This window comes from Balaenoptera borealis (assembly GCF_965194805.1).
Source record: "Balaenoptera borealis genome assembly, chromosome: 21".
Lineage (NCBI taxonomy): Eukaryota > Metazoa > Chordata > Mammalia > Artiodactyla > Balaenopteridae > Balaenoptera > Balaenoptera borealis.
The window spans coordinates 3964545-4020437 of NC_138880.1; the positions used below are offsets into that span (position 1 = coordinate 3964545).

At 53.7% G+C, this 55893-nt stretch overlaps 1 protein-coding gene across 3 annotated transcripts; it reads right to left on the reverse strand.

The window, feature by feature from the left end:
* Positions 1-1310: 1310 nt before the first annotated feature.
* IKBKB (inhibitor of nuclear factor kappa B kinase subunit beta) lies at positions 1311-54595 on the reverse strand. 3 transcript variants are annotated; one of them, XM_082374707.1, is made up of 22 exons: positions 54461-54594; positions 53751-53873; positions 43218-43312; positions 40484-40601; positions 38064-38133; positions 26450-26538; positions 25328-25417; positions 23087-23211; positions 19764-19871; positions 15988-16117; positions 15511-15705; positions 14766-14880; positions 14014-14137; positions 13301-13458; positions 13087-13148; positions 11977-12086; positions 8393-8442; positions 8208-8307; positions 7862-8009; positions 5903-6030; positions 3653-3743; positions 1311-2614 (listed from the first exon to the last, which is right to left on the reverse strand). In XM_082374707.1, the coding sequence occupies exons 2-22, from the start codon at positions 53853-53855 to the stop codon at positions 2549-2551; spliced, it is 2277 nt and encodes a 758-aa protein (XP_082230833.1). In that variant the 5' UTR covers positions 53856-53873; positions 54461-54594; the 3' UTR covers positions 1311-2548. The 3 variants fall into 3 exon arrangements, with proteins under 3 accessions (XP_082230833.1, XP_082230834.1, XP_082230835.1); XM_082374708.1 differs by having other exon boundaries at positions 13307-13458; positions 54461-54593; XM_082374709.1 differs by lacking the exons at positions 1311-2614; positions 3653-3743; positions 5903-6030 and having other exon boundaries at positions 7871-8009; positions 13249-13458; positions 54461-54595.
* Positions 54596-55893: the final 1298 nt, after the last annotated feature.

Consider the following 55893-nt stretch of genomic DNA (forward strand, 5'->3'; position numbering starts at 1 on the left):
TCACATGCATATCTCGCCATTGTATTTTGGAAGCAGATAAACTGTTTTCTAGTTTCACAGGCCCACAGATGGAGGGATTTTGTCACAGGATGGATCATGCCCAGAGCCTGCCAAACCTGATGTAGATGATGAGATTCAAGACTTCTGAGCTGATGATATTTAGATTTTGGTCTTAGTGTTGATTCTGTAGTGGGTCGAGACTTTTCGGGATGGGGTGAATGTATTTTGCATGTGGGACGAATGTGAATTTTGGGGGGCTAGATGGTGGACTGTAGTGGGTTCAATGGTGGCCCCCCAGGAAGAAATGTCCACATCCTAATCCCCAGAATCTATAAATATCGCCTTATATTGTAAAACATGAGATCGAATTAAGGGTCTTGATCAAATTATGTGCCTCTTAGGCACTTATCTTGGATTATCCAGATCAGCCCTAAATTCAATCACGAGGGTTTTTTATGAAAGGTACACAGGGGGGATTTGACAGATAGAAAAAGAGGTGGCAATGTGACCACAGAGGCAGAGATGCAGCCACTAAGTCAAGGATCTCCTGGACCCACCAGAAGCTGGAAGAAGCAAGGGACAGAATCTCCCCTAGGGACTTTGGAGGACTTGATCTCAGACTTCGGCCTCCAGACCTGTGAGAATAAATGCCTGTTTTAAGCCACGTAGTTTGTGGTGATTTGTTATAGCAGACCTAGGAATCTAACAGAGTTGGAGAGCAGCTTCTTTGTTTGTGCCATTGGTCGGCGTCTCCAGCCTCCGTCAGGGACACAGGAGGCAAGAGGAAAACCCAGGGAACTCACCACCACCTCACCGCTCAGGGCCAAGGTCCCTAGCTGGTCTGCCTCCTTCTCACTGCCTTTTGGGGTCTTCTTATCTTTGTTTATAAATAACGTCCAAGGATCTCAGCTTTACTAGCAGGAGGAATAGGAAAAAAGTACATCTGCTCCACCTTTTGGAAGTGGAAGTCCTACCTCCAGAATTTTCACTTTTTCAACCAATTAGCATATTCCAGTTACATCACTCGTTTTAAACATTAGCTTTGGTGATGTCCTTCCTTGCTCAAAATTCTTCAGTGGCTCCCAAATGCCTATAAAATCAGCCCCTGACTCTTAACTCCACATTCATTCCCTCCCTAATCTGACCCCGTCCCAGCCTACCTTTCTGGTATAATGTCCCACTGCGCTCCTCACCGGTGTTTCCAAAATCACGCTTTATCAAACTCAGCTCTTTGGGACGTTGATCAATGTTACATGCACCCGGGAGAAAAAAAAAGGCTCTACTGTCAAATGAGTTGGGTAAACAGTGGATTTAGGCAGATTTAAGCCAGTTTATTATTATAGATCTTTCAGATTCTTTAATAAACCAGTGCACAAGGTGAATCTCCAAGAGGCAGTTAAAGCATGAAGCGTTTCCCAAACTTCCCTGACACAGAACCCACTGTACCGCCTCCATGTAAGGCACTCTGTGAAACTCTTCTCGTCCCACTTTCTTCTCCAACCAAACTTGCCTGTTTGTTTTCATCTGAACTCACTTTGCTTTCCTGCTGTTATAGGAAGGAGCGGCTTTTGTGAAACGTCAAAGAGGCAGTGCTGGTGCTCGGGCACTGTTTGATCAGGCACCCTTCAATTTCATAAAACTTTCCATTAAAGTTGGACTTTGAGTTCAGAAGTCCCAACCAGAGGTATTATAAAAATAGACTGTGGGATTTGAGTCATGCTACGAAAATAGAGAATCTGCTTTTTAAATATAAACCCATTTAATAATACCGTTGGATGATACGAGGGATGGGAACTGCCCCGCCCAGCCCGCCACACCCATGGACGGGGGTGTGGGCACAGGGGTCAGCAAGCTGGTGGCTGACAGACACCGTCCCCTCCTCCCTCTTCTCCATGGCAGCCTGCTCCCGGGGACTCTGGGACCCACAGGAAGGGAGATGCTCTCCCCTCCTGGCACCAGCGACTCACTCTGGCTGGAGAGACTCCGGACGGGGAAAGCAGCACTCACCCAACCTGGCCCAAGGTCGTAGGCAGAAGGAAAACGTTAGCAGCCGTGAAATCAGAAGAGGAGGGAGGACCGGGCCGGGCCGAAGCCACGGTTTCGAGAGAAGCCGGATCCCGATGAAACCTTAGCTGTGAAGACAGGTGGATGAGGCCTCTGGACATCAGGAGGGGTCAGGAGAGCACAGCTAGCACCAAGTGCCGTTCACACTTCGTCCTGAAAGTCAGTTAGACGTGCGGCCAGTGGTCTGTGCAGCCACCGTACTTGGAGCACTTGTCTCCGCGCAGAGGCAGCGGCCGCCGTGGCTCCATCTCCCCGGACGCCGCGCTCGGCGTCCACGTCTGCTGGGCCTCTGTGGCGGAGGACATCCGGCGTGCAGACAAGCTGCTGGCACTGCCACGGAGGGCTGCACCCTCGGTCCACGGCGGCGGTCACGGCTGCTGGGGAAGCGAGGTCTCCATCTGGGTGCCGAGGACACCGGGCGCGATGCAGCGGGGCCCCGGGGGCCTCGGGCCGGGCAGCCCAGCGGGGTCGGGGCCGCCCACCATCAGGAGGCCCGCTGCAGGCTGTGCTGCTCTTCCTCCCCCGACTGCAACCAGCTCCAGTCTAGAGACTGAAAGTCAACGGGCACGTTAAAGACACCGAGGCCACCCAGACATCTGCCTTCTTCGGGAGGCAACCAGCACCGTTTAGAAGGAAATTAAATGCCTCTCGTTAAGACAGTCTTGTTTCTGCAGGGTACCCCTGAGCTAGAGCTACGTCTGCAAAACCGTGCCGGAGCTTTTCTTCGGATGGGCTTGGAGCCCTGAGATTCCGGGAAGGCGATTTAAGTATTATTACTGCAGCTCCCAGCACCAACTCATGCTCACTGCGGGCAGCTGGTACCCTGGGCTAATCTCAGCTCTCGACCTCCAACCTCGCCAGGTGAAATGGCCTGGTCAGACTTCCTTTTCCTCTGGCAGAAGTGCAAACGGGCAGTGAAAGGATCGGAATATACACGGCTCGGAGGAGGAAGAACAGCAAGAAGAGACACAGAGAGCCCCAAACCAGAGAAGGACACTTGAATAAATAAGAAGTGATTACAACGAGCAGTATCCCCTCCGATTCTTCCCCAAAATAAGAAGTTCCGGAGACGCTAGCATGTGACCGCATCGGCAGGAAAAGGCCAAAGAGCCAAGCGAATGATTTAGCATCCTCTCAGCAACTTCAGCTTTGTCTCAACGTACCTGCATCTGGACTCGTTTTTCTTTAGGTCAGCCTCCCTACAACTAGGACTGCTAAGCCCCGAGTCCCTGAGAGGCGGGGTGGTGACGGGCTCTTGCTCTGTTCCCGGAGCCCAGCACTGCACCCCACACACAGACGCCCGGCAATTGTACAGAAGGTGCACCAGGGGAAAGGCCTTCTCACAGCGATGCTACCTTCCTCGTAAGGATCAAGTACAGTGAGGATGAAATGAGATAAAGCACATAAAGTACCTGCACACATTCACCAGTCATCAGCACTGTTATCATGGGGAATAAGAAGTATGCACTAGAAAATCCTAAGTGTACACTGAGATCGAGGAAGCACGGCATCGCCTTTCGATCTGCTTTTTCTCGTTTGCTGCAGAAAGAAAGGACGTGGAGCAGCGGGGGTTCCCACGGGCCATTACCCTTAAGCTCTGGTCCTGCTCCTTCATGGTGTCCTGTAGGGCGTTTTCCAGCTGGGCGCACAGGGTGTGTGCTTCAGCCACGAGGTCTTCACTAAGAAAAATGATTGAATTATTAGAACGTGGTCAATGTTAACTTTTCAAAAGTGTTTGCAAATATGCTAAAGAGCTTCTGGAAAGATTTTAAAAATTAAATAATTATTCTGAGGCTGAGTGTCTTAAAACACCATGTTATTGCCTAAGTGATTTCATCCGTCTAGTTGAGTGCTGTTACAGAAGCTCGAATCCAGCTACGAGCACCACTGTTCACAACGTGGAAAAGCAGGGATCCGGCTTAATACCAAAGCTCTTTCTGACTTAACTAGATTCTCTCCAAACTGCCACAATCTGAAGATCTCTCCCAAATCACCTGTTTTCCACTTTTTGAATTGGACAAAAATATACACACCATGCAATTTCCCCAGGTGTCCCCAGCTCGCTGAGATCTGGGGGAAGCAAGTTCTGGGAACTGATTTGTTTACTGCGCTCTCTCCTTCTCTCTGATGAGAAATGCACGTGTCCCCCTGAGAACCGGCCGCGGTGAGAAACAGGAGAGCAGAGCGAGCCGTCGTCTGTCCTTTCTAACCTCGGCTCGAGGGCGTGGAGACACAGACAGCGGCCTGGGCCCCCGGGACGACTTCTCCAGAGCTTTGAGGATCTCATGGAAAGAGAGTGACAGATCCAGGAGGAAGGGCCCTCGATCCCCTCCTCTCACTGCGAAGGGGGCACTGATGGAAGGAACAGGGCACAGCGGTGCCCAGGCTCACCCATGGGTCACTAACCAGGCTCCAGGCTCCGGGCCGGCCCCAGAGGCCCCGTGAGAGGCGCGGGACCTGGTTACCATCCTCAAGGAGCTAACAGTAAGCTGGGGAGAGAATTAAGAATCCCAAACAGGGACTTCCCTGGCGGTCCAGTGGTTAGGACTCTGCGCTTTCACTGTTGAGGACCCGGGTTCAATCCCTGGTCGGAGAACTAAGATCCCGCCAGCCAAGCGGCAAAATAAAGAAAAAATTTAAAAAAATTAAACATAAAAAATCCAAAACAGTACAGGCTACAAACCCCCCAAGTACAGGAACAGGATTTTTAAAAACAGCTGTATTGAGATAAATTTACAAACCATAAAGTTCACCCACTTAAGGTGCACAATTCCATAGTTCGAGTACATTTATGGAGTTGTGCAACCATCCTGGTAATCCAGTTTTGGAACGTTTTCATCACCCAAGAAGAAACCTTGTACCTGTCGTCAGTCACTCCCCATTCCTGCCCCGCGCCCTGCCCTCGGCAATCATTAATCTATTTTCTCTTCTATAGATCTGCCCACAGGAACCGATTTTAACCACGTCCAGGAGGAGAAGGATCCCTGTGCTCGTGTGTCAGGGCCGTGGAGGAGGTGGGCGCAGAGGGAGGATGGCTCTGGGGAAAGGTGTCAGCGGAGCCGAGGTTCTGGAACTTCAGGGTGCGGGAGGGTCAGCCAGGGCTGGTTCAACAGGACTGCTCGGCCCCACCCCGAGCTCCTGACCCCGAATCTGCATTTCTGGCAAGTACCCAGAACCCGCCGATGCTGCTGGTCTGGACCAGACTTTAAGACCCGTGACGGAGGAGCCAGGAGTCTGCCCGGGAGCAGTGGGTCAGAATGGGGAGGTGGCGTGAAGGCGTGAGAAGGCTCAGGCTTGGACCCCGAGGCAGCAGGAAGCCGTGGCTGGTCCCTAAATAACCTGAGGAATAACTCAATCAAAATGGTCTCCTGTGAAGACTGATTTGACCAGAGGAGCCTGGAGGCAGCACTAGGCGGGAAGCAGGGAGGGAAAAGTTCGCCAGAAGGGCTCTGGGGCTCTGCTCCCAGCTCTGCGGCAGGGGTGCAGGTGATGAGTGGGGCAGGGAGAGGCCACGGGAGGGACCAGTGACACGCGACTCAGGCGTGGAGGCCAGGGCACGCCCTCAGGGACCTGGTTCTACGAGCAGACCGCGACGGGCGGACTCGCGGGAAGCGGGGACTGGCCAGCACTTCCAAGGCTCCCGTCCAGCAACGAGCAACCCGACCTCAGACGAGGAAGCCTTAGTCAGCAAGTCAGGAGGAGCTCTGAGAGCAGAACGCCACATCTGTCCCCACAGCACCCGGCAAAGGGAACAAACACCGAGGAACACGCACAGACCCGCCGACGGGTGACCGACGCGCCCTGACTCCTGCACTGGGCGCGGCGAACGGGGACGCACCTCTTCTTGACGGCCTCGGGTAAGCTGTCAGGGGCTGGGCAAGGCTGCGACAGCAGCTGGCTGGGCTGACTCAGGCGGGACGTGTTCATGCTGTCTGGGCTTCCGCTGACGGGACCTCGGACTTTGCTCTAGATGACAAAACCAGGAAGAGAGTCAGCAGTTTTGGAGCAAACAGATGTTTCAAATTTTGCATTCACACCAGGGTACTTTCTTTTTTTCAAGTTTTTTTTTTTTTCGATGTGGACCCTTTCTAAAGTCTATATTGAATTTGTTACAATATTGCTTCTGTTTTTTATGTTTTGGTTTTTGGGCTGAGAGGCATGTGGGATTTTCGCTCCCCGACGAGGGATCAACCCACACCCCTGCATTGGAAGGTGAAGTCTTTAACCACTGGACCGCCAGGTTAAGTCCCAGTCACCACACCAGGGTATTTTCTCATGAGACAACTGGCCATGAGACACAGGCTCTTCCTGGAGAGATAGGTCAACTTCGCTATTTGATGGTTTGCATTTCAGTTTAGAAACTGTTTCTGTATCTATAGGTGTGCTTTTTGGTAAAAGTTTCTAGGGGCTTCCCTGGTGGCACAGTGGTTAAGAATTCGCCTGCCAATGCAGGGGACACGGGTTTGATCCCTGGTCCGGGAAGATCCCACATGCCGCGGGGCAACTAAGCCTGTGCACCACAAATACTGAGCCTGCGCTCTAGAGCCCGCGAGCCACAACTACTGAGCCCACGTGCCACAACTACTGAGCCCACGTGCCACAACTACTGAAGCCCGTGCACCGCAACAAAGAGTAGCCCCTGCTCGCCGCAACTAGAGAAAGCCCGCACGCAGCAACAAAGACCCAACGCAGCCAAAAATAAATAAGTAAATTTATATTAAAAAAAAAAAAGATTCTAAATACAGAGAGATCTGAGGGCTCTATTTCATTAGTTGGGTCGCTTAACAAACTCTTACAAGGAAATTAGAAGGAAGGTGTGTTTACTCTTTCCAAGTAGAAGACAGACACACAAAGGTCCTAAGTGACTTTCTGTGACTCGCACCATGCGCGGGACAGAAGGAGACCAAGGTGTTCTGACGCCCCAGGCTGCGGCGGCCACTCCACCTTACGCAGCCGTGTGCCCCCGATCCGTGACCAAGTCGCTCTGCTGTCACCTCCTCAACTTCCCTGCAGCCCTCACGGCGGCGGGGTCTGTCCCACCAGCTCGCTTCCAAGACACGGCTTTTACCCGGCTCGTCTCCCTTCTCTGTCCGGGGCTCTCTTTTGTGCTGAGGGTTCTCTCTGAGCAACACTCAGTGGGATCGCAGCTATGCTGAGACGGCGGGCACAGAAAGTGCGGGCTGAGTGCTGCACGGCACAGGCACGGCTCAGGCCACACGGGCACGCACCGCGGGGGCTGCATGCAGATCTTCAGGAACCTGGGTGTATGACCTCGCCTGGAAAAAGGATCTTTGCAGGTGTAGCTAAGGAGCCTGTGATGAGATCACCCTGGACTATCTGGGTGGGACCTGAATCCAGCGACAAGTGTTTTTACAAGAGATACTCAGAAAAGAGACGCAGAGAAGAGGGTCACGTGGAGACAGAGGCAGAGACGGGAGGGATGCTGCCACAAGCCAAGGAGTACTGGGAGCCGCCGAAATCGAAGATGAGGCGAGGAAGGAGGAGGGATTCTCCCCTCCAGCCTCCAGAGGGAGCCCGGCCCCGCCGACACCTTGAGGGCGGCCTTCTGGCCTCCAGGACCGTGAGAATAACTGTGATGATTTATCACAGCCGCCACACGCACAAGTAACACAAGGACACAGGCGCCCACCTCGCCCCTCCCCACTCACACCAAGTCACGGAGCAGAGAAGTAGAAAGTGAGCAGCAGCAGCGGAGCGCTGGCGGGGGCCCCGCGGTCCCCACGCCGGGCGCGTGGGCGGGGGCCGGCAGCACAGGGCCCGGCCGAGGGTCACTCACACAAGCGATCTTCAGGAGGTTCCAGAGCTCCTTCTGCCGCTTCTCCTGCAGCCGAACCACAGTCCTCTCGTCCTCGCTCATTAAGCTCACCACCTCCTCCACCTTGGGCAGCAGCTCCAGAGCCTTCTGCTTGCAGACCACAGTCTTGCTGTGAAGAACAAACGTGACAAGCTCCAGCGGCACGTGGAAGCACGTCGCAGGAAGCAGGACGCAGCCCCGGCAGTTAAGGCTCCGCTCGGCCGCTGCAGGTGGAGGTCCCGCGGGGCTCAGGTGAGTGGGCGAGGCCTCACACACAGCCCGCCGCCCCTCCTCGCTCCGCCCCGCCGGAGGGAAGGCGGCCTGATACCTGAGCTGCGTATAGATCACTCGCACTTTCTTCTCAAAGCCTTGGATTGCCTGCAGGAGCAGCCGTACCATTTCCTGACTGTCGCCATCGGTTCGCTGGTCTGCAAAGAGGGATGGGGTCGCACGGTCCGCGGGGGGCTGGCCTGGTGCCCGGGTAGCGAGGGACACGGGAGGTGGCCCACTCACCTCGGGGCTTCTCCCTCAGCCTCCGGTAAAGCTCCCGCGCCTGCTCTTCTCTGAAACACACGAGACAGCAGCTTCGTCAGCATCGAGCAGAGGTCAACAAGCTCACCTGAAGCGCCAGGGCCAACTCCTGCCGGCAGCACTACTGATTTCTAGAAGCCAGACGGGCAGCACATCCCGACTGGAGCAAACGATCGTTCCTGGTGATGTTACAGGTGAAATCCATGACAAGGGAAGGCTCGCCTCATTATCAAAACTCAAACACCTCCAAGGCCTAGTGAGAATCCTCAGGACAGGAGTCTCCTCTGAATTCCCTGCCCGCCCGGCTCCTGCCATCGGGACTCTGGGTGCGGTCTGTTGCTGGACCTGAGCCCGGAGAACGCGGCCCCCGAAAACTCAAGCCCAGGAGCAGACACAGACGCCCTCCCAGTGCCCCTAACACAGTGAGACGGGCTGACATTTTCAGGGGTGACTTTCGTTTGAAAACCAGAGGAGAATAAAGGGTTAAATGACTTGAGAAAATATGGACTACAAATAACTAAATTTCTGATGTTCGGCATCTGGTCCTAAGAATCCTAGTAGAAGCGTCAGAGGACACGGCTGAGCCCCAAGGAGGTAGCTCCTGAGGGGCCCCGAGGCTCACCTGCCCCTCCTGTCTGCTCCCAGGGCTGCAGGCGGGGCTGCTCTGCCTAGGCACCCCCCTGCCCTCCCCCCGCCCCCGGAGCCAAGGCCAAGTTCCTGATCAAGACTCAGATGAAGTTTCCACATCCCACCTTCTAAGACTTGCCAGGCTCCTCCCCTGTTCTACTTTCTGCTCCTTGGGCCATGCCGAGTGAGGGTGGGCTGGGCGGCCCTGGCGTCTAATCTGATACTTTGGTCAAGCAAAGGCTCCTGGGACAGCAGCCTCCGTAGTTCACGAGCCACCGCTGGGGGCGTTATCTGAACTGGTCCCCATAACTGTGAGGTCAGACAGCGCTTCTCTATCCTGTGAGGCTCAGAGTGACAGAGGTGTGTCCGTGCTCATCTCTGCACGTGCCGAGATGACCCCCCCCAGGGGCTGAGCTCCGGGGGGAGTGGGCCCATGGGGCTCCACTGGGACCGCACTCGAACCAGCCCGACACACACACACACAAAGAGAGACACACACACAGACACACACATTCCCATACAGGCCCACTCTCACACAACACGCACTCACACACACACACACACACACGCTCACATACAGACTCACTCTCACACAACACGCACTCACACACATATACACGCGCGCACACACACGCTCACATAGACTCACTCTCACACAACGTGCACTCACACACACATACACGCGCGCACACACACGCTCACATACAGACTCACTCTCACACAACGTGCACTCACACACACATACACGCGCGCACACACACGCTCACATACAGACTCACTCTCACACAACGTGCACTCACACATATACACGCGTGCACACACACGCTCACATACAGACTCACTCTCACACAACGTGCACTCACACACACACACACACACACACATGCTCACATACAGACTCACTCTCACACAACGTGCACTCACACACATATACACGTGCGCACACACGCTCACATACAGACACTCTCACACAACGTGCACTCACACACATATACATGCGCGCACACACACGCTCACATACAGGCCCACTCTCACACAACGTGCACTCACACACATATACACGCGCGCACACACACGCTCACATACAGGCCCACTCTCACACAACGTGCACTCACACATACACGCGCACACACACGCTCACAGACTCACTCTCACACAACGTGCACTCACACACACACACGCTCACATACAGACTCACTCTCACACAACGTGCACTCACACACATATACACGCGCGCACACACACGCTCACATACAGACTCACTCTCACACAACGTGCACTCACACACATATACACGCGCGCACACACACGCTCACATACAGGCCCACTCTCACACAACGTGCACTCACACACATATACACGCACGCACACACACGCTCACATACAGACTCACACAACACGCACTCACACGCGCGCACACACGCTCACATACAGACTCACTCTCACACAACACGCACTCACACACATATACACGCGCGCACACACACGCTCACATACAGACTCACTCTCACACAACGTGCACTCACACACACACGCTCACATACAGACTCACTCTCACACAACACGCACTCACACACACACACACAGACTCACTCTCACACAACGTGCACTCACACACATATACACGCGCGCACACACACGCTCACATACAGACTCACTCTCACACAACGTGCACTCACACACATATACACGCGCGCACACACACGCTCACATACAGACCCACTCTCACACAACGTGCACTCACACACACATACACGCGCACACACACGCTCACATACAGACTCACTCTCACACAACGTGCACTCACACACACATACACGCGCACACACACGCTCACATACAGACCCACTCTCACACAACGTGCACTCACACACACATACACGCGCACACACACGCTCACATACAGACCCACTCTCACACAACGTGCACTCACACACACATACACGCGCGCACACACACGCTCACATACAGACTCACTCTCACACAACGTGCACTCACACACATATACACGCGCGCACACACACGCTCACATACAGGCCCACTCTCACACAACGTGCACTCACACACATATACACGCACGCACACACACGCTCACATACAGACTCACACAACACGCACTCACACGCGCGCACACACGCTCACATACAGACTCACTCTCACACAACACGCACTCACACACATATACACGCGCGCACACACACGCTCACATACAGACTCACTCTCACACAACGTGCACTCACACACATATACACGCGCGCACACACACGCTCACATACAGACTCACTCTCACACAACGTGCACTCACACACACACGCGCGCACACACACGCTCACATACAGACTCACTCTCACACAACACGCACTCACACACACACACACACAGACTCTCACACAACGTGCACTCACACACACACACACACACACGCTCATACAGACCCACTCTCACACAACGTGCACTCACACACATATACACGCGCGCACACACACGCTCACATACAGACCCACTCTCACACAACGTGCACTCACACACACATACACGCGCACACACACGCTCACATACAGACCCACTCTCACACAACGTGCACTCACACACACATACACGCGCACACACACGCTCACATACAGACCCACTCTCACACAACGTGCACTCACACACACATACACGCGCACACACACGCTCACATACAGACCCACTCTCACACAACGTGCACTCACACACACATACACGCGCACACACACGCTCACATACAGACCCACTCTCACACAACGTGCACTCACACACACATACACGCGCACACACACGCTCACATACAGACCCACTCTCACACAACGTGCACTCACACACATATACACGCGCGCACACACACGCTCACATACAGACCCACTCTCACACAACGTGCACTCACACACACATACACGCGCACACACACACACACTCACAGGTCGTCCAGCGTCCCGCCCTGCTTCCGGCCCATGGGGCTGCGCTGCAGGTCCACGATGTCCGTCTGCAGCGCCATCATCCGCTCCACCAGGTGCTTCACCTCGTTCTCCTGAAGGAAGAGCGGTGCTGAGGCCAAGGACGCAGCGAGAAACTCCTGAGACACGGGGTTCTCGGGGGAGCCCTCCGGCCCCGCCGCAGACCCTCAGCCGACCAGCCGGAAGGGACACGGACTTGGAGCCCTGCAGTCGGATCTGGGGTCGGCCACCTGCCAGCTGCGTGGCCCTCGGGCAGGTCACCTGACCTTGCGCTGCAGTTTCCTCCACCGTGAACTAGGCTCTCAAAGGGCTGCGTTAGGGTGAGAGGAGACAGAGCAGGTGGGGGCCTGGCCTGGTCCTGGCGTGGAGAAGCGGCTGGGGCACATTCTCTTCTCCAAATTCGTCCATTATCTCAGGGATTACACCCACGAGTGCCAAGACTGGGGGTGCGCTCGTGTCCCTGTGGTTGAACAAGGTACTGCCGATGGACACCCACCTTTAAGGAGGCACATCGGTACTGATTGATAGAAACAGATGTTAAGACACGGAGGTGAAACTCCCTGCCCAAGTTCACAGGGAAAATGGTGACAAAGTCCAGGAAAAAGCCTTGGAGTCCACAGTCTTCCACTTGTGTGAGGTCTGCCATGTCACACCCTGGCCTCATAATCAACACTTTTCAGTGGCATCTGATTTACACTGTCCTAAGACTTGCCCTTTAGACCCATTCTTTCCTGGGGATTTCATGTCCCAAGGAGGTTAGAACAACCTCCGACAAGACGGCGTGTTGCTCCTTCACCCAAGGCCCCTTCTCATGGAAAGAGGACACTTCACGTCGTAATCCTGACTCCAATCTGTGCAGGTCCCGGACCTGCCACGGCAGGGCCCCCTGCACTGTCCCCCACCCCCTGCCTCTCCCCCTCTTTCCAGCAAGTCCTAGCTGAGGGCAGAGAGCTGGGAGAGGAAAATCTCATTTTCGACATACAAGCTCAACCGAGCGCGCAGCGAGAAAGGGGAGGACGGCAGTGAAGAGCCTCGCGCCCTCGGCCGGGCTGGGGACCCCAGGGCGCCTCCTACCCGTCCACAGAGCTCCACGGCCTGCTCCATCTCCCTCCAGGCCAGCAGCAGCTTGTCTGACGCTGGAAAAAAATGGAAGGAAAATAAATTAAAAGCAAAACGAAAACATCCCCAAACCAAAACAGAAAACAAGCGATTCAATGGCAAGGGGACAAAAGACACCTCGGAAAGAAGAGGAAAGGGACGCTCTCTCGAGACTCATCGCAAAGCGTACACTCACTGATCCCAAATTCCTTCTGTTCACTGTACTTCTCCAGGTCAATCTGAATGCTGGTTTTAAAGAAATCCAGCTTGGCCTTGAGCTGCTGAGACATAGAGGCCATGGAATTCTTCATCTTGGACAGGCAGCTGTTGTTCCGGAGCAGATTCATCCTGCAGGGGCCCCGAGAAACAGAACCGTGGGGCGTCTCTGGCGTCCAAGTACCATTTCCCGGACAATAACAAAACCACCTCGAACACCACGGCAGGCCCCTGCTATAATTAGCATAACCACAACAAGAGCAGCCACCTATAACCGTAACGACAATCTCCTGGCCCTCGGCAATGGCTGAGGTTCTGCTCCCAAACTGGAATTAGGCCAAGTACCACACGAAGCGACCCAAACCAGCCACAACCCGGGGAAAGAGTCAGCCCAGCCTGGCAGGACGGTCAGGGGAGGGCGGCTGACCCACGCCGCAGCGAGCCCTTCCGCGGTCCCGGTGCTGCCCTCCGTCCGGCAGCCCCGCCCCGTCCGCGCCCCTGCGCCGCCCGCGGACCACACCAGCCTGGTCGGGTCTGACGGAGCCTCCCTCCATCCCACCCTTCCAGACTAGCGTTCCCCTGCTCGCTCTCCCAGCGGCCACCCCCGGGCCCTCGCCTCTGCCACTGTCCTGCGGCCGGGCCACCGGGCAGCTCTGAGCAAGCGAAGGCGAACCACCGGGCACGTACATGGCGGCGCGCTGGCCCTGCTGCAGGCGGCCGCAGTCCTCCTTCAGGGCCTGGATGCTGTGCCAGACCTGACCCCACACCTTCCTCAGCTGGAAGAACGGGAGGCTCCTCTTGGGCTCTTGCACTGCCAGAGACACACACGACCGTCAGGGAGCGGCGCCTGCGACGGACCGCCTCCTGCCCGCGGGGCTCGCAGGCACGTCTACACTGCTCCGTTATGTACTGCGCTGTTGCTGCACAACCGTGTCGGGTGCTGGGCCTGGTCACGGCTGCAGACGTTTTTGTGCCCTGGTAGAGCACAGGCACGTCAAAAGTTACAGACGCACAGAACACCCCAGAAGGTAGACCCAGGAGTCAGGCAGCAGTGGTTCCCCTGGGGAGACGGGGAGACGGAGGCACTTACTGCCTACCGTACAATCTTTTTGATTTTTTGGTATCGCGTGCACGTATTGATTGTTAAAATATGAAGACGACTTCAAAAATCAACAAAATGGTCACGTGGGTCAAGTTCAGTGGCCTGTGGGCAGTACTGTCTGTCCTCTGTTTAAATGAGGTTGACATTAATTCAAGATGGATGTCCTTTCCTCTCTTCACCTGGGCTACTCCTCGCGGGTGCAAGTGAGGAAGGCTGCCTGAGGGCCGGAGGGACTCATCTTCTCAGGGGGGGCCCCTCCCTCGGTCCAGGGCTCTCCCTCCAGCCTCGTCCCAAGCACTGTAAGTAATTATCTTTTAAAAGATCACGCTGTTCTTACGGATACAGCTGACGCTTTCAGGCTGGGGCCGTGGGGAGATCTGGGTCTCATAGGCGACCCTGCTGTTGTCAAAGAGGAAAACGAGATCCATGTCCAGGGTGCGGCCCTCGTTCAGCTGCAAAGGGACAAGAGCAAAATGAGGCCTCGTGGACCCAGCCCCTCCTTTTCTCAAGCAACAACGGGGGGAGTCTTCAGAGGGTCCCGACAGCACCGTCCTCAGAGAGCAGGTGCCGGGCGCCCACCGAGCCTTTCCTAGGGGCCGCGGCCTCTGCTTCCCTTGGCTGTTCCTTTTACACTTATTCCCAAATGCAAACCTTATCTACAACTTACTCTGTTCTGTTTTATTCTCTGATTGTCTTTATTGTGCAACTTAGATGGTTTGCTTTACTGTCCAGTGACTCTCTCTCCTGCGTTAACTTTCCAGCTCTTTCTGTGCAGCTATCAGCACGGTTCTGCACACACGAGGTGTGTCAAAAATAGTTTTGGTTGACTCGGAAAAATGAAGCATCACTTTGGCAGCAAAGGCAAAAGAAAGGCACTCCCAGTGGTCTGGAAGGAACAGGTGAAGCATGGGGTGACTCAGATCTCCTATCAGGTTCACGGGATCTCGCATTCCAACCTCAAAACAGGCAGGTGCTTGCCCTGCGTGGTAACAGACTGCCTGGCACGACGGAGTGGGATGGGACGGGCGAGCAGCTTCCCGGGGTCGGGTGGGGCTGGGGCGCCTGCAGGAGGCCGGTCTCACCTTGCCGTCGGAGGTGCACTGAGCGGCGGGCTTGTCGGGGGTCAAGGCCAGACCCGCTTCCTGCAGCAGCTCCTGGTCCTCCTCGGGGATGCCTGTGTCCTGCTGGATCCGGGCCTTCAAGCTAGGCAGACTCTCGTCCTCTGCCACGGGGTAGGTGTGAATGGTGCCCGTGACCATGTTCAAGACGTGAACCAGCTGCGACACAACCCAGGACAAACCACTTGATGGACTCCCGCCTGCTCGCCTGGATCCCCTGCCACTCCCCACACCTCCCAGCCTCCCAGAGGCCTGGCCTGGGGAGGAAGGCCAGCGCTGGGCCACACACAGGAGGAGTCTTCCCACTCCTGTCCGGCCACAGCTACGACCTCGTGACCCACGTCGGTCAGCAAGGGGTCCCATCACCCTCTCACACGGAGACGCCCTCACGGGAGACTGCGTTTGCCCACTGGTCGGGCAGCCCACAGCCCGCAGGCTCACCTTCAAGTTTAAGATGTCGTCCAGGGCCCTGAAGCAGCCATTGGGCCCGTAGACGGGGTCGGTGCCCCTCTGTCGGGGGTGCCACATCAGCATCAGCTGCAGCCACTTCTCCAGCCGCTGGGCCAGGACGCTGAGAAGAGGGGGCCATGCACGTGTGTGTGTGTGTGTGTGCGCGCGCGTGCGTGTGGGCCCAGAGCCAGCCTCAGGGCCCCGCGTGGGAACTGAAAGGCACTCACACCTCACACGCACGTGACCATCACGCGGACGGAGCCAAAGTGATCCCTGAGGATGAACTAACCTGAGGAAAGACGAGCCTTTCCAACAAAACGACTCACTCAGGCGCTCACCCCCCCGCTCCCGGATCCGCGCCAACACCCTCACATCAGGGCTGTCTCGGCAGATGGCTGTGCAAGAACCTCAGGGAGCTTTCTATGTGCTTCCCAGGCCCGCCCCACCTCAGGAGAACCGCCCACACGATCCAGACCTCTCGCTGCCGATTCGCTTTGTCGGTCGCCCCGGGGATCCCTCGCGGGGTCCACACGACAAAGTTCTCACTTCTCCCGGCCCGGCGGGGCCCCGCCGGCACCCTCAGCGGCCCTCGCCGCGCCCCCAAGAAAGCCCTGCAGAGGCCAGCACCGCTACGAGCTGCCGCTCCTGGGCCCCCCCACCCCCCATCTTTCCCATGCCTGTCCTGCACGTCTTTCCAGATCCTTCCAGAAAGTTCCAGCCCGCCCAGTCATCCCGCGCAGCTAGTCCACTCGGTACCTCTCTCCCCGTCCTCCAAACACTCTTGGTCACCGTGCTCCGTGCTCCCCAGCTGTGTGTGGCCGCCTGGCAGCTTTCCTCTGTACTAGCCCCCAGTTCTGATAGGATTACCTGACTGCTCATATTCTGGCTCTAAGACCAGACGGCAGTGCCGTTCAAACGGCAAAGGTTTGTTTGTTGACAGTAACACACGATTAGGCTGCAGGCAAAGAGAAATAAAGCGTAATCCCCTGGCCGTCAAAGGCTTACAGCTGACCAGAAGGTAAACCCTCTGCAAAACCAAGTGTCGCGTGATGCAGAAGCTTCTTGGAGTGATGAGAGGTACAGACAGATTGCCGTGTGAATTCGGGAAGGAGAAGACTCCTAGACGGGGTCGGGGGGAAGGCGTTCTACGGTTAACACTGAGATGGATTAGGAGAAGACTGCTAGACGGGGTCGGGGGGAAGGCGTTCTGCGGTTAACACCGAGATGGGTTAGGAGAAGACTCCTAGACGGGGTCGGGGGGAAGGCGTTCTGCGGTTAACACCGAGATGGATTAGGAGAAGACTCCTAGATGGGGTCGGGGGGAAGGCGTTCTGCGGTTAACACCGAGATGGATTAGGAGAAGACTCCTAGATGGGGTCGGGGGGAAGGCGTTCTGCGGTTAACACCGAGATGGATTAGGAGAAGACTCCTAGATGGGGTCGGGGGGAAGGCGTTCTGCGGTTAACACCGAGATGGATTAGGAGAAGACTCCTAGATGGGGTCGGGGGGAAGGCGTTCTGCGGTTAACACCGAGATGGATTAGGAGAAGACTCCTAGATGGGGTCGGGGGGAAGGCGTTCTGCGGTTAACACCGAGATGGATTAGGAGAAGACTCCTAGACGGGGTCGGGGGGAAGGCGTTCTGCGGTTAACACCGAGATGGATTAGGAGAAGACTCCTAGACGGGGTCGGGGGGAAGGCGTTCTGCGGTTAACACCGAGATGGGTTAGGAGAAGACTCCTAGACGGGGTCGGGGGGAAGGCGTTCTGCGGTTAACACCGAGATGGATTAGGAGAAGACTCCTAGACGGGGTCGGGGGGAAGGCATTCTGCGGTTAACACCGAGATGGATTAGGAGAAGACTCCTAGACGGGGTCGGGGGGAAGGCGTTCTGCGGTTAACACCGAGATGGATTAGGAGAAGACTCCTAGACGGGGTCGGGGGGAAGGCGTTCTGCGGTTAACACCGAGATGGATTAGGAGAAGACTCCTAGACGGGGTCGGGGGGAAGGCGTTCTGCGGTTAACACCGAGATGGATTAGGAGAAGACTCCTAGACGGGGTCGGGGGGAAGGCGTTCTGCGGTTAACACCGAGATGGGTTAGGAGAAGACTCCTAGACGGGGTCGGGGGGAAGGCGTTCTGCGGTTAACACCGAGATGGATTAGGAGAAGACTCCTAGACGGGGTCGGGGGGAAGGCGTTCTGCGGTTAACACCGAGATGGATTAGGAGAAGACTCCTAGACGGGGTCGGGGGGAAGGCGTTCTGCGGTTAACACCGAGATGGATTAGGAGAAGACTCCTAGACGGGGTCGGGGGGAAGGCGTTCTGCGGTTAACACCGAGATGGATTAGGAGAAGACTCCTAGACGGGGTCGGGGGGAAGGCGTTCTGCGGTTAACACTGAGATGGGTTAGGAGAAGACTCCTAGACGGGGTCGGGGGGAAGGCGTTCTGCGGTTAACACCGAGATGGGTTAGGAGAAGACTCCTAGACGGGGTCGGGGGGAAGGCGTTCTGCGGTTAACACCGAGATGGGTTAGGAGAAGACTCCTAGACGGGGTCGGGGGGAAGGCGTTCTGCGGTTAACACCGAGATGGGTTAGGAGAAGACTCCTAGATGGGGTCGGGGGGAAGGCGTTCTGCGGTTAACACCGAGATGGATTAGGAGAAGACTCCTAGACGGGGTCGGGGGGAAGGCGTTCTGCGGTTAACACCGAGATGGGTTAGGAGAAGACTCCTAGACGGGGTCGGGGGGAAGGCGTTCTGCGGTTAACACCGAGATGGATTAGGAGAAGACTCCTAGATGGGGTCGGGGGGAAGGCGTTCTGCGGTTAACACCGAGATGGATTAGGAGAAGACTCCTAGACGGGGTCGGGGGGAAGGCGTTCTGCGGTTAACACCGAGATGGGTTAGGAGAAGACTCCTAGACGGGGTCGGGGGGAAGGCGTTCTGCGGTTAACACTGAGATGGATTAGGAGAAGACTCCTAGACGGGGTCGGGGGGAAGGCGTTCTGCGGTTAACACCGAGATGGGTTAGGAGAAGACTCCTAGACGGGGTCGGGGGGAAGGCGTTCTGCGGTTAACACCGAGATGGGTTAGGAGAAGACTCCTAGATGGGGTCGGGGGGAAGGCGTTCTGCGGTTAACACCGAGATGGATTAGGAGAAGACTCCTAGACGGGGTCGGGGGGAAGGCGTTCTGCGGTTAACACCGAGATGGGTTAGGAGAAGACTCCTAGACGGGGTCGGGGGGAAGGCGTTCTGCGGTTAACACTGAGATGGATTAGGAGAAGACTCCTAGACGGGGTCGGGGGGAAGGCGTTCTGCGGTTAACACCGAGATGGGTTAGGAGAAGACTCCTAGACGGGGTCGGGGGGAAGGCGTTCTGCGGTTAACACCGAGATGGGTTAGGAGAAGACTCCTAGACGGGGTCGGGGGGAAGGCGTTCTGCGGTTAACACCGAGATGGATTAGGAGAAGACTCCTAGACGGGGTCGGGGGGAAGGCGTTCTGCGGTTAACACCGAGATGGGTTAGGAGAAGACTCCTAGACGGGGTCGGGGGGAAGGCGTTCTGCGGTTAACACCGAGATGGGTTAGGAGAAGACTCCTAGACGGGGTCGGGGGGAAGGCGTTCTGCGGTTAACACCGAGATGGGTTATGCCAGGTGCCGGCCGCGGCAGGACGTCCCCGCGTCAGAGCTACCAGGACGTCTGCTCTGACCTCCACTTCTGAAAAAGGAAGGACACGACGCGGAGGGGAAGGCCTGGGGCCGTACCTGTTGAGGTTGCTCGGTTGGGGTAACGAGCTGGAGAACTTCACGGCTCCGTTCAGGTCCTCACTCACCACGATGTCCATCTCACTCTTCTGCCGGACTTTGGAGTGCCTGCGGACGCAGGGCCTGGTCCGTCACGCCGCTCGTGATGACCCCGCGTCACCCAGCAGCCAAGAGCCCCTCTACACCGGTAGCCTTCCACTTGACAACCGGACGGGATGCCCCCGGGTCGCTAGCTAACCCCTTGGGATGCCGGCCAGTGCGTCTGCGTCCTGCTAGGATGCTTCTCTGAGCGTTTAAGGCCGTCAGCACTGCCCGGTGAGTGTCACTGACCTTCAGCCTTGTCCTGCTGACTCCTGGCCTCACCCTGGCTCATCCTTATCTTTCTTCTACTTTTCATCGAACACAAACTCTCACGTTTTGGTAGAGGATGAAATTAGGACGTGCACACCAAGATTACTGCACAAGGATCCTGTTCACGTGAAACCTGCAGGCACCACACACTTCCCTCTTAATGCGTGTGGCTAAGCGTTACTTCTGATGGTGAATGAACGGTTACATTTCCCACCCTAGAGACCCTTTTGATGTATCTGAAATAGTATTTGAAGGAAGCAGATTTTTACACTGGTTTCAAATCTTCTCGGGGACAAGGGTGATGACGTAAGTCTGAATAATGCTTCATGGATAACCAAGCACTGACTGCGAACACGCCCTTCTCTGCCCGATGACCCCATGTGGCAGACGGTTTTCAGCCACCCATTCAGCGGTGAGGAAGTGAAGATCAGGGGACCTGCCCAAGGTCACACCACCGGGGACTCAGATCCAAAGTCTGGTGCCCCTTCTACTCTGTCTAAATGCCTGCATCCTTCCTTTTCAAAAACACATAAGAAATTCAAATGAAAAATGCTTTAGCCCTGAAGCCTCACTGGCAAGGGGTGAACCGGACCATGTGGAGCACACGTAGCCTGGAAGAGCTGGGGTCCAGCTGGAACCTGCCTGCTCTAAGTCAGGCTGTCATTACACACAATGGGATGGTCCTCTGATAGAAACTCGGTCTGTCAACGGGAAACTATATAGATAAAGAAAAGGACACAGTAAGTGAAATGCTTACTGCTTAGGCCGGTCCTAAAATGCACTTCACAGTAGCTCAGTGATAGGATAATAAAGCTCAAATTTCATTTGTCCTGAAGTTACTATCTACCTGCCACCTGAGATGAGAGTGAAATTGCTAAAGCTGCCTGAGGCATTACAAGGCAGACAAGACAGGCACGTCTCACAGCTACTGGGTTTCAGAGATGTCCGCCTGCAAGTGGTCACCCGGCCTCCCGGCTCCGTACAGGAGGCTGGCTCTGAAGACAAAAAACTTACTATGAAGATGCCAGGCCATTAGGGATAGCTTCAAATAGCATTTCTTCTTCTAGTTCTAATGGACTTTAACTCATCTTGTTATAAATAATGGAAACGCTCGACATTTGAACTGAAAAAAATGCAGTAATTCCTTGGTTAGTTAAAAACGCTATAGATGTACAGACATTTAAAGTTTTTGTCGTGATGGTTACATGATAAGGTGTGACTCTCATGTAATGAGCTAATTCAACACTCCAGAACCCAGCTCAGGAGCGCTGCCTCTTCTAAAGTCAGTCCCCACAGGAGGGCACTCTCTGCCAGGTCACCAGGCTCCTCAGGAGCTGGGACCGTGCCCGGCTCATCTCTTCCAGTGTCTGGCATGTGAACGGTGACTGAACTGGACCGCGTCACACAAAACTACTCTTCTGGAATTGATTTCAAAGGCTACATCTTACTCTTATAAATAAACAATCTCATGATGTAAGTACCTGTCCCTTGAAAAAGTCAATGTTTTCGCTACTTCCAGAAAGATACTGAGAAACGTGACAACAGCCATTGCGGACCCACAAAGGGGCAGCTTTTGTACGTTCCTGGTGGAAACGTTATTTATACAAACTTTCTGTGGAGCAATTTGTTAGTGCACATGGAAGATCTTTAAAATGCGGATAATCTTTGATCTGTTGATCCCATTTCTAGGAATTTATCCCAGGGAAATAACTGCGGACATACAAGGATTTCCCTACAATGATGTTATTCTTGGTGTTATTTTAAGAAGTAAAAATTATAAACCACTGATTCTTCCAGTAATGGGGAGCAGGTTAAACCAACTACAGTGGAACAGCAAACAGATGTGACAAAGACCATGGAAGAACAGAAAGCATTTTCAGTAGCAAGTCTGAAAGGCAGGTTCTATGAGAGTATGCATGGTAACCTACTTTGTTTTTTAAATAAACACAGGCACAATGAAGAATCTGGAGTCACAGAGATATGTTCACAGCAGTCGGAGGAAATTCTCAGTGTAAAAATCCTGGAAGAGCACGTACAGGGCAGTGTGCGTATCACACTGTCACTGAGGTAAAATGCGGTGGCATACATAAATGAGTTAACAAACAGGTACATGCCCATTTGCTTGTACACGTACAAGACATCCTCAGAGGTGGACCCAAAATCAACGGGACCAGATGCCTGTGGGGAGGAACCATGACTTCTCACTTTTATGCTCTGAAGTTTGAACCACATGAACTTACCACTGCTCCAAAAAATAAAAACTGGAGATAAAAAAATAATGTTGAACAACAGTCGCATCATTTCAATTAGTGTGTGGTCTCTCAACCTAACTGATTTAGGGGGGTGTTAGTTTTTAAATGATGCATTTCAGTAATGGTTAACTTTTATGTATGCAATGAACCACACGTTAGTATTATAATCAGAAAAGAAGTTTCAAAATATAAAGTAATTTTTAAAAACTTAATTGTATCCTTTGACTTGTTTTATTAGAAAATCTCTTTTTGGAAATGTATTCAGTTCACATTTTAAGCCACTTTTTGCTGCTTTTAAAAACAGTAAAATTTGTCAACAATAAATTTTCATGTAAATACAGCTCATAATTTGTCATGTGAACATGCTGTTTGTTTACTAATGCACAGCGTTTTCGGTGTAAGCGTACACTACACACACACTCTGTAAACACAATGACCTCCTGCCCTGCACAGAGCAGGCATTTACACAGTACTGGATTTAAAGCTGTTAAGGTTCAGAATCCAGGTTGACACTTAACAACCTTCCATCTTTCCAGGCTTCTGGAGCTCAGACTGCCCATGTGCCAGGTCTTAACGGGACTTCCTCTGGGCAACAGGTCACAGGTGTCTCAGGCCCAGCCTGGGGCGCCCAGTGAGACAGGACAGGCGAGGTGACATCTGACAAAGACAGGGGGACACCGCCCCCTTCAGGCGGCCGGCCCGCCCCGAGCCCTCACTCACCACTGCACGGGCTGCCAGTTGGGCAGGAAGGGCCGGAAGCCCGTGATACACTCGAAGGCCAAGGTGCCGAAGCTCCAGTAGTCCACGGTCACCGTGTACTTCTGCTGCTCCAGCAGCTCAGGGGCCTGCGGTGACAATGGCGGGACATACCTGAGCTGCTCCCCATCCGAGGGTCTACCACCGAGCGGGGCACCCAGCCTCTCATCGTGCCCCGTGCTCCCTGGGCCCCGCTCCAGGTGAGGAGGAGACCACGTGTTCAGCAGGTGGTGCCTAGGATCTCTCTGGACCTCGTTCAGTCCCGGTGCTGAAACAAGGGCCTGGGGGTATTTTAGGTGAACCGGAGTGCAGCGTGTACCCTTTTCCCAGCACTGTGCAGGGAGGGGAAGACAGGGCACGGACAACAAAGGGGAGTGACCCCGGCCACGCGCACCCGTTCACAGCGCACGCACTGCACGCCAGCCGGTCCCCTAAAGCGGCGGGGTCCACAGCACGCGGTCGGGCAGCGGGACGGATCGTTGCAGTCAGGTAGGAAAGGCCAGATGCGTGGCTGCTGCCCAAGCAGAGAGGCGGGGACGACCGAGGGAAGCCTCCCAGCGCAGGTGGGGCGGAACGGCCCAGAGTGCCTCAAGGCGGACCGCGCAGGAAGGACCATGACAAGCGAAGGCGTGGAGGTAGGACTGCGCCCGGGCTGGCTGGAGGCATGACACTCATGAAGGACCACGGAGTCCAAACCAAGAGGAAACACGTGGGGACGCACAGGTCAGCCTCTGTGTCCGGTTACGGACAGAAGTTTTAGGCCCGCAAGTGAACAATTTGGCCGAGCACCCTTGTCAGAGCCTGGGGTCCTCACTAACTGCTGCTGAGCTGACGAGGGGTCCAGAGGACACCGGGCAGGAGCCACAGGGTCACGTTATGTGGACACACGTGCTGAGTCACAGCCTCGAGCTCCCGCTCTGAATCCCCTACTCCCCAGGGCGGGTGATAAACCGGCAGGCCACTGCCCGGTTGTGGGGTTAGTGGAAAGTATGGATACACTCAAAAGGACCTCAATAATGGCTTTCTCTCTTTCTATATAAGATCCACGTAGGATAATTAAGCTCGTCGAGCCCAGGTGGCTTTCAACCTTTTTTTTGTTTTTCTTTTTTAAATTGTAGACTCCTTTAATCAACATGTACTGGCTAGCATCTGCAAACAATCTACTACCGAGTCCTGCTGGGTCTCTTCCAGGCATTTCTTGAACCATCCTCTACATCCTCAAGGCCCTCCACCAGCTCGGACCAGCTCAGCACAACAGCCTCCTTACCACTCCCCCACTACCTGCAATTCACCCTCCACGCGGTACCAAGCGTGGTCTCTTCAAAAGGTAAACCCGATCCCTCTCACACTTAAAAACCTTCCATGTCTCTCCAGAGGTCTCAGGATAAAGTTTAAAATCTCTAACCCAGCCAACAAGGCTGTGAATAATCTGTCCTCTATCTCTCTCTCCAGCCTCAACTCGAGATACCCTCTTCCTTCTTCTCTGGTTCCTGCCACACCTTCTGGTCTCCCATGTCCTATCCCTTTACCTGGAACTTCCTCTCTCTCCCCCTCCCCCAGTCCCCCTTTCCCCCCCCCCCCCTCATCCTTCAGGTCCCAGACCAGGCTAGGTCTTCCTAAAATATTTTCTCATAACACCCTGCACTTTCCCTTTACAGTACTTAACACAATTGTAATTTCTTCATTATTTGTGTTATCAGGGTGATGCCTGCTTTCCTCCTAAACTCTAAAACTACACTTGACCAATATTTCTTGGATGAATGAGTGACAAATAGAACCGCAGTATTAAGACCAAATAACAAAAAGAAAGGGTGGGAGCTCGAAGCTCAGCCCTCTCCTCCATGGCCCCTGACATGCTGTGTGGAAACTGAGGCCCCCTGCAGACCAGCAAGAACCTGGTTTAAACTCTTTGTCCTCAGATAAAATACTGCAGCATGAGAGGTTATGGGACTCGTGCGAGGGCCCAGGAGCAGAGTCCTTTTGATATGAGAAGACGACCACGTCCCTCCGTAAGGCCTCTGCTGGCCAAACGTGCTGACTTGAATGGATTATGAGTCTGACCTCACACAACAGTTCCTAGGCACCCAGGAAACATCCAAAGAGCCAGCAAACTTAGATGGCAGAAGGCAAGGATGGAGGAAGAGACCCACAGACACGGCCATCAGACAGAAACTGGCACACAAACATGGAAACCCCGTCTCTTACCAGGTACTGCAGGGTCCCCACAAACGAAGTGCACAGACTGCCCTGGTCCAGCTCCTTGGCATATCCTAGGTCAATAATTTTGTGTATTAACTGAAAAAAAAGGGAGGAGGAGAAACCTGATGGTTATGAGAGTGCACTGTCCTTCACGAATTCTGAATGTCTCTGTTAGAGCAGAGGATGTTTCTGAATTCCCAATCCTAAGACCCTAAGTTCCAAAGGACCACCAAATACACAGGAGAATGCCCTAGTCATGGTAGATTTGGGCAAAAGGAAACAATGTAAAAACGCCAGGCACATGTTCCCCCCTTGCTCTGCGACCAACTGCCAGAGGAAGGTCAAAATTAGCAGACCACGCGCCAGCCCTCAGGATTGCTAAACCTAGACGCAAAGGAGAACCAGGCCAGTTCCTTCTCAGTAAATACCTTTAATTCTCAAATCTTAGAACTGGCAGGAATGAGCGTGAACTGGGCCAAAGGTGAGAGCTAGGACAGGCATGGGTCACGCCTAGGATGCTGGAGGAAGCTGCGTGGAAGAGATCAGACGGTCCGGGAGCTGAGTTACTGCATTCCACTCCGCTGAGCCCCTGCCCGTCACCCAGCTGAACAAACAAGGCCAGGAAGAGCACAGGGCCGAGCCCTGCGGGAAGGTTACCCCACACCTGAGCAGGGGGCCCCGGAGAAGGTCCCTGAGAGCTCTGGGGAAACTGCAGGCTGGACCAGGCCCCATGGGCAGGTGCCAGCTCCAAATGCCTCCTCTTGGCCACGTCCAGAACCAACTTATAGATGGTCTCCCTGTTAGCTTCAAAAGCTGAGGCTCTCAAACAGATGGAAAACAAAAAGTCCATTTCCAAGAAGTGCAAGTCCCAAAGGCTGGGGGTGTCAGCTGGAAGACAAACATTATTTTTCTTATCAGATTCCTGCAACTTGGATGACTAACAATGTGGTCCATTCAAACTTGCCTCAATCTGCAAGTGAGAACTTTTCGCTGAATTTCGTTCCAAATCAAAAAGCATTCCCAGAGGATCAAAGCAAATATGTGAGCAAAGAAACGCAAACACACAAAGCGGGTTCCTCCTCCGCCCAGCTGCCACCCGCCCTCCCCAGGCCCTGGAAGGTCACTCACTCTCTGCTCCCCTTGCTGCAGGACGATGTTTTCTGGCTTTAGATCCCGGTGGATGATCCTGTTTTCGTGAAGGTATCGAAGTGCAGAGGCTGACAGGGTGGAAAGGGGAGTGAGTTTTCGTTAAGCCTGGACAATGCTTTTCACTTGGCATCGCCTACCCAGTGAAAGATGATTACCACGTGCCCCCGACACACACCCTGACGCGGTGCAGGGGATCGCAGTGGAGGGACGGGGCCCGGCACACACCCCTCCGGTGAAGGCAAGGGGACCCGGCTACGTGAGCAGAACTTGGACCAGCACCAGAATCTGCCTCGTTCATGCAAAGAACTCTGAGCCTTCCACCCACGAGGTCACCAACCCCAGTCTTGAGCGGCGGTTCTCAAGCTGCGCTGCCTGGGCCTGCAGCGTGCACACTTGTTAGAAATGCAAAACCCTTGGGTCCCGACCCAGACGAAGTGAATCAGAAACCTGGGGTTACCCCACAATCTGTGTTTCACCAGGCCCTCCAGGTGACGCTGATAAAGACTGAGAAGGGGAACTTCTCTGGTCTAGAGGCTCAAAAAAAATCTAAATTCTGCTGGGCAGGTAAGGGAGAAGGGCCCTCTGGACAGAGAGCACTTGGTCATCTGATGTAGAGTCCACAGGGCAGAGGTGGCTCCAAGGAAGAAGCGGGGGGCTCTGGAAGGAGAGAATGGGGGCGCCTCCAATACAGCTGACAGTCCAACGTGTGCCTGGTACGCGCCACGTTCTCTGCTGGGTTCTGAGGGACATAAAATCAGGGAGGACATGGTCCCCAACTTTAAAGGGCTTAGAATCTAGCTGGCAAGGAAGGAGCCTGAACAACCTGGCTGTGAAGTCACTTGATACCACGGCTTCTGCCGTGAAGAACAAACATGACGATGCGACTGACCCAGGACGGCCAAGGCTAAGACTCCAAGCAGGACGTGATTTTTACCCCTAAGAGAGGTTTAATAACTTCAGCAGAAGTCCTAACAACCTGTACTACAAAAGAAGAAAATGAAGAAGTATTGGAAAGAGATAAAATCACCTTTATTTGGAAATGATCTGACTATGTGCCAGGAAGACTCAACAGACTAAAAACTGGGAAAAATTTAGTAAGTTGTCTGGAAGCAAAACAAGTATATACAAATCAATAGTTTTTCTCCCTGTCATAGATCCAGTTGAAAGGAAAAAGAAAATAAAACCCCATTCACATTAGCAACAAAAATTCTAAACCACCACGCGATAAATTCAGCAAAAAAAGTAGTGTCATGTGAGGAAAACTATATGGCATAAAGAAAAGCAATACAAATAACAGAAAGAGGTTTTAAAAATTTATGGCAACTACGGAAAAGAGTACGGAGGCTCCTTAAAAACCTAAAAATAGAGTTACCATGTGATCCAGCAGTCCCACTCCTGGGCACTTACCCGGAAAAGACAAAAACTCTAATTCAAAAAGATTCATGCACCCCAGGGGACTTCTCTGGTGGCGCAGTGGGTAAGACTCCACGCTCCCAATGCAGGGGGCCCGGGTTCGATCCCTGGTCAGAGAACTAGATCCCACATGCATGCTGCAACTAAGAGTTCACATGCCGCAACTAAGGAGCCGGCGAGCCACAACTAGAGTCCACCTGCTGCAACTAAGACCCGGTGCAACCAAATAAATTTAAAAACAAACAAAAAGATACATGCACCCCAATGTTCACAGCAGCTTATATACAATAGCCAAGACATGGAAGTAACCTAAGTGTCCACTGACAAACGAATGGATAAAAAAGATATGGTACATATATACAATGAATACTATTCACACATAGAAAAGAATGAAATAACACCATTTGCAGCCACATGGATGGAACCAGAGATTATCACAGTAAGTGAAGTAAGTAGAAAGATAAAGAGAAAGATAAATATCATATGATATCACTTATATGTGGAATGTAAAAACTTATTTACGAAACAGAAATTGACTCACAGACATGGAAAAGAAATGGTTACCAAAGGGAAAGGCAGGGGAGGGATAAATTAGGAGGTTGGGATTAATAGATACACACTACTATATATAAAACAGATAAACAACAAGGACCTACTGTATAGCACTGGGAACTCTATTCAGTATCCTGTAATAAACTACAGTGGAAAAGAATCTGAAAAAGAATGTGTGTGTGTATATATATATATATATATATATATATATACATACACACACACACACACACACACACACGCATGTATGTATAACTGAATCACTTTGCTGTACATTTGAAATACTATAAATCAACTACATTTCAATTAAAAAAAAAGAAAGAAAGCTTTATGGCAAAAGACACTATACACAAAGCAAAAGACCAAAAAAAGGGAAAAAAATATCTGCAGCACATATGCCAAAAAGCGTATACCTAACTGACAAAAGCTACTACAAATCAATAAAAAAGCAACCCAGATGTTAGGGTAGCAAGAAAACTTTTGTTTTTCCTTTTTTGAACCTCTATTTTTCAAAATCATAATGTTATGTTACTTTTCTAATGAAAAAAAATACATAGCTTTTTACTTTAAAGGAACATAAAAAAAACAAAGAGGTGGGTTAGACAGGTGGCTCCAAGGTTTTTGGATTCAGACCAGTAGAACAAAGAATAAAAACTGAGGATGGGGTCCAAGAGAAGATTACTAGGGCTTCCCTGGTGGCGCAGTGGTTGAGAATCTGCCTGCTAATGCAGGGGACACGGGTTTGAGCCCTGGTCTGGGAAGATCCCACATGCCGCGGAGCAACTGGGCCTGTGAGCCACAACTACTGAGCCTGCGCGTCTGGAGCCTGTGCTCCGCAACAAGAGAGGCCGCGATAGTGAAAAGGCCCACGCACCACGATGAAGAGTGGCTCCCACTTGCCGCAACTAGAGGAAGCCCTCGCACAGAAACGAAGACCCAACACAGCCAAAAATAAATATAAAAATAAATAAATAAACAAAAGCGCCTTCCCTAAATTAAAAAAAAAAAAAGAGAAGATTACTATATTTCTATTTTGCCAGGTTAAGTTCATCTAAAAATAATAAATTATTATCTACTATCAACGTAATTTAGTAATTAATAATTTAAAAAAGGAAAGACCATTTTAACACATACACACAAAGAAAGCAACCCAGTAGAAAAAAGGGCAAAGAACACATGAAGCGGTAACTTACAGGAGTAGAAATGAAACGCAAACCGTGAACAATTATGCAATTATGCACAAAGTCGCTCAAGCTTACTGGCCGTCCACAAAGTGCACATTAAAACAACACTGAGGGACTTCTCTGGTGGCACAGTGATTAAGAATCCACCTGCCAATGCAGGGGACACAGGTTTGATCCCTGGTCCGGGAAGATCCCACATGCCACGGAGCAACTAAGCCCGTGCGCCACAACTACTGGGCCTGCGCTCTAGAGCCCGCGAGCCACAACTACTGAGCCCACGGGCAACAACTACTGAAGCCCACGCGCCTAGAGCCCATGCTCCGCAACAAGAGAAGCCCCTGCTCGCTGCAACTAGAGAAAGCCTGTGCACAGCAATGAAGACCCAACGCAGCCAAAAAAAAATACATTAAAAAAAGCCACAACGAAATGCCTTTCACCTCTTCAGCTGGCAGGAATTTTAGATGAGAGATAAAAGGCACTCCCTACGTTGCTGGAAGGAGTAATAACTGCTGTGCAATTGGGGGAAAGAAATATGGCAAAAGCTATTAAATTTTTAGACATACATATCATTTGACCCTTCATTTCCGCCTCTAGTAATCCAGCTTACAAAATCAAAAGCACTATCACGTACAAACACGGATGTGGACTGCATAGTGTGGAGTGAAATAATTAGAAACTAATGGAAAGTCATCAATCAGGGAACGGCTGAACAAATTATCGGAGATCCATAATATAACAGGCAATTATCAAAAATTATTTAGGTTTATACTACACAACTCAGAGGGATGTCAATGATGTAATGGTATGAACCTTTTTTTTATTAGGGAAAAAAAAAAGGTAGAAAGCAAAAGTGATCACAACACTAAGAGAGGTTTACTAATGGGTCCTCGGCCAGGGCACAGCAGGGAGGGGGCAAGAGAGAAGCCCTCCGCAGAAACCGAGGGATCAGATATGCTGTGTAAAGACTTTCATGCTGAATGTTTCCTGAAAACACTGGAGCAAGTCTAACTGAGAGTTAAACACCCAACTTCAGGGACTTCCCTGGTGGCGCAGTGGTTAAGAATCCACCTGCCGATGCAGGGGACACAGGTTCGATCCCTGGTCCGGGAAGATCCCACATGCCGCGAAGCAACTAAGCCCGTGCGCCACAACTACTGAGCCTGCGAGCCACAACTACTGAGCCCACGTGCCACAAGTACTGAAGCCCACGTGCCTGGAGCCCATGCTCTGCAACAAGAGAAGCCACTGCAATGAGAAGCCCGCACACCACAACGAAGAGTAGCCCCCGCTCGCCGCAACTAGAGAAAGCCTGCGTGCAGCAATGAAAACCCAATGCAGGCAAAAATAAATAAATTAAATAAATTTATTTAAAAATAAATAAACACCCAACTTCCATCTTCTCGGGAGTGTTCCATCTGCACATTAAGTCAAATCGCAAAACCTCTCCTTAAATCTGCCCTTTTAAACCCAGCCTTTGACCACAGAGTTTCAACATTTCACACCTGTTCCCTCTTTTCTCTTCTTTCATAACTGGGTACAGTGATGGGCTTAGGTCCAACAAACGTCCAAATGAAGGAACATACTTGCTGCTTTCCAAGTGTGCCCCCCAAATCCCCCCAAACCTTGTTCTCGGTCACGGTAATTTTTAAAAGACATGCTTCTTACCAGCACTTTCATTTTTATTTTACTAATCTTTATTAAAGAATCAAAGCAACGTGTAATAACAAGTACTAATAATGGCACAGACACGACATTGCACACAGGGGCGCTGCTACTGCTGCATGTGAACGAGTGGCCGGCGGGAGCACCGTGTGGGAAGACCGGGCCTGCCTGCTCAGTGACTGAGTCACAAAGGCCTGCTTGGGTATGTGACACAGTGTCGGGGTGTAATACATGAAGGCGTGGGTCAGTTTGTTCAAGAGCAGGATATATGAACGTTGACACTCACTGTATTTAGAGCAAGTAGAAACACAGACTAAGGCAAGGCCTCTGAAGCTAGATGTGAACCTCTCAGAGCCAGTGACACGGGGCACGAGCAGGGGAGGTGTCCCAAGAAGCCCCCAGGGAGGGCATTCAGATCACACGGAGAGGGCTGCTCTCGACACTACAAAGATTGAGAGCTGTCACCAGGTCTTTAGGGAGGACGGAGGGCAAGCTGGTGACTAAGCCAGTGATCACTATTAACAGCTGTCTCTTTTTATGCTTAAGCAACTGTACATGACAAACTTGAGTCCTCATTTTGGGGGAGTCATTTATTCTCAAATGCTTTTTTGTCAACTTAATAAAGCCCGGAATTAAAAAATCCTATAGGTGTTGTTATACACGGTTTCTTGGACTGAGTGAAATGGTCAAAACCTTGATGGGCAGGAGCTCTTAGACAGCTCCCCTTACGGGATCAGTCCTTAATAGGCTTAGTTCAGTCTGACGGTGCCTTGTTTTACACAACGGTACCTCAGGAGAGTGTCACGAATCGGAATTGTCTCAAGCCAAGAGAATCTAATTTGATTTCAGTTGGATGGAACATAAGAATTTGAGATGAAGACCAATACCTTTGTGTCTGAAAGTTTCTTAAAAATCGAAGCCCCTAACAATAGAGGTACTACAAGTGTACAGAAACGGAAAAGCACACCACAAAGCAGAAAAGCCTGCAGGTTAATTTCTCATGTTCCAGTGACAGAAAAGTGTTGCCAGGCAGTACTCCGTATGAACTTGTACACCACGCAGTGGCATTTCCTCAGACAGACGCTGCTCGGAGGGGTCCGCACCTGCCCCCTCCTGCTGTCCTCGTCAGGAACAGCACCCAGGTCTGGACCCCAGCTTTCTCTCAGCTCAAGAGGGAGACACAAACATTATAATTGAGGACTGCGGCACTCCTGGAGTTCTTACTGATGAGTCAGAATCCCAAACCACACTCCACAAATTAGGGAAGAGACAGGACCAGCTAGACTCCCGTGTCGAGAAGCAGCTGTGTAAGGATCGTGTCCATGAAGCCCACTGACCATACCCTGAACTGAAAGAGATTACTAAGCTCTCTTGAGAATACTGTTGCTCGGAATACAGTCCCGAGCAACGATGGAAGAACTGGAAAGATAAATGGACCAGAGAGCTGACGCAGAGATTAGAAGGGAAAGAAAAGACAGTTACCAGTTGGTGGTCTGAGTCAACAGTGCGGGAGAAGGGCAAGAGCACATTCGTTCACGCGATAAAAACTGGCCGCACGCCTACTATGTGCCAGTCGCTTTGGTGTCACTGGGCTTTCCAAGCAAAACAGGCTGGAAGGCCAAGTGCAGACACGTGGAGATTTAGTCCAGCTCGTGGTTTCCTGGTGAAAAGAGTCCCTGTGACTCACCAGCAAGGCAGCAAGGCAGTCACGCCAAGTGCTGAGAGGAAAGTGCAAAATCACTCTCTCATTCGTTCAACCATCCTCAGGAAGTGTCTTCATACATAAGTGTGCCAGGTGTTGTCGAAAATGTGCCACTGGATCGAACCGTTTTCCTCACTTACTGCACAAACAGTCTGGTAGATGGGCCCCAAACCCAGAAGTCAGTCCTTACTGTCAAGCACAGGCAGAGGTCACATAACAATAGCAGGGAAACCAAGTCCTGAGTGGAGGAGGCCACGAGGGCAGAAGAATCCCGAGAGGGAGACCACTGTGCGCGCCAGGCCAGGGCGGTCCCCACGGAGGGTCAGGTCGAAAGCGCAGGGTCGTGGGGAGCGGCCAGAGCAGCATTCTAGGAAGGAGCATGTGGACAAAGGCTCGCAGGGGGACCGACAAGTGGGTTCTGAGGTTGGCTAGAGTGGATCAGGAGAGATGCGAGGCTGTGAGGTTTGGCCTTGATCTAGTGGTGGATTATGACGAAAGCATCCTTTCAGAAGCATGAAAGATGGATTAGTAAAACGGGAATAAGGACTCCAGGTAAGCGATGTGCCGTGACACTGGATGAGCGGAGGTGGTGGGAACAGAAAGGGAAAGTGGGATGCTCAGCACGAAGGAAAGGATGGAGGCCCTTTAAGTGGGACGGTGCGGAGCAGGAAGAGGGCAGGTTCTAAGAAGAGACGAGATTCGAGGTCGGCACCCGTGTCGGGTAGCTGGCAGAAAGACAGGGCCAGTGACACAAGAAAGAGGACGTCAGGAAGGGATTGGCTTTAAGGAAAACGTCTAGGACTTCAATTGGGAAGTGACTTGGGGAGAAATATTGTGTAGACGTGGATATGGAGCTGAGGGTGGAGGTCAGCGTTCAACATCCAGACTTCGGAAAAGATTTGGTGGATAAAGATGTCGTGAGGATGGCCCGGCACACAGAATACTGGAAGCAGTGGGCGGTCACCCAGGTGCAGAGAGGGACACACAGGCTGGGGCAGGAACAGACAGACAGCATCAAGACAAGGTTCCAGGCAGAAGATGATGCGTGAGGACCGCGGGAAGCAGTCAGGCTGGGGCAGTGCAGCGGATGTCAAATACATGCTGGGCAACCTTTCTGAAAATCAGAACCTGAACCATGAAAAAGCAATATTCAGAGTCAGAAGGGCCCCTAGGGGTCACCCAGCCCAAATGCCTCATTTAAAGTTGAAGACGCGCAGGCCCAGAAAGTCACCTTGGTTTTCCAGAGAGGAAAGGCCCTCGTCAGAGGCAGCAGAGCTGGAGAGGCAGCGAGGCCAGGACTGAGAGCAGCTGTCTTCTCTTTTATCATGATCACATTCATTAATCTGGTTATTTACGCCTTTCCACATATTTTATATACTAATGACCTGGATTGCTGAGACCAGGTAGTCATCTTTTATTATAATCAGCAGTGCAGTCAGAATGTAAGTATTTAACAGAATAAGCAAGGAAATCCACAATTACATAAACACAAAGCAGAGAGCCCAGTGTTCTGATTCCCTAAAGCCCTGAGTTCCCTTTGGAACCCTCCCTGTCCTGTAAGGCGGAAGGGCTGGACGCCTGCCAGGAGCAGCTCTAACAGGGACGGAGATGGTGACTCAGAGAACGGAGCACAGACAAAATGGGGAGCGGGGGCCCTGAATGCTTAGAGGACAGGACGGTCGGCCACCACGGTACCCCGGCCACCTGGAGAGTCAAGATGGGTGCAGAGCTAAGATCCGGAAAGGCCATGGTGATCGCTCACCGTCCCGCCCAGCTGGCCTGGGTGTGGGCAGGTCCCCGCTCTTTGGGCAGCAGAGACCTGGGCCTCCAGAGTGCGCAGGGGTTTGCTGTCAGCTGGCAGAGGGAAACACATGGCAACGTTTTCCAAAGGATGACGAGCACACTGCTTAAATAGAGTCCACTGAGATACAACTTCCTGGAGCTATTTTAGGGTCGCTTTATGTGGAAGACAGATTGCTTCCAGCTGCCTCTGCCACCTGTCCCCAGACCTCTTACTAGCCTGAGAGCAATGTTCTAACAGGCCTGTCCGTCCTGGCACAGGAAACGGGCTCACCCACGTGCTTGCCGGGCGTCTGCCCCCTCACTCATGCGTACTCTGCAAGAGCTTCCTGGGCAACGTAAAGCTCGCTGGAAAAAATCCCGCCTACGTCTATCATCCTGACGCTGCTGTGAGTGGGCATCTCTGGGAGGCCAGTGGCACCGAAGAGGTTAAAGGCAAGTAGGTGTCACCCAGAGGAGAAGGTCGTGAATCTGACCTGGCAGGCAAGGGTGGGGCTCTGCCCTTATCTGAAGTCAACCTGGCAGGGACCAGCAGGGCAGCTCCACAAAGGGGACGTGCGGCCGGCCCTTGGGACAAACTGGAACAAAACAGGCTCAGGAAATGTTCCAGAATACAAAAGAGTTATGTTAGATGAACTCCCAGAAAAACTTTTGGACTCGGGCTCTGTGACGACATCCGTGCAAAATAAATAAACTTCATGGATCTCGTACACAAATCAGAAAAGGGACTGAAAGTACCACACAGGCTTATCAGCTACCTCCACCGAAGCCTCCGAATCAGGGGGCCTGATGGCATCCCGGAGGCAGCCACTTCCGGGAAGGGACGCCTCAGAAGACAGCCACCCGCCTGGCTCACTGTATCCCAGCCTTGGGTCACAACCCAAAGGAGGGCGACGGAGGTTTTCTAAAAGGGGTGCTACGAACCCAAACCCGGGGGGAAGGACAGGAGGAAGGGGCGAGCACGTGCTGACTGCACGTTAATGCGGCAAGCAGAGCGTGTGCTGCGATTACGTGTCCCACCTCCCTCACTCCACCCTCCTAACGGTTCTCACGTGGTGAGTTATGTTCCCACCTCACAGCAAATAAAGCTGCTGCCCTTAAGAATTAAATAACGTGCCCTAGGTCACACCGCCAACAGGGGGAAGCGCTGGTATTTGACCTGGGAGTGTTAATTTAATTATATGTGGACAGCGGTTCTTTTCAATAAAAAAATAGGTCCTTATTCTAATTTCCTTTGGGATTTATTTCATTCGTTTGACAAATATTTACAAAGAACCTATTACATAAGGTACTACTGCTGTTCCAGATGCCAGAGACACAGCAGTGACTAAGTCTCGGCCTTCACGGACTTAAGTCTAGTTGAGTAGTACTTCAAAGCCTCATTATTTCCAACCTGGGGCCACAGAGAGGAAAGATAGGGAATCAGCGACCTAAAGACCTTTGATACTCATCCACCGACAGGAGAACGGAGCCACATAAGCATGTGGAGTGAACCTGTCTCCTGTCTTCATGACTGTGATCTACATGTAACTTACACACAGACACCTTGAATGCATCACAAGAAAGCTACCGCAGGAGGCCAAGGTAACTGGATGTGACACGTGCCCACACCAAGGGACACGTGACCAGCAGAGGCTCCATGAATATCACCACAGTCACCTGAGGCAGTAGAAGGCTGCATGAGGAAGTAGACAGTTTCGTGTGCTTGAGCCAATAATTTAAAGACTTTCTTAATAACGATCTCCTGAATGCACAAATAATCTAATGAGGGGAAGCACGATATTTGAGGGAATAACATACAAAAAAATGACTTGAAGCAGCTCTAACCAGAGAGAGACAAAATCAAAGTTGCCCATGAAGAGCAAAAGAATATTCCCCAACCTTCTAACCTGCCTTCAACCCAACGGAGAATAAACTGATGATGTGGCCACTGGGGCAAAAAACAGGTAAATGTGTAAGCACAGCGTGGATGGGCCAGGGTGGGGCAAGGTGTCGAGGGAACAGGTGGGATCTTGGCCTAAGGACTGGACGTCCTAGGGAATCAGAGAGGGCACCTCCCACACACCCACATGAGGCAAGCAGTCTGGCCAGTGACGGATGGCCATGCTGGTCACGTAAAACCGGTGTGATGTTTTCATGCTGCACACCTGAAACTTACATGTGTCACCTGTCAGTTATACCTCAATAGAGCTGGAAAAAAAAACCCCAAACTGGCGCCAGGTCAACTTGCCCTCACCATGAACCCCATCCACAGGACAGGGACACCGGCTACAGGGAGAGAGGGAATTTTCCATGTCCGACCACTCGGATCCTAACCTTAAGCACGTCATCCCTCGGTTCCGCTCACTTCCTTCTTGCCCAGAGTGAGAGGGAGGCAGACCCGGAGCCGCGGGGACCAGAGGCCCCCTGCCCTCCCAGGCCAAGCGTCAGCTAACACAGCTTTACAGACGTGGCGAGACGGTAACAACTGGTGAACCTGGGTGACGGGTGTGTGGGTTTCACTACTCTTCCGACTTTCCTATATGTTTGATATTTTCCTAAAAAGAAAGTTTGAACGCGTAGAAGGAAAAAAGAAAAATACAGCTTCGAAGAGGTTGTGGTGGCAGAGGGGTGAAAATGATGTCATTCCCCAAATCTGGGGGCAAAGGCTCAGTGATGAACTCTGGGTACCTCTAAACTTTAGATCCTTGCACCACCAACCTTGGAGGTTTACCCCTAAATAATAGCAGGTGCCAGGGTGGAGGAGACTGGATCTGACCCCCGCAGGCTGAGGTCAGGCTCCCGCTCCCCAGGCCAGCCGGGCCACCAGCCAGGCCTTCTCCGAGGGCCATGGACACCCTCCTCGGAGGACACCAAGGGCACCAAAGGGATAAACAAGGCCCGTTTTTCCTAAGCCTGCGGCCAGCAAAAGAACCGCCAGTGTGGAAGTGGAAAAATTCATTGCCAAGGGATGAAATTCATTCAAAGGACAGACAACCTACTCCATCACTGGCTGTTCTGGGAAAGTAGGGAGTGGAGCTTTTAATGGGAAAGGAAATCTGTTACCCTATATACACCATCATTCACTTCATGACTTAGTCCGGAAGGAAGAGAAATCTATTTGAGTTCAGTGCCGGCCCGACTAGGCCCTACTGACATCCCCACCGTCCCCAGTCCTCCACCACCGTCTGTCCCCGACAGCCCCACCTCCGTAGAGACCGGAGGACCAGTCATCTCCCCTCCTCGCCCCCAGAGGCCTCTCCCCGGACGGCACGGCCTGACTTCCAGGGCTGGGACTTACCGATGTCGCTCAGCAAGGTGAGGACGGCTCCTTCCCGCAGGCCACAGCAGTTCTCAAACTGGTTCAGGTACTGTCAAGAAGGGGAAAGAGGCGTCAGGGGGAGCGGTCACCAGCCACCAATGCGCCCACAAGTGTCCTTCACCAGCCGAGGCCGTCTGAGCACTCCCCGGGCCCTGGGCCTTGGGGACCTGGGCGGACAGCCAGCCCAGGCAGGACGGGCAGGGTCGGCCCAGGCGGGGAAGGAGGAAGCACCTGAGAGCTCCTAGAAGCGCTCTCGTGTGTAACCCTACCCCTGACCCTGAATCATGCTCAGAGTCTCACCTGTGCCGCGGTCCCGGGGGAAGCAGGCCCATCTGAGCCCAGCCACAGCTGGTCCACTGCTCCTGAGAGCCCAAAGGAGCCACTGAACACCTCCCTCCGACCCCTTCCCCGACGCGGTCTTGCTGTGGGGTGGGGATGACAGCAGGGACCGGGCAGTGAGCACTTAGTACGTGCCGGGCACCCGGCAGAGCTGCGTGGACGGGCTCAGTGCAGCCTCACCTGCCCCGTCTCACTTCACCCTCCCTCCCGCCCACCCCCCCACCCAGGCCAGCACTGGCGGCATTTCCACTTCACAGGTGAGGGTGCTGGACGGGAGGGGTTCAGCCATCCGTCTGCCACCACGGCCGCCGCGCGGCAGAGCTGCCATAGGACACAGGTCCACCTGAGGCTCGTGTCCAAACGCTCAGCCCCTGTGCCCTCCTGGCCCTGGCAAGCCTGTCAAGGGGCTCCGTCTGCTGCTGGAAGCCGGCCTCAACTTCAGGAAGTAACTTCCCAACAGGGTGCCCCGTCGTTAACTCACACCCACACCCACGAACGTCCGCCAGCCGTTCCCTGCGACAGGCACACACACAGCACTCCTTCAATCGGCTCTGGCTTTTACCCTCGCTCCCGTGCTGGCCAAACTTGTCTCCCCAGACCAGGTGCGGATTCTGAACTTTCTAGAGGTGGGAAAGACGAGCCACCTCATTTGGAGAACAAAGAGGACAGACCGCGGGCACCGGGGCAGCAGCGCCCTCCTCCCAGGTCCCCTGGTGACCGCGTGGGCCAAGGCCCCGTGGGGTACAATCGTTTCCCACGTCCCCTGCACCATCCTGCACCCCGTGCCAGGTCAATCACACCAAAGTCTGTGTCAGCTTCTTCCCTGGCCAACTGGCTCCCTGCTGCCTACAAGATGATGTCCGAAATCCTCTGCCTCTGTAAGCTGGTCACCTCCCACCCCTCCCACGCTGCCCTCTAAGGACTGTCCACTCAACTACAATGACACAGCTTCATCTCACTAAATAGCTGCAGTTAGGAATCAGCTGTCAAAGGTTAGGAAGATAAAGAGGAAAATGGAAGCGCTGTCAAGTTCCCCATTTGTCATCGGTTATCAGTCCCCGGCCTGGGGGTTGCCGACGACTGTGCTCACATCCTGCCCTGAACCCCAGGACGAGCCCGTCTCCCCGGACGGGAGAGCCACGCGGGCACACCAGCCCTCATGGAGAGCCTCCTTTGGCGAGGAAGGCGGGAGGGGCCGGAAGAGTGCTGGGAAAGCACGCGATGCCGGTCCCGGAAAGTGCTGAGTACGGATGGAGGAACCGCCTGGCTATGCTGACCGTGCCCCCGAACGATGCAGACCTTTGTCCAGAGCGCCAGGTGAGGGGGGTGGAGACGAACAGGCAACCTCTCTTCAATACAAAGCCAGCTTCTGCCCAGAGCTTTCACGGTCCTCGTGCGCTGGGCGCTATTCCCTTCACAGACGGAGGGGGGCCCGCGGCTGGGACCCACCGGCCGTGACTCAGCCTCTGCCGCTGCAGCTGTGTGAGGCCCGGACACCCACGTGGGCCCTCGGGGCCGCGGGGCCCACCATTCACACGGGATCCCATCCGTTTTACCCACGTCACAGGCTGCTGAGAATCACACGAGGCCACGTGTAAGAGCGGGTCGTGACACTGTTCCGGAGATCGCTGGGGAGGGGGACACACAACGGTCCCCGACACCCACCCCGCAGCGTGCGTTCTGGCAAATGGTGGACGCGGCGGGAAGAAAGGGAGAGGAGCCCAGAAGCTGAGTCAGTGGGGCTCTGGGTCCCCAGCCCGGCTGGCCCGAGCCAGTCCCTTCCTGCCCCGCTCCAGGACCCCGGGCGGCCACATCTGGGAGAAGCCCTCCGAACCGGGACAGTGGCCACGAGGACACCCAAGGGCTCAAGTGGCCCCAGCGTGCCGAGGGAGGAAGGCCCGTCCTGGAGTCTGTCCGGCCTCTCCCTGTGCTCGGACCTGGTGGGTCTTCCGCGACACGTCAGGGACAGCTGCACCGGGTGCACGGCAAGCCCCCCGCCCTCCGGGCACCCGCGACCCGCCCCAGGCCCCAAGCGCCCTGCCCGGCCCCCGCAGCCTCACCTTCCGCAGGTCCCCTCCCTGGCAGTACTCCATGGCCAGCAGGGGCAGGTCGTTGGGAGCCAGGCTCTGCATGCCCTCGGGGACGTCCCGGGCGGCCACCACGTTGGGGTGGTTCAGCCTGGGGGGAGGGAGCCAGTGAGGGAGGGCCGGGCTCCGCTCCACCCCAGCCCCCCACGGCCTGCAGGCGCTGAGGGCCCTGGAGGGTGAGCGGCGGGGAGACGCGGGGCCCACCACTCGCCCAGGGCCCGGCAGCGCTACTGTCAGCACCGTAGCCCCGGCTCTGGGCGCCCCGTGCAGAGCTCCGCTCTCTTCAGAGGGCCCCCGGCAAGTCCTCCCTGTATCTCCACACTGCTCTGAGGCAGAGAGAGCAGGGGGACTTCGGATCTCACACCACTGGGCGGGGATGGGGTGTGTGGTGTGTGTGTGTGGTGTGTGTGTCTGTGGGGTGTGTGTTGGGGGGGGTGTGGGTGTGTGCCTGTGTGTGTGTGGGTGTGTGTGTGTCTGTGTGTGGGGTGTGTGTGTTTGGGGTATGTGTGTGTGGGGGTGTGTGTGGGGGGTGTGTGTGTGTGTGGGGTGTGTGTTTGGGGTATGTGTGTGTGGGGGGGTGTGTGTCTGTGTGTGGTGTGTGTGTGTGGGGGTGTGTGTGGGGGGTGTGTGTGTGTGTGGGGTGTGTGTTTGGGGTATGTGTGTGTGGGGGGGTGTGTGTCTGTGTGTGGTGTGTGTGTGTGGGGGTGTGTGTGGGGGGGGGTGTGTGTGTTTGGGGTATGTGTGTGGGGTATGTGTGTCTGTGTGTGGTGTGTGTGTGGGGGTGTGTGTGTGGGGTGTGTGTGGGGGTGTGTGTGTGTTTGGGGTATGTGTGTGGGGGGTGTGTGTGTGTGTGTGTGGTGTGTGTGTGTGGGGTGTGTGTGGGGTGTGTGTGTGTGTGTTTGGGGTATGTGTGTGTGGGGGGTGTGTCTGTGTGTGGGGTGTGTGTGTGGGTGTGTGTGTGTGTGGTGTGTGTGATGTGTCTGTGTGTGGGGTGTGTGTGTCTGTGTGATGTGTGGGGTGTGTGTGTGGGGTGTGTGTGTTTGGGGTATGTGTGTGGGGGGTGTGTGTCTGTGTGTGGTGTGTGTGTGTGGGGTGTGTGTGTGTGTTTGGGGTATGTGTGTGGGGTATGTGTGTCTGTGTGTGGTGTGTGTGTGTGTGGGGGGTGTGTGTGTGGGGGGGGTGTGTGTGGGGTGTGTGTGTGGGGGGGGGTGTGTTTGGGGTATGTGTGTGTGTGTGTGTGTGTGTGTGTGTGGTGTGTGTGTGTGTGTGGGGTGTGTGTGGGGTGTGTGTGTGTGTTTGGGGTATGTGTGTGTGGGGGGTGTGTCTGTGTGTGGTGTGTGTGTGGGGTGTGTGTGTGGGTGTGTGTGTGTGTGGTGTGTGTGATGTGTCTGTGTGGGGGGTGTGTGTGTGTGTGGGGTGTGTGTGGGGTGTGTGTGTGTGTGTTTGGGGTATGTGTGTGTGGGGGGTGTGTCTGTGTGTGGTGCGTGTGTGGGGTGTGTGTGTGGGTGTGTGTGTGTGTGGTGTGTGTGATGTGTCTGTGTGTGGGGTGTGTGTGTCTGTGTGATGTGTGGGGTGTGTGTGTGGGGTGTGTGTGTTTGGGGTATGTGTGTGGGGGGTGTGTGTCTGTGTGTGGTGTGTGTGTGTGGGGTGTGTGTGTGTGTTTGGGGTATGTGTGTGGGGTATGTGTGTCTGTGTGTGGTGTGTGTGTGTGTGGGGTGTGTGTGTGTGGGGGGGTGTGTGTGGGGTGTGTGTGTGTGGGGGGTGTGTTTGGGGTATGTGTGTGGGGTGTGTGTGTGTGTGTGTGTGTGGTGTGTGTGGGGGGGGGTGTGTGGGGGGGGTGTGTGTGTGTGGGTGATGTGTGTGTCTGTGTGTGGTGTGTGTGGGGTGTGTGTGTGGTGTGTGTGTGTGTGTGTCTGTGTGTGGGGTGTGTGGGGTGTGTGTGGGGGTGTGTGTGTGTGTGGTGTGTGTGTGGTGTGTGTGTCTGTGTGTGTGGTGTGTGTGGGGTATGTGTGGTGTGTGTGGGGTATGTGTGGGGTGTGTGTGGTGTGTGTGTGATGTGTGTGTCTGTGTGTGGTGTGTGTGGTGTGTGTGGTGTGTGTGTGATGTGTGTGTCTGTGTGTGGTGTGTGTGGTGTGTGTGTGGTGTGTGTGTGGTGTGTGTGGTGTGTGTGTGGTGTGTGTGCGCGCACGTGCACCTGCAAACAAGGGGACGCCTCCCCTTTCCCTGAGCTCCAGCAGGGAGCCCCTGTTTGGGGCCCGACGGTCTGTGAGCTTCCCCACGTGCCTTCCTGGCTGGGAGGGCACCCTGGAGGAACGGAAGACAGCAGGCTCAGGGCACAGGAGACTCACATACCAGCTCGGAATTGCAAACACTGGAGAAAAAAGGACTTTTGCCAACAAAGGAAAATTCACTGTGATGGCTATTTTAAATAATTTAACATAACAAAGAAAACCCCCAAGAGCCCTTGGCAAGGCCCAGCGGTGGGCTGTAACTGCCACTCCTCCAGAAGCCACCCCTCTGGACAGCTTGGCTGGGGTCCTTACTGAGGGGCTGGGATGCACGGCTCTTTCCCAGACAGAACTGGGGCTGTTGCTCCACATGCCAAAGCTCGGCCGCCTAGCTCCCTCCAGAGTCATTCCACGTCCCAGGCCCCCGCCCTGCGGTCCCGCACCCCGCACCCGGGCCCGCTCGTGCACCAGGCTCTCACCGCCTCATGATCTGGATCTCCAGGCACCAGCGCTCGCGGTTCCGGGGACTAAGCTCCTGCCGGCACTGCTTGATAGCGATCTGCTCGCCCGTTTCCTGCAGAGGACACGTACGGGAGGATCAGAGAAAGCCGAGGGTCAAATCCGAAGTTGTCTCCCTAGGACCTGGAGCACGGACCGCCATCACCTCCAGGCTCCCGAGGTCCGCATGGGTGCCCACTTGAACAGATGTCCCCCAGTCACCTCCAGCCCGTCACGCGGGTCCCCACCAGCCCCACCTCCCAGCCTGCCCCCTCCCCTCATCTCTATCCATCCCAAGTCTGCACCGAGGCCTTGCTCCGTCCCCACCTCCTCCATGAGACCTCTGCCAGCCACTCCTGCCCCAGAGAGTCCTCACTCCTCAGACCCCAACGCTGCTGGACGTGACCTCTGACCCATGCAAAGGGCACTTCCCTGCACTTCAACCTAACAGTTAATGCCCTGGCTTCAGGCTTCATGCTTCTCCCTGTGGGGGGTTTCTCTCTCCAGAGAGAATGCAAGCCTGGTATAGGAGATGGAACACAGGCTGATTCAAATCCCGATGCAGCCATGTACCAGCTCTGTGACCCTTGGCAGACCACGAGGTCTGGCTGTCTTCATCTGTAAAATGGGAACATTGACACCCACTTTTCAGGGCTGTCATGCAGCTAAGCCCCTAGCAGTGTCCAGGCCTTAGGGGTGCTCAGTAACACTCTTGGGGGGCAGACCCATGTCACACAGGCACTCCTGGCACGTAAAACCCTTCCAGGCTGGGCTCTAACCTGCCTTTCCATCATCCCCCGTCGACTCCACCCCAGGCGTCTGATGCCAAGTCTAGGTCAGACCACCGGCCCGGTCCTGTGCTCTAGGGTCTCTGCCCTGGCTCGTGCAGATGCCCAGGCACCGGCCCCCCCACTCCTTCATTGTACTTACCTACCAAAGACTTACTTTCCGTAGGGTCACAGGGTTATTTTCTCTTTTCTCTGTTAAACTATAGGCCTGTCCCTCCTCGTGCGTTTAACCTCTAATGCAGTACCTGGCACAGTACCCTCGATGCAGGCTCCGTGAACGAAGGCAATCACTACAATTCTCGTGAATGAGCAACTGCCTGGGCCCCGAGAATTAACTCTTCCCTTCCCCTAGGTGTCTAGACAGAATCCAGGACAGTGCTCGGCCGCCACCTCCTGGCCCATGGGGCTCCCAGGACGGCCGAGGGTCAGCAGCTGCCCTGGCCATGGCTCTGTGGCAGCAGCCTGGGTGCTGGCCCTGCCATCAGCGAGCAAGCCGACCTCCACCCCTACCCCGCGAACCCTACACACCTGCGGCGAGACCCCTTCCCCCAACAGCCCTCGTGCCACGAGCCCTGGAACAAGCCCCAGCCGGTGGGACGGGCGGAGTGTAAATCCAGCAAGAAAAGGCTTCAGAACGGTACCAAAATCCTACTGGTGCCCAGCTGAAGGATGGGTGTCCTACAGGCCCTGTCGGACCATTTTCTCTGTTTATGAAAATGCATACTGTAAGGAATCATAAGCTCTGTAAGTGCAGGAGTTCATTCGGTACAGAACGGGACTTAACAGAGGCATGTCGAGGACGTGGCAAGGTCCCCAGGAACACATGCTTCCCAAGGGCGGCAGAAGCGCACCGCGGTCACACGTCCACCAAACTAGCCACTATCCCTGTGAACAAGGACCCACCCGGGAGGAAAAGGAAAATGGGAGTCCCGGACGGAGACAGACGGTGTCCACTAAGACCCCTGACTCGCTGGTCAACAGACCCGTCCCTAAAACCGACGTTCAAGAACAAAAGCTTCGGGGAGAAGGCGGAGGCATCTTTTGACCGTGATGGTTCCAAGGCCCAAAGCAGGTACTTGCCACACCTCCAGGGCACTCTCAGAAGTAAGTGGCTTTTACCAAATCCCCACGTGGCTGTGGGTAAGCCTCCGTCATGCAGTCACCTCACATGCTTATTTTGTTTTCAATAGCTCTACTGAGCTATAATTCACATACCATTCAATTCAACCGTTTAAAGCACACATGTGGGGACTTACTTCCCTGCTGACACAGTGGTTAAGAATCCTCCTGCCAATGCAGGAGACACGGGTTCGAGCCCTGGTCCGGGAAGATCCCACATGCCGCGGAGCAACTAAGCCCGTGAGCCACAATTACTGAGCCTGCGCTCTAGAGCCCACGAGCCACAACTACTGAGCCCGCGTGCCACAACTACTGAAGCCCGCGCGCCTAGAGCCTGTGCTCTGCAACAAGAGAAGCCACCGCAGTGAGAAGCCCACGCACCGCAAAGAAGAGTGGCGCCTGCTCACCGCAACTAGAGAAAGCCCGTGCGCAGCAACGAAGACCCAGCGCAGCCATAAATAAATAAATAAATAAATAAAGCCTGCACGTTAATGGCTGGGGGACATTCAGAGTAACGTGGCCAAAGCCACCGTCGGTCTTAGAACACGCACATCATCTCCCCAAGAAACCCCACACCCGTCAGCCGTCACTTCCCGTTTCTCCCCAACGCCCTCCAGCGCTAGGCAATCACCCATCTACACTCTGTCTCTACAGATTTAGCTGTTCAGACATTTCATCCAAGTGGGATCACACAAGATGTGGCCTTTCGTGACGGCCTCTCACCCAGCACAGTGCTCCCCGGGCTCACCCTGCGGTGGCCCACGCCTGCCTCTGCGCCAGCGCTCCCTGGTGCCAGGCAGGCACTGATGGCCAGGCTGCGCCACATCGTTCAGCTACTTTGCTCTTAGAATCCTGATCTCTGGCCTGGATTCAGAAGCCCTATTGAAGAAAAGCTGACCTCTTTCAAAAACTGTCAGTCCTGTTGCTCTTGAACCCATCAGTACAGCCGGACGAGTGAACTTGGGTGGACGTTCAGCTAATACTTGTCAAGAGTTACGGTGTGTGTCAAGAGACCACTATTTCTTTAATCGATGTACAAACAGACTTGAGTTACATCTCACAAGATGTTCCATCCTCTACAGCGTGAACTTCCCGATTCCTCTGCTCTCGAACTGATTTGAATCTGCTTTCGAGTTTCACTTCCCACTAAGCGTTCAGACTAAAACGTTTTCACCCAGTTCTCTGGTAACTTCACCAACAGCTGCTCTGACGTGTGTCTAGATACTTGTTTCCAGGTGGGCGGGATCGCACAGGGACCCGGGCTGGGATGCCGAGATCTACCAATGAGAGAAGACTGACGGCCAGGCTGTAAAAGGCGGTGACGCCATTGGGAGCATCCACTCAAGCGTGTGACGTTGTGACGGACAGTGTTTTATGCAACAGTTTCTAAGAAGATACTGCCACGCATGGTGTGTTACCTCAGAATGTCTCTGAGAGTTTAAAAATCTGCACCTATTTTAACTTCAATACACAGAACAGTGTATTCATTTTCTATTGCTGCTACGACAAATTGCCACCAGCTTACTGGCTTAAAACAACACAAATTTATTTTCGTGATAGTTCTGGAGGTCAGAAGTCTGGCAAGCGACTCACTGGACTAAAATCAAGATGTGGGCAGGCTGTGTCCCTTTCCGGAGAATGCACATCCCCACCCGCCCCAGCTTCTAGAGGCTGCATTCATCCCTTGGCTCATGGCCCCTTCCTGTAGCTCAAAGCCATCAGTGACCAGCTGAGTCTTTGTGGTTGCATCACTCTGACACTGACTCTCCGGCCTCCCTCTTCCACTTTTAATGACCCTTGTGGTTACAGTGGGTCCACCCAGATCACCCAGGATAATCTTCCCATTTAAGTCAGCTGATTAGCAACCTTAATTCCCTCTGCCACGTAACCTAACATACTCACAGGCTCAAGGGGTTAGGACGCAGACATTTTGGGAGGCGTCATTATTCTCCCAAGCATAAACAGTATGCTTCCTTCATAAAGATAACAGATAAATCAAACCCAAAGGGTAGACTTATTAAGTGACTTAGAAAATATTTTATAGATTCTACCTGTATATGCTGGGTGATTGTAGATAACTGTAGTCTTTTGCCCAACACAAACACCGGAGCTAACACACAGCCATCACCTGGCCCATCCCAGAATCCACAAATAGATTCTGTTGTTGAAGACTGATCCAATATTGGTCTCAACAGCCAAACCAAACCTAAAGAGCCAACTTAACGATATGAACACAGAACACATTACAGACTAAGTGGGCACAGACACCAACACTGACTCCGGACAGCTCAGCTTCGTCCTGCGGCAGCAGGGGAAATCCTGACTTCCGAGGCCTGAGTGTCCCATGCAGACACAGACACAACTTTTCTTACCTGGTGGCCCTCTAGCAAGTACTCTAAAACATTCCCGTTTTTCCATGAGTAATGTTTCTTTTGAAATAGAAACCCAAAGAGAATGACCTTCCATTGCTAAAAGCATACTGGCTCTGGAAAGCGAAATTCAATTCATTGTCAACAGACTACGAAGAAGTTTTTGAAACTCGGGGGGCAGGGGGCTTGGTTCTCCAGCAGCAATGCCACTCGAGGGCATGGATGACTTTCTCCACTTGGCTCGGAACCCTCCCACTCTCAGCTCAGTTCTCTGGAAACCCAGACTCGGCCCAAACCATCTCAGCATCCAGCTCCTAGTAAGTTGGGGCAAAATTTAAAAGTGATGTGTACTTTGATAAAATGGAGAAAGGGGCCCACAGTGGTACCTACATCAAAGGCAGTTGATTATGAAGGTCCTTCGAGTGTCTGCAACTCTGCCTTTTGTACAGGAAAACACGAACCTCGCGTATAAACGTGGGCATACTCTGAAGCGAGGGCGGCGGGGGGCATGCCTCCTCAGACTTCTGAGACCGTCGGATGGTGTTCTTCTAACGACAAGGGGACATGCACAGGAAGCCAAGAGGTCCCTCCACACCCTCCGGTCAGAAAGCCGACTCTTGTTACCACGGCAACCACCCAACAGGCCTCTGTGGTCCAAGAGGGGGGTTAGAAATACCTTCCTTGTTCCTTCTCAGGTCCTCCCTCCAAGATGAGTGTTTCAGGAAGGAGGTGCGAAGCTGGGCCCAGAGAGATCCTAGGGACAGAACCCAGGCCTGAGAGTCAGAAGGCCGAGGTCTGGTCGCAGCTTCACCCCTGACTCAACCCCGGTGACCAGTCTACGCCGAGACGGCTGACCCCACCCCATTCCCTTTCGAGTCAACACCTGACGGGCACGTCGGCCTCCAAACCCACCCACAGGGGCTCAGGGGTGAAGCAGGTCAGAGATCATGATCCCTGTACTCCGCCTGGCGAATGTGCGACCTTGAGCCCATTGGGCCTCAGGGTCTTTATCCACAAGGTGGAGGCGACCCTACCCCTGCCGGTGCTCTCAGTTAAATAAGACGCAGCGTCTGATCCTTGAGGGCCTGGAGCACGTTCGCGCAGCACCGTTCCCTTCCTAGGCGCGTGTAGACGGTGCTCTCCCCGTCCCACCACCCGCACTCCACCTCCCGTGAAACCCTGCTTTGAGAAGCCTCCGGTCACCTCCGGGCATCGACGAGACAGCGTGGGTAAACCACCCAGCACAACTGGCAATGACATTCCCGATAAACGAGCCGTGATTATTTCCTCACGATTTGGTGCTCATATTTACACTCACTTGATAGGTTCCTGAGGATTCACTTTATCCCCTCGACTACAGCACAGTGCGTCAGGGTCACCTCCTTTTTTCCCTGACGGACCCCTGATGGCCTCAGGCCTGTGCTCAAAGTCTTTAAGACCTGAAGACACACAGACAGGCTAAAGTGAGCTTAGTGTCGTCCAGTGAGGGGACAAGTAGAGCCAGCGCCACTTCTAGAGGGATAACCGGTGTGTCCTTGGGGACCAGGGCAGCAACTCCCAGCCTTTCCCATCACAGCGCACAGAGTAAGTATGTGGTATCTGTGAGGTACCCTGGGACGTGTCCAGAGGCTTCCAGGGCGTAGCAGCGCCACGTCTGGCCCAGACATCGATATCTCAGCTTCTTTCAAATCCATGTGGGAGGCTGTGGCCCAGAGCCCTGAAGCTGCCGACACCAGAGCCAGGACTTGAGCCCAGGCTGTGTGACTGCGAGTCCTGAGTTTTCTCCCCCTCGCTCCCGAAGGCGGCTGCAGCTGAGGTCACTAAGGTCCCCTCCTCTTCTTCTTCTTCCTTTGTGTTTGACAAACACCTTATTGAAAATATCAGCCCATCTAGAAAGTGCTGACCCTTGGGCTGAAGATTTAAGGGAGTATCCACACAGCAAGGATTGTCAAGGCCCATGCTTGGTAAGAGAACCAAAAAACTCATGGAGACGGGTAGGGTCATTTGTTGCACGGCCCTTCCTCCCTGGGAAATATTCACTTTAGGGTTCTCTGTTTAGCAAGGAAGACTATATATTTTGTCATCCAAAGGGGGCTTTTTCCTTTAGTGCTTCAACTGAGCCTGTTCCGGGGTGTCCCTGACCTTGGATCCCCACCTTGGAGAAGCCACAAGCCAGTGGAGGAGGCATGAGGCTGGGATTCAAACAGATGTAGGTTCAGAAGATTCCAGCTCCTTTACTTACTAGCTTAGCCTCTCTGGGTAAGGGGTTAACCTCTCTCTGCTTCAGTTTCCTCAGTTATAAAATGGGAGTAAAGACAACAGTACTTCCATTTACGGTGGTTGAGCAGACTGGAGATAAAGCATGTGAAACACCTCGCCCATGCTGGCATACAGGACGTTCTCAATAAATGATGGGTCTGGGCTTCCCTGGTGGCGCAGTGGTTGAGAATCCACCTGCCAATGCAGGAGACACGGGTTCAAGCCCTGGCCCGGGAAGATCCCACATGCCGCGGAGCAACTAAGCCCGTGCCCCACAACTACTGAGCCTGCGCTCTAGAGCCCGCGAGCCACAACTACTGAGCCCGCATGCCACAACTACTGAAGCCCACGCACCTAGAGCCTGTGCTCCACAACAAGAGAAGCCACCGCAATGAGAAGCCGGCGCACGGCAACGAAGAGCAGCCCCCGCTCGCCACAACTAGAGAAAGCCCACGTGCAGCAACGAAGACCCAACGCAGCCAAAAATTAAAATTAATTAATTAATTAATTTAAAAAATACTGAGGAAAAAAAAAATGATGGGTCTGATCATTAGTCTGACTCATCTGACTGAGGACACCAATGCTTAGGCTCCTTTATGCTTCTCCTATGACGAAGGACAAATATTCTCTCTTGTAGACAAGGTACATGGCGTATTAGGAAAATGTACATGGTTGCCATGTCGAATATAAGCAATTACTCTGCCCGACTGGAGTTAAGTAACCACCACCCTATGCCAGCTGCTCTCCTCCAGAGGTTCTGAAAGCAGGGGTGTCCCCCCGGAGAACACGCTCGTGTTCTGATCCTGAACACCGATTAAAGACCCTCCCCTAAGCACCCAGAGCAGCCCAGGGATTTCCCCAAGGGGGGAACGCCCGGAGCACCTGGAGTGCTTCCTGGACGGAGCCAGGCCCCGAGCCAGTGCTCACGACACACCTGGGAACGCTGGACACCACTGCCCCAGCCCCTCACCGTCCACTCCACCCCTGTGTCCTGCCAATGTCACCCTGAAAAGCTCTTAAATCTGCCCACTTCCCCCCACGTCCACCACCATCAGCCCAGTCCAATCTCGCACCCGGACTGCTCCGGAAACCTCTTACTTAACTGGTCTCCCCAACAGACGGGGCAGTGCCAGTGGGGTCCCCGTACCGGCTCCCGAGAGCTGACTGCTAATACTCAGGAATCCGGTGAGAAAGGAGGTTAAACCACCAGCAGCAAGAAACAAGTCGCAGTGGGAGCCGTCACGCTGCAGGAGTCAGGGATTTTTTTTGGAGAGCTGACTTCCCAGCTCAGCACTGCCTGGGCCCCACCAAGTGTTCCTGCAGCCCGAGCGGGGCTCCCTGCAGCAGCCCTTCCCCTCCCAGCCCTTCCGCTCACATCCACCTGCCATGACCTACCCCTCCCACCCACCCCCCCCACCCCTGGCAGGGGCTCCGAACAGGCCGCGCCCTGGGCCTGGAACCCTCCTCCCGCCTTCTCTGCCCGGCTAGCTTCCACCATCCCTCAGGTCTCCCGTCCAGTGCTGCTTCCTTGGGGCAGCCTTCCAGACCCCCTGACGGACCCCGGCCTCCGGAACAAGGTCTCACTGCACTGGGCCCCTCTCCTGAGTCACAGTGATCAAAGCTGGGAGCTTACATTTATAACACTTGATGAATGGCTCTTTCCCTTTTCCAGAAAGGTCTTTAGCCAAGAGTGGATGACCCTGTGCACCTAACACACCTGTAACACCAGGAGAGTCTCTGGGGGGGCAGTGACAGAAGCCCAAAGCCGGGCAGAGCCCAGGCCGATGGGAACACTCCTAGGCAGAAAACCACACCGCGCGAGGCTGCCCGAACAAGCGAGGCTGCAGGGTTCAGTGAGAGCCAGCTCCCGCGGGACGAGGGGTCCTGCCGGCTCTGTGGGAGGTGGTCCACACGGGGTCCTGGAGGCAGGGGCAAAGTGCACACAAAGATGTCCAGGAGAGAGGGGCTCGTCCCGCACAGGGCTCAGCTGGGAGCCGACGGGGGAGAGGCGGGGAGTGGAGGGGCCACAAACGGGAGAACGAGAGCTCAGCCTTTGGCTTTCTAAAAATTAAGGTTTCTGAACAGGAGAAGATACTGGAAAGTAGCAATTCTAGAAAACAAGTCCACACACACACACACACACACACACACACACACTCTTGGGCTCGCGGCTATAAAGCCAGAAACAAACTCCATCTGACAAGCGGATCCCAAGCCCAGAGAGCAGATGGAGGCCACTTGGGGTGAGAGATGGCAGACACGCGGCACATCCTGATAGAACTCTTCCTGCAGGAAACCAAGATGTCTCCAGTTCAGCTGCAGTGGGACACTTGCTGTAGTCAAGACTCCAGAAGCCCTGGCCTGTCTGGAAGCAGCCTGGCCCAGGTCTGCGTGGGGCTGTGGAAGGATCTGACTCTCCTGTCCTGATGCCAGGCCCCTGGCTGCACCCCCTGCCCCCCTCCCCCAACCCCGCCCCAGCCACAGGGTTTGCTGGAATTGGCGTCTCCTGGGTGAGTGTGAGAATTACCAGATGCAGGACTGCCCTCTGCCCTCCAGCTCTGGCTCTCACATTCCTCCAGGGGCTGCTCCATCCACTCAGAGCTGACAGGGCTCAGGGCAGGGCCTAAAGTGTCTTCCAGTTGATACAGGAGGGTGGCCGTCTGAGATGGCCCTCTGCCGTGGCTGGCCGGGGGCCTGCATGACCCTCCCTGCCGGCTGCAGCCAGGCTCCTGGGAAGCGGTACGAAATTTTCCATCTCTTGAGTCCAAAAAGATGCTCGTGGCCCTTGATTAAAAAGCAGGAGCCTTCTTCCCTCAGGGGCTCTGGGGTGTCTGAATTTTGGGTCAAGAAGCTAGTATTATCTATTTGGTGAGAGGGGCTTTCCTCGAGCAATGGGCTCCAAATTGGGTATATGTAGGGGTTTCCCAAGACTGGAATCCAAAAAATAAACACGAAATGAAGCTTTCCTGCTATTAACCGTACAGCACCGTCCTCAGATCATCTGTCAGGTCACGTGCCGCTTCTGACACTCAAGGGATCCCAAGGAAAATGGGCATTCCACAGGCAGGGGATGGAGGACGTGCTGCAGGTTCCGTGTGCCCCACTTTGGTAGAATTATGGATGGTATTATCCGATTTTAACAAAATAACTCTCATAAAATGGATGAATGGCTTAAAGACACTGCTGTGGAGAATTTCAGTGCATGTAACACCAGTACACACAAACAGTAATATGGAAGACCTAACGCTTGTGGGGTGAGAAACTCACGTCAGACACATAAGGAATAAAAACAACGGGGATCACCTTGTTATATAGCAGAAACTAACACACAATCGTGAAGCAATCATACTGCAATAAAGATGTTTAAAACAAAACAATGAAGATCTAGCAGAGCTAAAAAGAAATCGGTCCAAAGAATTCAAAACTATAAAAATTATTTGAAATAACGGATGTTCACCCACCATCCTTAACGATAATTCTCACTTTCGTGTGTCTCTGTATAATTCGTGCTGTGAAGTATTGCAAACAATACTGGGAAGACACTGTAATTGGTAAGTACTTGAAATATTTTTTAAATTAACTTTTCAAACATTTTAAAATATTTTATTATTTTCACACTTTAGATTTTTCTATTTTTGCATGTTTCATAACATGTAATATATTACTACACAATGTATTAGTAGGTGTTAGTCTAAGGTTAGCATAGATATATAATTTTCAATATATATAACTGAAGCTGAAAGCTTAAACTTTTTTTTTTTACTATTTATTTAGGTGACACAGTCAATAAAGCTTGGAGACCACTAACCTAGAGTCAGCTTAGGGGCCCTGAGGCCCCGTCTCTCACTCTCTCCCAAGAAGCCCATGGCCAAGGTGAGCCCCGTTCACCCAGGGAGCGCAGGGTCGCACAGAGGTAGTGAGGCGGGAGCCTGCCCCCAACCCCGCCGCCCCCAGCTCTTCCCAGCGGCACCGGGCCTACCTGATTGTGCCATCGGATGACGTTCCCAAATCCCCCTGTCCCAAGCCGTTCTTTCATTTCCCAGGCCCCGCATGTCTGGGTTGGCAGGGAAGGTGACCAGCTCATACTGATGTCCTGCTAACTCTGTAAGCAATTTGGCGGTGGGGGACAAAAGGCGGAGGTTAAAGGAAGAATGGAACGCAAGGAGATGGACAAGAGATACTACAGCCCTTCCATGTGAAAGAAAAATCGGAAGTGGTTTTCACCTCGTGCATAAACCAGGTTGCTTGGTTTGGTTTTGGTTTTGGTAGCCAACTCCGGCCTTTCGCAGCCCCTCCACCGACCCGCCCCCCTTCCCAAGCTGTATGGAAGCAGCAGGGAGGAGAGTCCCTCAAAGGACAGGGCGCCCCACTACCCAGGACCTGCAAGGGGATCCCCAGCCGGGACCCCGCCCGGGCGCCCTGCCCGCTGGCCGGGGCGCCTCCCCTCCCAGCTCCTCGCTGTCCCTGCGTCACCGCGGCGCGGACGAATCACCGCCCCGTCCCGGGCCCCCGCCTCGCGGCCGCCACCCGGCACCACCCCGCCGGGGCCGGGCTCCGGGGCCTCCCAGCTCCCCCCGCCCAGGAACCCCTGACTCAGGACCCGTCACGGGCGTCTCCGCGAGCCTCGGAGAGGAGGGGTGCGAGCCCGCCGGGCAGGTGACACCGGGGGCGCCCGCCCGAGGGACTCACCTGGCGGCGGGGAGCGGGCGCCACCCAGACGACATTAAAGTGCGGGAATCTCAAAACCGCCAGCCGAGCGCCACTTCCTCAAACACTTCCTACTCTGACGTCACGGAGCACGTGGGCTGCAGCCTTAAAGGGACTGCGCGGCCCAGGCCCCGCCCCGTTCCGCCCGGTGACCAGCCCTGAGAAAAGCCAGAGCCCTTTTTAGACTTAGCGACTTCGACCCGAGCGGCTTCTGGGACAGGGAAGATGGGGATTTCCTCACCTGGCACCCCTGGAGTCAGCCTGACACGCTTCCTAGACTTTGAACTGGGGGAATTTCCCGGCCCCTGCTAGGACTGGTTTAGGGACAGTTTACAAGAATTGCCCTGGGCCTCCTGTTCTCGGGCTGCGCTCCCTCCCCTCGTCTGGAGGCTCCTTGGCTCATTATCGAGAATGATAAGTCACACCTGTCGTTCCTAGGAGGAGTGACAACCCCCGTTTCCTCCTTAAAACAATAAGGTCAAGGGAAAGAATCCAGTAGCGTAACGCAGAACTGCAGGTTCAGCCCCAGTGACTAACACAAAACTGCAGGTTCAGCCCCAGTGACGTCTGGAAATTGTGAGAACAGCTGTTAATTGGTCATCTCCTACCTACTTAGCATCATAATTAGGTTTTTACTATTCACTTTCTCAGTTCGAGGGCCTCATGTTAGCAGACAAAGGAGAGGCCTGTGTGTGTTGGTATATTTACTCAAGCAGGAAAAAAAGTATTAAAGGCAACCTGAAGATAATAGCTCACTTTATAGAGTCCTTACTGAGTGCCTGGCACTGTCTAAATTCTGTACTTGGATTTCCTCATCCAATTGTCAAGACCATCCTACAAATTGGACAGTACTGCATTATTATCCCCATTTTACAGATGAGAAAAGTGACGCACAGAGCGAAAAATCTTTATCCCAAAGTCACAGCCTTATAAGAGGATGATGATCTGATGTTTAAACCCCAGCAGCTGGTTCTTGGGTGCAAGCTCTTAAAAGTAGCATACTAGTAAGTTCAGAAGGGAGCAAACTGGACTTTGAATCCGGGTACTGTTATTGAGAACCTCTGAGAATTTAGGGCAAGTTATTGATACTTAGACCATTCTAAGCAGCCATTTCTTTTCTTTAAAATGTAGGCAATATTAATGGATGTACTTGGAGGGTATTATGCTAAGTGAAATAAGTCAGACAGAGAAAGACAAACACTGTGTGATATCACTTATATGTGGAATGTAAAAAATACAACAAACTAGTGAATATAACAAAAAGAAGCAGACTCACAGATATAGAGAACAAACTAGGGGCTACCAGTGGGGAGACGGAAAGGGGGAGGGGCACGAAAGGGGTAGGGAATTAAGAGGTACAAACTACAATGTATTAAATAAATAAGCTACAAGGATACATTGTACAGCACAGGGAA

Bases quoted from the DNA above. Each gene is read 5' to 3' on its own strand.
- IKBKB (XM_082374707.1), bottom strand. From the start codon at position 53,855: ATGAGCTGGTCACCTTCCCTGCCAACCCAGACATGCGGGGCCTGGGAA. The intron at 13,149-13,300 runs GTACGCTTTGCG...ATTTTTTTCCAG, and splicing joins GGAATTTGGGATCAGTGAGT to CGTCAGACAAGCTGCTGCTG. The intron at 6,031-7,861 runs GTGAGTGACCCT...TTTGTCATCTAG, and splicing joins ACCTCCTGAAGATCGCTTGT to AGCAAAGTCCGAGGTCCCGT.